General features: G+C 43.2%; 1 protein-coding gene across 1 annotated transcript; it reads right to left on the bottom strand.

The window, feature by feature from the left end:
* Positions 1-25,219: 25,219 nt before the first annotated feature.
* Positions 25,220-25,913, bottom strand: LOC103107220 (ubiquitin-conjugating enzyme E2 L3). Its single transcript, XM_007515979.2, has one exon. It carries the CDS (start codon positions 25,902-25,904, stop codon positions 25,440-25,442), a length of 465 nt encoding a protein of 154 aa, XP_007516041.1. The 5' UTR covers positions 25,905-25,913; the 3' UTR covers positions 25,220-25,439.
* Between the last annotated feature and the right edge of the window lie 27,793 nt (positions 25,914-53,706).

Here is a 53,706-nt window from a genome sequence, read left to right as displayed (position 1 = left end):
GGAATTGTGTGGAGTTGTAACCTTCTTATCCTATGGTTTTTCTCTGTTTCCTTTTTATAAATAAAAATTATAGACACAACACACACATATCTCTATCTATCTCTATCTCTATCATCTCTATCTCTATCTATCTCTATCTCTATCTATGTCTCTATCTCTATCTCTCTCTCTCTCTATCTCTATCTCTATCTATCTCTATCTCTATCTATCTATATCTATATCTATCTCTCTATCTCTATCTATCTATCTATCTATCTATCTATCTATAGAGATATAGATATCCTTATCCTACTTCCAGAAAACTTTGTGTGACCCAGGAAGGAGCTCAGAACCACAGGGTAGATGTTTTGGGGAGGACACATAATGGAGCAACAGCTTTTAGAGGCACAAACACACTTAAATTAGTTCGCACACTTAATGGAGATGCTTATTAAGACTTGTGCTTTGATCCATACTCCCAGTGGGGGAGAAGATAGGATGAAGATAAGAGGACTCTGAACTCCAGCTCCATCAGCACCCAGAAAAAGAAAGGGAGAGGGACATATGAGGTAGTTGTGATGTCATCAGTGGCTTGGAGGGGAAGAGAGGATTGAATCAGGAAAAAAAAAGGGGGCAACTGTGTATAAATGTGGGCAGATAGTTGTAGAGATGATGCTTGGCTCTTGTCTACAACCTTGGGGAAACTGGTGGATTGTAGCGGGGGAACTAAAGATTCAGAACTCTGGTGGTGGGAATGGTGTGGATTTCAAACCCTTGTTGACATGTAATTCTGCAATATAAAATAAAAATAAAGAAGTCTTCTGCTTTTTTATGATGGTCTGGGTGGGGTGGAAACATAGGGAGGTAATCCTGGAAGACAAAGCAAATAATAACACAGAGTAGTTTTGTGAATGGAGAAAGCAAAGCCCCGTAAGTCCTGGGTGGATATAAAACCAAAGCTTAAAATGAGAAAGAGTTAACTCCAGAGGGAAGAGAGCTTGCTGACATGTGAGAGAGTGGTAGACAGAATCAGAAATTAGGAATCTAGAAATGCATTATTCCATGGTTTGTTGATTTGCATAGCACCAACAGCTATTTCTCCACTTTACATTTATTCCCCTGTAAAAATTAGTTTGGGTTTTGCAAGACCTACAGGCTGAATTCCTCCTGTGTATTGTTATCTCCCTCAATGAGTATGAGGCAAACTTTCTTTTTTTGCCTCCAGCGTTATCACTGGGGCTCAGTGCCTGCTGGGCTCAGTGCCTGCACTAGGAATCCACTGCTCCTGTGACCATTTTTTTGACATTTATTTATTTATTTATTTATTTATTTATTTTGGATAGCACAGAAAGATATTGAGAGGGAAAGGGGAGATAGAAAGGGAGAAAGAAATATAGACACCTACAGACCTACTTCACTGCATGTGGGGAACCGGAGGCTAGAACCAAAATCCTTTCCCATGTCCTTGCATTTTGTGTTTACGTGCTCTTAACCCAGCATGCCACTGCCTGGCCTCCTGATGCAAACATTCTCATGGATTTTCTTTAAAAGAAAATATTTATTTGAGAGAAGGGGGTGTGGGAAGAACACTGCTCAATTCTGGCTTAAAGTGATGCCAGGAATTGAGCCTGGGACCTCTGAGGCTTTAGGTAAAGTCTGACAGACTACTGAAATGAAAAACCCATAGGCAAAAGAATGAAGACGAGAAAACCAAACCCTTAAAAATGGTGGACTTTCACTTCTGCATTTCAGTATCTGGAGTGGAAGCCTTGGCGGACTCTGATTGTAGCCAAGCTGCTCTCCCTTTTTGGTATTTTCAACAATTTAGTGGACTCTGTTTGCTACCGATTAATTGTGCCATGCCCAGCTTGGAAAAAAAAAAAAAGATAAAAGGCTTGATGCTGAGGTTGAAAGGTGTTCAGGCCTGGTTAAGAATTAATCTTTTTTTTTTGGTTATAGTGAAATTGCTGGAGCTCGGTGCCTGCACTACGAATCCACTGCTCCTGGAGGCCATTTTTCCCATTTTGTTACCTTTGTTGTTGTTGTTATTGCCATTGCTGTTGTTGTATAGGACAGAGAGAAATCGAGAGGAGGGGGGAGATAGAGAGAGTGAGAGAAAGATAGACACCTGCAGACCTGCTTAGCTGCTTATGAAGTGACCCCCCCCCCCCTGCAGGTGGGGGACTGGGAGCTTGAACTAGGATCCTTATGCTGATCCTACGGTTCACACCATGGGCACTTAACCTGCTGTGCTACCATCCGCCCCCCAAGAATTAATCTTAAACCCATTAACAAGAAATAAACATAACTCCTTGCCCTTCATGTAGCCTTGGTCTCATTCCTTGGTTACATTTGAGATGTAACACTGGAGAGCTGAAATAAAGATTTTTTTTTTCCCCATAACACTACCATTTCACATTCACTGGACCTTTCATTGATTTTCGTAAATAATACCCAGTTGATTAAAACACATCACATAATGCCACCCTAAAATATGTAGGGAAAGTGACTGTCCCTAGTTTGCAGGTGAAGCAGCTGAATTGCACAGAAGATAGAGAAAGGCCTGGGGGTGAAGGAAGAACAGACTCCAGTACCCTCAAAAAGGCAGTCAGATCTTTAGTAATGGGAGAACATGAAATGGCACAATGTGAATTCACCTCACTCAGTGTTGTTTTGCTCTGCTGTACTGAAGATGGATAGCCTAAATAGTGAGTTTTGCTGAAGTATTTCCTTTGGAAAGTGATTGACCAAAAACCATTTGCCTGATAGAGGTTGGTTATACCTTTCTTTCTTCCTTTATCTCATTCATTCATTCATTCATTCATTCTTTCTTTCTCCCTTTCCTTCAAAAACCAGGACAGGAAAGATACTCTCATGTCTGAGTCTCCGAGGTCCCAGTTTCATTCCCTGTACCATCATAAGCCCGAGCTGAGCAGTGGAAAATAAATAAATAAGAAAGAAAACCAGACAAAGTCCACCACCTTTATTCTATCCCCTCCTCTCTTGATTCTACCTCATTTTCTTTTTTTCCCAGCCTTAGTTATACTGTGCGATTTCATAACACAAATGTTTACTTTTATGTTATTCTGGTCATCAATTTTATATCCTTATATTGTACTCATTGGTGAAATTGACCATTGTTCTTTTTTCTTCTGACTTGTTTTGCTTCATACAAGCCCATCAATCCTTTCATTATGCTAAAAACTGATAACATTTACTTTTTAATATAGATGAATATGGGGGCTAGGACCTGGGTTTGAGCCCCTGCTACCTTGTTGTGTGTGGGGGGGGCACACTTCACAACCAGTGAAACAGGTCTGCAAGTGTCTATTTGTCTCCCTCTCTATCTTACTCTCCACTCTCATTTCTTTGTTTCCTATCAAATAATCAGAAAGGGGAAAAAATGGCCACCGGGAGTGGTAGACTTATAGTGCAGGCTTGAGCAGCAGTGATAACCCTGGTGGCAATTAAAAATAAAATAAAATAGCTGAAGAATGTTCCGTGGTGTGTAGACAGCATGCCTTCTTTATCCAACTACTGCTTGATGATTATCTTGATTGTTTCCTATCTTTTCTATAAAATAGTGCTTCAGTAAGCACTGGGGTAGATATAATTTTCGTCTCAGTGTTCTTGTATACTGGAAATGGATAGCCTAGAAGTGGCACTACTGGAACTTACAGAGTAGTGCTAGTTGTAGCTTCTTGAGGAAGCTCGATAGTCTTTTCCAAAATGGTTGTACCAACTCACATTTCCAGAGGTCAACCTTGATGTCAACTGAAAATTTGTTTTGATGGTATTCATTGCCTGTTGGGGAATAGTCCTTGGTCTAACAGTTCCAGCTACTCAAACCCTTCCACAAATATTTGTTCTTGTTACCAGTACTTGTCTTCAGATGAGCTCAGCACTTTCCCTTTGCTCTGAGTCCATCTGGAAGGAAGTATATCATGCCAGTGGGTCTCTGGAAGAGCAAGGTCCTCAAGTGTAGTGGGTACAGACACATCCTGACTGTCAAGAAATAGGAGCCTAGGTGTTTCCATTCAAGAGTCTGCCATGTGCTGGAAAGTATGCTGGGCACTAGGTTTCTACAGTGCAGGATAATACTAGTTAGTGATTTCTGGAAATCTACTAGGTATCAATGTAGCACTAGTCTCTTCCCACATATTGGGTTTACAGAAAAACCATGAGGCATTTCTTCACAGAAAGATAAAAGACTTTTCTGACAACCCAACATTACCTTATTTAATCCTCATGAGACTTCTGCAAGACCAGAAGTTACTGATACCACCCCTCTTTACAGATTAGGAAAGTAGTGGGACTTGGAGTTATCAAGAAACTTGCCCAGGTCTACTGGGAAAAGTAGGATAGCCAGGAGATTAACCTAGCTGGTAGAAGTTAATCTAGTGAACAACTTCATAAGGACATGGAGGACTTTGTCTTCTAGTGGGAGATAGGCCGACAGGAATTGTGACGTGATAAGGTCAGCCATAAGAGCTATAGAAAGACAGAGAAAGGATACAGAATGCTTTATATCTTAGAAGGAGTCATGGACCAGGGAGAACAGAAGCAACCAGTGGAAAAGCTATATACAAATAATGTCAAAGGACATAAATTATGGTGATGTTGTGTATGATACAGCAAATCCTAACAAAGGGATTTTTCAAAGTTAACCCAATTGCCAAATAATGTGATTATAGCAATAACTACCTATTGCCTTCTTAAACCCTAAGACAGCAGGAACCTCCCACTTCCTCTATAGAGCCTATATTTCCCCAGTCCTGGAACCTCTAGAATGGGGCTCACTTTCCTGCATGCTTCTCTCAATTTATACCAAATGATATCGCATCTGCTGATCCCAACCTAATCAATGCAATGAGTACCAACCACTTCAGCATGCTTCACTTCAGGCTGTGTCCAGAGACTTCAGGCATAGAATGTCAACCCTTCACCTTCATTACTTGGGTGAGACCTTTCCTTTCATGGTATTCTCTAATTCCATTCCAGGTGGTTCACTTCCTAACAAAGACCCAAAACAGACCAGGTCCCATGAGATAGGGCATATGTTCATATGTATCCATATGTTCACATGTATCCAAAATATATACCTGAAAGCAAAAATATACAATAGTCTTGTCAGTATCAAATTCATAATGAAATAGTGTCTACTTAGACTTAGATATCCTCCTCATCTATTTCCTATTATAATTCCTTCATTCACTCCCAAGCTATCCTTATCAAAGCAAGGACTACAAAAGCTGAATAAGGGCAAAAGACTGGCACACTTTAATGATGACTCTTTATTCACTATCATACCATTCCACCAGCTGGGGAGTCGTGAGATTCCCAAACAGACATGATGGGCCTAGAACTCAAATAAATCCCTCTCTGCATTATTACTGGTCATCTCTATCAGGAACAACAAAACAGACCCCTTTGTGGACCCCCATAGAACCTTGCCCTCAACTTGTATCAACAACAGTAGAGAATGTTCCATCATCCAAAGAGAGGCTGGACAATATACTCTGTGCTACACCTGAGGAAGATGGGTCCTAATACTGGAGCAGCTTGAAATGTTCCTACTGATGACCACAGAATATGAGTTTGGATCTATAGGGATGCAGAGGTCACATAGGCTCCTAAGCTGAATATGTTCCCCAGATCACATCAAATCAGTGGGGTTTACAGTCAACAATATTTATATACCTTTCCCATATTTGGGAGTTACTCTCTTCCCTGATCTAGCTTTCTGGTCCTTTTTCCAGCCATGATATCATCTCCCCAGACAATAACTAGGATCCACCTGCATATCAGGCTTGGGGAAAAAAAATAACTAGTATAGCCACAGGCCCTTTGGAATATAACTAAAGTATGCCTACTAGCTATCTACAAAACAGAGGACCCCCTCAACTCTTCATCTGCACTATTCCAGCCTTTAGGTTCATGATTGGTTAACAATTTGCTTGGCTTTATATGTTAACTCTCTTTTCAGCCACCAGGTTCCAGATGCTAGCATGATACAAACCAGACTTTCCTGGACAGACAACCTCACCAATGTGTCCTGGAGCTCTGAATTTCCAGAACCCCACCCCACTAGGGAAAGAGAGAGGCAATCTGGGAGTATGGATCGACCTATCAATGCCCATGTTCAATGGGGAAGCAATTACAGAAGCCAGACCTTCCACTTTCTGCATTCCATAATAACCTTGGGTCCATACTCCCAGAGGGATAAAGAATAGGAAAGCTATCAAGGGAGGGGATAGGATACAGAGTTCTGGTGGTGGGAATTGTGTGGAGTTGTACCCCTCTTATCCTATGGTTTTGTCAGTGTTTCCTTTCTAAAATAAATAAGTAAGTAAGTAAATAAATAAATAAATAAATAAATAAATGGTCATGGAAACATTCCCAGAGTTGGGGTTCTTACTCTATGTGTCCATAACAGTCTATGATGATCAAATTTATGTGTCAATTTGACTGGGCCATGAGGTGTTCAGATACTAAGCCAAATATTCTGGATATTTCTGTAGGGGTTTATTTAAATGAGACTCATATTTCCATAGCAGACCTAGTAAAGGAGATTGTTTTCCTTAATGTGGATAGGTGTCATCCAAACAGTTGAAACCCTAAACAGAATAAAAAGGCTGACTCTACCTTGTGTAAGAAAGAACCCCTCCTGCCAGATAATTTCAAAGTGGGGCATCCTTTCCTGCATCCCTTTGGATGACACTGGGAACACTGGTTCTTCCCAGGTCTCCAGCCTGCAGGCCTTTGGACCAGATCCATGCCATTGACAGTCCTGGCTCCCATCTTTAGACTTGGATAGGAACTAGACCATTGGCTCCTCTGGGGCCCCAGCATGCCAATTCACCCTGCAGATCTTGGGATTTGCCAGGTTGTATAATATCATATGCCAATTCCTTATAACAAGACTTATCTGTTTATGCATAAATAAGAAACCTAAAAATTTCTGTGTGCACATGCACCCGCAAAGAGAGATATGCACACATATATTCTGGTACCTTTTGGCTTGGTTTCTCTGGAAACCAAGTCCCACCACTAATCTCAGCATCTAGTAAATTCCTATATAACTGCGTCTTTCTACTGGAGGGGAGTGCGGGAGGCAGGGGCCAGGTCTGCTTGATTTAATGTATTCTCAACACCTGGACTAATTAATGCATACAGGGGAGCTAGGAGGATATTTGTGAATGGAGTAACTGGTGGAATGAATGAGGAGCTGGAGCCTGAGGGGTTACTGGGAAGGAACCAAGAGGTGACCTAGGAAGTGGTAGGACAGGAAGTCAGCAAAAGAATTTGGGATAGCAGTAATGGCAGCTGTCTAGTGTCTTGCTTTTAATGGACTGGGTGAGGTAAGCCTCAGGCTTCAGTGAATTAATTCTGAAGGGTTCAAGGCAAGAGACAGCAGGGAGTGAATCCTCATAGCCAAGTCATGAATGAAGGCTTTCACTTGTATTTTAACTAGTTGGAATTCATAGAAATGAGGAAGCATCAAAGTTGGGTTGGGTTGTGTTTCTTTAATGCAGTTCCTGAGAATAAACTCAGGGCCTTGTATACCTCCCCAGCCCAATTTTCTATTCTGCACTGCTTCCACAAATCTCCCCCCAGGTCTATCCATGATGCTCCCATGTGGTGCTGGGGCTCCAGTGTGTGGCCCTGTTCATGGTAAGACTTGAACTCTGCTGAGCAATCTCCTAGTCCCACCATCAGCAATTTTGAGTGTCTGGATTTATCTTGTGGTGTGACCTTGGCTAAGGAATTTAACTCCGTGGTAGCCTGAGGACTGTTGTTTGTTTTATATATGTTGTTATCATCATTATTAATGAAGGGAATATCTACATAGGTCAATTGTGCAAAGCCAATGAGAATTGTCTGTGCTGTATAAGAGGAAGACTAGAACCTTGGAGGGGGTGGTGAGCAGGGCCCATTATGCCTATGGAGTGGGTCCTATCTCATTCTGGGAGCACAGTGAAAATTCCCATGACAGCCCTCTCTGCTCCTAGGGCAGCCATCAGCAGGCAGCTGTGATGATGGGTCTCCTGTGACATCTAAGAGTTCTGATGCCTTTCCCAAGTGCCTGGCATTAATGGAATGATTTCTCTCTGGGGAGCATCTTAGATGAATCCACAATATCTAGGAAGCATCCTTGGGGAGGAATTGCAGCAACATGAGCCTGAGTCTTTGACCTTTTAACCAAGGCTCTAGCATTCCAAGTTAAAAAAAAATTGTGGATGTCTTGCAGATTTACTTCAGAGCCCTATGTTTCCATATGCCCCTCTGGTGTTTATCCATGTTCAGGCAGGCCGGCCACCGGAAAAATCTTTTCACTGGCCAGATGCATTTCTTTACAGGGAGGTATGTGAGGTGAGGAGATTAAATAGGTAGTGCAAAGATTCCTGACCTCCTTTGTGCTCCCAGGTTCACTCCTATCTTGGCACGAACTGGCTGTGATTCTTCTTTGTGCTTATCTGAGTATAATTCCCATCAGTAGGATCTCCAAGCAAAGAATGATGATCTGTTCAGTGCAGATGAACTGATGCCGACGCTCTCACAGGGAGCCCAGGGCCAGCAGAGAGCTGTGGATACTGGGCATTCAGCACATCTTTGCCGAGAGTCAGGGCTAATTGCAGGTAACAGAGTCTGCTGTAGCTATTTTAAGTAGAAACAGATTGAATACAGGGCCTTAGCAGCTGGCAAAATGAGCAGAGGGGGTAAAGGGAGGAGATTATTGACTGGGTTTTTCAGAGTGACTCCCAGGATTGCAGAAGAATCTCGGAGTTCATTAAGCTGTAGGAACAACTATTAAGTCCCAGGACCTTACCTCCAGTTCTGTTGAGGTCAGGGAACAGACAGGGAGAGCCAGGGACAGGAAGAGTACAGACAGACACTTTGCTGTGCCATGTTGTAAGATGGAATTTGGAGCACAAGAATGTATCACACCTAGGAAGTAGGAACTTGAGAAAAAAAACATACACACTGTGTGTGGGGGGGTAGTTTTGGTAAGGTAACCACAGCTGGCAATTTCAGCGGGCCAATGGGAAGCTGGCGCAGGTGTGAGGTGTATAGGGTATCGATCACACCGTGAACAGGTCTTTTTGGAATCTTTCCAGGCCCTCACTTATCCCCCAAGATATCTCTTCACTCTAACTTCACTTCTGCACTATTTCTACCTAAAAACCTAGTAAAAGAAGATTGGAATCTGTATGTCAATCACAAGTGTTGTCTTGCAAATCTTTCAAGAGGCTCTGCTATGAACTCAGGCAGCATAGAGCTGGGGAAGACCCCAGTTAAGCTCTCCTGTCCCCCAACAGTTCCAGGCTCAGAAAGTAGTCACACTGTAAATGCTGGTGGCAGGGACACTGTCCCAGCTGTGTCCGAGAGAACAAGCTGAAGATAGATTTGTGCTGTCTGCTGGCCTGCAATGCACAGAGGATCCGGGAGAGAAGAAGGCAGAATGCAGCAAAGGTTATAGAAAGCTTAATGGGGGGAAGGGGTGTGCGGGGGGGCGGGGGGTGGCTGCTAGGCTAGATAGTATAATGGTTATGCAAAGGTTATATACCTTTCAATTGAATCAGATTTTGTGGGAAGACAGGGACTGTGTCAGTAGCCACCTTGGTGACAGGGGCAGATTCCTGTCCTATTCAACTGCCTCCTAGATACAGGTGTGAAAATCTTTTCTTTTGATATTGAAAATAACTAGAAGCTGACTGCTAGGTTTTACACTTGTAAATGTCTTAAGCCTGAGGGGTTTCATGGCCTACCTCTGAAGTGTTGCGATTCTGTCAGCCTGGCATCAGCCTTCTTTAGAGTGTTATGCCATAGCACAGTGCCTCCACATTTGCTGGCCAGAGAATCATCCCAGGTCTGGGTGCTCTGCCCCTCTGCCCATGTAGCCGGGTTCATAACCCAAGACAATGTGAGTGCATTTGAGAGACAAACCCTTGTCTTGTCGGAAACCTTTGCTGCAAATTGAGCAGCTCTTTGAATCTTCTGCAATATCTGTAAGTCTTTAGAAAGTCCAGACAAAGAGCTATCCAGCTACCATATCTGCTGTGCTAAGGATCTGATTAGCCCTTTGTTTACCATATGCTGTAAACGAGTCTGCTGGAAGTTGGCGAGGGAAGTTCTCATTAGCTTCCTATTTAAAGTATCCATCATTTAACAGATCTACCTAGATAAGCCCAAAGGCTGTCTCCTGCCACCCATTTGTTCTCAAGGCACCAGTCAGAAGAAATGATTCACTGACCCTGGTGGGGGTCACCCCTCCCCAAAGGAATCTGACAGTGGTACACTTATTGGCCAGAGACTCAAAATTAGAGTCTATTTATCTCCCTCTTTTTCTTCTCAAGTCTTGTTCCTAAAGCCCTAAGCCAAGACTGTATGGCTGCCTATAGTTCTCACTAAAACTGAGGTCCCCCAAGCTCTTAAGCAGGTTTCTGGAAGCCTGCACTTAGCTGGTTTAAGAAGTGTGGCTGAATGTACCTCACTGGTTGCCCCAGGATCAAGTGGGATTGTTCTATGATACTGAAATGATGCTGGCAGATTGAAATATTATGTGCTTTGTGATTGTGATAGCCCTACCTGATAACACAGAGGGGATCCTGGCACCATGTGGCAGCCAACTGGTGCACTGGCCAGGGAGAGGGACTTTTATTAGTAATATTAGCAGACATGCAGAAAGCAAGAACCTATAGAGACTCAGGCTGAGAGATGCTGTCAAAATAAACAGGTAGGTGGTCCTGGTATCAAACCTCATAAATAGGGGAGAAAGTTGGCCATCAAACGGGACCAGATTTGAGAAACTTTCTAGATTCCACTTCTATTGGGACATGAACATAATTAGCACACGACTGATATCAGCATGACAAGCTTACTACAGACTTATGCAATCCACATGTGATTGTGGGTTCGCAGGAAGTTTTTAAGGGAGCGTCTGGTGGAATTAGCTCTCTGTCCCTGAGCTCTGTTTCTGAGCTCTCTGTTTCTGAGCTCTCTGTTTCTGAGCTCTCTGTTTCTGAGCTCTCTGTCCCTGAGCTCTCTGTTTCTGAGCTCTCTGTCCCTGAGCTCTGTTTCTGAGCTCTCTGTTTCTGAGCTCTCTGTTTCTGAGCTCTCTGTCCCTGAGCTCTGTTTCTGAGCTCTCTGTTTCTGAGCTCTCTGTTTCTGAGCTCTCTGTCCCTGAGCTCTGTTTCTGAGCTCTCTGTTTCTGAGCTCTCTGTTTCTGAGCTCTCTGTTTCTGAGCTCTCTGTCCCTGAGCTCTCTGTTTCTGAGCTCTCTGTCCCTGAGCTCTCTGTCCCTGAGCTCTGTTTCTGAGCTCTCTGTTTCTGAGCTCTCTGTCCCTGAGCTCTGTTTCTGAGCTCTCTGTTTCTGAGCTCTCTGTTTCTGAGCTCTCTGTCCCTGAGCTCTGTTTCTGAGCTCTCTGTTTCTGAGCTCTCTGTTTCTGAGCTCTCTGTTTCTGAGCTCTCTGTCCCTGAGCTCTCTGTTTCTGAGCTCTCTGTTTCTGTGCTCCACGCTCCAACTACGTTCCTGCTGCCCTTGTCTGCTCCTCTTCTTCCAGGGACCTACCATGTCACTTCTCTCAGGAGCTGAACACATGTAGCAAAGTGCTGGTAACTAGCTTAAAATATTCATGCTCAGGAGTCCGACGGTAGCACAGCAGGTTAAGTGCATGTGGCGCCAAGCGCAAGGCCTAGAGTAAGAATCCTGGTTTGAGCCCCCAGTTCCCCACCTGCAGGGGAGTGGCTTCACAGATAGTGAAGCAGGTCTGCAGGTGTCTTTCTCTCCCCCTCTCCGTCCTCCCCTCCTCTCTCCATTTCTCTCTGTCCTATCTAACAATGGCGACATCAATAACAATGACAGTAATAACAACAATAGGAAACAACAAGGGCAACAAAAGGGAAAATAAATAAATAAAATATTAAAAAAAGACTCATGGCTCTTAAAAGACTCATAACTGGCTGATCTTTGCCTATTTTGCTGTAAGTGATGTAATAAACCTCCCATTTTTTAAATCCCCACCTCAAAGTCTGAGGAAGGCTTTTATTTTTTAATTACTATACACTTCTATGGCCCTGATAATTTTGTCTGGTAAGACCACCAGGCACCCTCTTCTGTGGCAGACGGCTGTATCCACCCCCTTGCAGTTTATCTGCTTTCCTGTCTCCCAACCAAATGTGTTAAAACTATATGCAGTTGGTTGCGATTATAAAGTGACTCTGATTCATGTATATTTGCTACTTAGCATCTCTTCAAATCCACACCTCCTATTTCAGGGGCTAGGCATGTTTCTGGGGGTTGAAATGCTTCTCAAAGGCTTATTTTTTAGTTTATTATTTAACTAAAAATATCTATTTCATTTATTTATGTAATGTGAATAGAGACAGAAAGAAATTAAGAGGAGGGGGTGAGATAGAGAGGGAGACACCCTGCAGCTTTGCTTCACCACTTGTGAAGTTTCCCTCCTGCAGGTGAGGAGAAGGGTCCTTGCACATGGTAACATGTGTTTCACCAGGTGTGCCACAACCTGGCCCCTAACATCTAATGCTGAAATGTCTTTTTAAATACGTATTTATTTGATAGGTCAAAGAGAAATTGCGAGGCAGAGCTGAGAAAGAGAGAGAGGGAGAAAGAAAGGTATCTACAGCACTATTTCACCACTCTTGAAGCTTCCCCCCCACAAGTGGGGACCAGGGGCTTGAACCTGGGTCCTTGTTCATAATAATGTGTGCACTCAACCAGGTGCAATGCCACCTGCCCCCTAAAATCTTTTTTTTTTAGTATCTTCCTATTTATTAATGAGAGGGAGAATCATACTGAACTCAGGACCTCATGCTTGCATGGACTCTATCTATCCTTTGTGAAAGCTCCTAGACCATTAGAAGATTTCCTGATGATGGATTCCAGCTGCCTGACTCATGGTCATCTTGTCACCAGGCCTGCTCTCTCCTCCCAGCCACTAAGTTCATTTGTACCTTGGAACTGAGAGCTGCCCCAGGTCAGAAGAGTGTCTCACCTTCTCTCTGGTAATGAAGGTCACATACACTTGTCTTAGAACACAGGGATATACATCCCATAAGAAAAGAGGGGGAAAAAATCTATATTGCTAGAGTTAGTCTCCTAACTCTAACCTTCTTAGTCTTTTTTTTCTTTCAAAGTCACAGGAATTTCAAAGCAGTGTAAGAGAACATCTTAGTGTCAACACATCGGCAGATACCTGCACAGTCTCCCTTGCTCTCTTGGAGAGAAACCATCAGGGGAACCACCCTTACTTACTAACACAGAATCCATCACTCTAATCAGAGGGTGGGGGGAATGTCTTTTTTTATGACCATATTTACAAATGGTAACATATGCACTTAAGACACTGAGCCACTGCGTGCCCCACCCCCATATTCACAAACGGAAGTGGTAACAATCCTTTTTCTTTATTCTCCTTAGTTCATCCATCCATGGTGCTAAATAATACTTGGACCTCACTATAAGGAAAGATCAAAAAAAAAAAGTCTGCAACCTTTTCTACAGACAACAAAGAGACTACTGGGTTGAATCATCCAGGGGCTGAGGGACTTCTGGGAGTGAGGGAGGTGAAGGCAAGTATTGAATGAATTAGGGTGTTTTTTTTTTTTCGAAAATGCGTGAGGACAAAGGCTACACTAATGGAACCGCAGCTTCATGAATACCCTTGACATATGTCCCAACTCTGCTACTTAAGCCCACAAAATGTTGGCATATGGTTTTCCTTCCCTGTCCCCAGAGGAAACTAACAGGCTGGGGTGTGTCTGTGTCTGTCTAGCTAGCTGCAGGTCTAACTCTGGGAAATGAAGAGCCTGTGGCATTTCTGTCAATAAATATCCCCCAGAGGACTCTTGACTGGCCTGACCTAGTTTGACCTTGAGAGAAAAAGGCACCGAGCAGCCAGCCCTGTTAGTAGTCAGATTTGGGTCAGGTTTGAGTTGAAATGAAGCCTCCTCAGATGTCTTTCTGAGTCACACTTGAGTAGCACCAAGGGCAAACAGGTCTTAAAATGATTCTCTCAGGGTGGGGGAACCATTCATCTTCCATCCTCAAGCTGTAGATTTTTCATGGATGAAAAGGACTAAAAGAAACTGCCTTCTCAGTTCTTTCCATGAGCAGGACCCACTGTGAAAGGCACCTGGCTGAGGACGAAACCATCACCTCAGCACTTTATTCTCCTTAGTTCTCCTTTGCTCCACTCAGATTCCACCCCTATATGTTTCTTTTTGATTGCTGACATATCAGAAAATCCAGGAAGCATGGCCTAGGAAATGCTGACTCAGACAGAAAGAAAAATCCAGGGGAAAGGAGAGGGGCTGACAGTGGAATGTTGTCAGGTGAATTCTGTCTTTCCTTTCTTTCCCTTTTCTCTTTTCTTTGTGCTTCTCTCCTCCTTCTCCTTCTTTTTCTCTTTCTCTTTCTTTTTTTAATTGCCACCTAGCTTTCCTCTGGGGTTCAGTGCCTGTACAAAAAAAAATATCCACCACTTTTGGTGGCCAATTTTCCCTGAATTTTTATTTGATAGAACAGAGAGAAATTGAGAGAAAAAGAGGAAACAGAGAAGGAAAGAGAGAGACACCTGCAGACTTGTTTCACCACTTATGAAACTCCCCCCTCTCCCTGCAGGTAGGACCCAGGGCTTGAGCCCACATGGTAACTATTGTGCTCAATCCAGCACACAACTGTCTGATTCCAGCTTTATTTATTCTAAAAGAAAGTTACAGGGCCGCATGAACTTCTGATTGTTTCCAGGACTCAGCTAATGCCATCTAGACTGTGTGGCTTTGACATGAACACATGGGCACTGCAAACAAACAGTGTTGGGAATACATTGTTCATTGATGATAATAAAAAGGAATTATAGGCTATGTGTATAATTACCATGTGGCTAACATCATGACCTATAGCTTGAGAGGGATTATGGGTGTGAGGGACTACTTAAGCAACTCTCTGGTAGAGGTTTAACCATTTTCTTTTCACTCTGATTTTTTTTAACTGGGGAATTAATGTTTTACATTCAACAGTAAATACAATAGTTTGTACATGCATAACATTCCCCAGTTTCCCATATAACAATACAACCCCCACTAGGTCCTCTGAATCCTTCTTGGACCTGTATTCTCCCCACCCACCCACCCCAGAGTCTTTTACTTTGGTGCGATACGCCAATTCCATTTCAACCATTTTTGTCTTTCACCCCTTCTCCACTTTTTCCTGCTTGTCCTTTGCCTGGTCATTTCCATCTTCTTCCGGGACCCAAGCAAGTTGCAGAGCTAAATACTGGTGACCAATCCTTAAGGACTGTGTAGTCCAAGCCGTGGCTAGCTGGTCTTTCTCTCTATGCATATTGTACTGGCACAGTTTTTATGTCCCTAATAAACTGCTGCTGTTATAACCCCCCCAAACAAAAACTTCCAGAAGTTTTTTCTTTTTTCAATAAAGCAAGAGAGACTCCAATGAAGTTTGAAACTGAGCATTTATGCATCAGGCATGGTCTTTCCTCCATACTTCTTCCTGAGCTGTCTTTCTTTGCCACATCAATCTTGTGTATAGTCTTCAATTCATACTTTACAATACTATCTCTGCTTTACCATTACATCCAGGAAAGGATCTTTTCAGTGTGTGCATGTGCGTGTGTGTGTGTGTGTGTGTGTGTGTGTGTGTGTGTGTGTGTGTGTGTGTGTGATAAACTAAGGGCCAGCTGCAGACAGAAAGTAGGGAACAGACCAGAAATTTCCTTGGGGAAGTTCTCAAAGACCTTCATAGGCAACCCTTGTTTAATTTTTTTTTCCAACAAATTAACGGGCCAGATTGAACATACCAGCCACTGGTACTAGTGAGACAACCTGGTACCAACTGGTACAAACCTAGGTCCTCAACTGCTGCTACCCCCCCCTTTTTGTCCTAAGAAACCCCTAAAATCTTAGCCCAATATGGAGATACTTTTTGGACAACACAGCCTGTCATCTCTCCAAGTAGCTAGTACTTGGAATAAATCTATTTTCGTCTCCATGCACTTGTTTCTTAGATATTGATTTTCAAACAGCGAAAACTGAATCTTAGCATTTGGTGACCCTAGGACAAAGTTGTTTTTTTGTCCTGCTCATTAGCCAGTGAACTGACAGCACATTCTCCTCAGGATCAACAAGTGAAGGTGAAACTGTGTTATTACGATTTATTATAAGACATACAATATTCAGTCTCAGCTCTCACTTTTAACATAGAACTCTTAAAACTGTTGGCATTTTCTAAGTGACCAGTATGATAGCAAGGTCTTTGTTATGTGGATGAGGTACAGTTTGGGAAGAACTTAGGTAAATTATGGGCCCCCTTGCCAAGGGGCCACACCCTGTGATGAGAGGATTCAAGCTTTTCTTCCTTTTTTTAAAAAATATTTTTAAAATTTATTTTGGGTAGAGACAGAAATACGGAGGGAAGAGGGAGACAGAGAGGGAGAGAGTGAGACATACACACCTGCAGCCGTTTTATTGCTTGTGAAGCTTTCTCTCTGTAGGTGGAGACTGAAGGCTTGAACCTGGGTCCTTGTGCACTACAATGTGTGTGCTCAACCAGGTGTACCAACACAGCCCCTCAAGCTTTCATTTCTACTACCTGATTTCAAGGAAGGGAAAGAAGCCAGAGGTTAAATCCATCACCAATGGGCAATGATTTGATCAATAATTTGTATGTAATGAAGTTCTGTTGAGGGACAGGAGATGCTTGGAGGGTACTGCCCAGAAAGTGGGAGTGGTGACAGGTATGGCTTGGAAAGGTGGAAGTGGGGCTTGGGTGTTAAAAGGGAGACCAGTGGGCATGGCTGGCTCTCTCTCTTTGCCCAGCTAGGTCATCATGTGAATATTAACACTGCTTCTCTCTCTCTCTTTCTCTGTCTCATGTCCTAACATGTGAATGTTCTCAATTTGCCTGGATAAAATTTTCCTGAATATCATGCTCTTTCCTCAATTCTTTGTTGAGATAATGTGTGATGAACTTCTTAAATGTGAGGGGGAGCATCACCCCCGTCCCCTCAAAAGAGAAAAGAGTCTCATAAAACTCCAAAAGGACAGAGCTTAGAGTACTTCTAGATTGGTGAGCATTTACAGACTGGAGGAGAATAACCGTCTAGAGAGAGCATTGCTTGAGGAAGACGAGGGCCAGGTGACCCTGAACCCCAGTTCCATCAGGACTCAGAACTTTTGTGGCCAGGACCCTTGTTTTGGGCTCCATCACTGAGAGGGAGTAGAATTTGGTAAACACCTGAAGAGGAAGTGAGGCCCTTTGTTTCTTTTACCCAGAGCAAAGAAACAGGAAAGAGTATTGGGAGTAGGAACAGATGTAGGTATGGATTAGAAGGGGAAAAGAAAGCAGGGCCACTTTATAAAGTGCATCAAAGAGCTAAGCTCAAACCAACATGCACAGTTTTGTGCGAATGATTCTCGTGTGTCTCTATAAGCATGTTTACATGTTCCTGAATAAAGTTTGTAATGCCTGGTTATGGTCTCTGTAATTATTTGTAGAACAAAGCCATGGGAATCGGACATGGGGGAGAGACTCCTGGCTCTTCATACCCCTGCAACAGCATAAAATCTTCTAGTCTTTTCCTTGTGCCTTGACTATTCCTGAAGGTTATCTGATATCTGATTACTGTAAAAAAAAAAAAAATGGCGACTAATCCCTAGCACTGCAAAAACAGTATCATCTGTTTTCCATCTACACCATGCCTCGGCCTCGCGTGAGCTTAATGTGCAGCTTGGCGGTACGAGAATCCGGCATGAAGCCCAGCCAGTCTAGCTTGGCGTTACTCTCGATCACACCCTGTCATTTCACAAACATCTCATAAAAACTGCAGCAAAGGTGGGCGCGAGGAATAACATCATTGCAAGACTGGCCAGCTCCTCATGAGGCGCGAGCGCTTCCACACTGCGATCATCCTCTCTGGCATTATGCTATTCCACTGCAGAATACTGTGCCCCAGTATGGTTCCATAGCCCCCATGTCCACTTGGTCGATTCCAAATTATATTCCTCCATGAGGATAATTTCTGGAACCATCCGTTCCACCCCGGTTCCATGGCTGCCAGTTCTTAGCAACATCGCCCCGCCAGATATTCGTGGGGATGCGGCATCATCTAAGTTCATTTCCCACGTCTACGCTCGACCGGACCTGCCAATCTACGCGGATATCTTCGCCCACCCTGTCCAACGCTTGACGTCTCGTCACCCAATCTGGTCCCCTACGCCTACACTGAACTTCTCTGTTCCAGTCTCTTGGAAACAGAGTTGGCAGTCAGCTGAGGTCAAGAACAAACACCTCATCACAGACCCCTGCAAGCGTCAACCCGGCTTTGACCTAGCACGTTATGATTGGGCCCTCCTCAGTCGCTATCGAACAGGCCATGGCCGGTGCGCGCTATGTTCCATCGCTGGGGAGCCAGAGACGACCCGAACTGCCCCTGCGGCTCCAGACAGACTATGACCCACATAGTCAGCGACTGCCACCTCTCCAGATTCAAAGGAGGTCTCGAAACTTTACATCAGGCTCAACCTGATGCTGTCGACTGGCTACGGAAGAAGGGCAAATGCTAGAAGAAGAAGAATCCTTTTATAATTAATAAGCTGGGACTCTAGTAATCAAAATATTTCTCTTGAGTACTGTAAGCTACAACAGCAATAGAACACATTGACTAAGGAGTTGAAACTTGGCTAAGTTGCAAGAAAATATTTGCTTGAGACTTAGGACTGAAGCCCAGGGAACACAGATCCAAGAAACCTTAAAGCTGGGTGTCTCAGTTGCTAAGGCTGGGAAGGCTAGTATGTACAACAACAACAACAACATGCATGAATTCACACTAAGGTATACTTTATGTAAATGAGGCTCTCTCAATCAGGGTCGTATTGATTGATGTAAAGTTGTCATGTGATGTTGGGTCAGATTTCAGTCCAGGGTCATTTATGCTGGACAGGCTTTGGTTCAACACTCAAAACTACCTGGTTGGGCTGGAGAGGCAACATAATGGTTATGCAAATGGTTTTTCATTCCTGAGGCTCTGAGGTCATAGGTTCAATAACCTAGCATCTTCATTTGATACTTATCTTTGTGTCTCTTCCTCATTAGAATAAAGTAATTTTTTTTAAGTGTCAGGGATTCCCAGATGTGCCTGACTCTGGACCCTCAGGGGCCTTCTGACTCCATTTGAGTTCCCCAGACTTAAATGACTGTTGTCAAATCAAACCCTGGGCATGTAATTGGCTTCTGAAACTGAAGGCAGACTTGTAGGCAGAAGCTTTAACCCACAGGATTTGATGCTCTCTCTAGGTTTACAGAGACACCTGTTTCAGGGGGAAAGAGACCCGCCCCCCCCCCAAGTGACTAGCTCATCTCGGTGTGTGTCCACAAAGAATTAAGGAGTCTGTGATCAGGCATCTTATACTTTATTTAGAAAAATGAAAACACATTTATAACACTTATAGACAGGTATGGGCCTATCCTGAGGGAATGGTGGCTAGTTATTGTAATTTAAATTTAGCTTGTTATATCCCCAACCTGTCTAACTGAAATGAACTCTCCTTCCTTCCTTCCTTCCTTCCTTCCTTCCTTCCTTCCCCCCTTTTCCTTTTTTCTTTCTTTCTTCCTTTTTTATATTATATTATTATATTATATTTGTTATATAATATTTTTTTTATTTGATAGAAAGAGAAATCGAATGGGGAAGGTATAGAGATTGAGAGAGACAGACCTGAAACACTGCTTCACTTTTCAAGAAGCTTTCCCCCTGCAGGTGGGAATCAGGTATTTGAACCTCAGTCCTTGCACATTGTGATGTCTGCCCTACCACATGTGCCACTAGCTGGCCCCTGGAATGAACTTTTCATTGCTCTGTTTCAATGACCTGACTTTTATTGGTGGTGTGCTCAAGGTGCCCCCACCTTCTTCTTTTCTAAGCCATGCCTATATTTATCCCATAATAGTTACTTCTCCCTTGGGTAGTCTTCCTTTCCCTTCCCCCTCTGTGCAGACACCAAAAAGAAAAGACCTGAGCCTGAGGTAATTCTGTAATGTCCACGTCTTACTCTAATTTTGCCTCTAGCACACAGTTGAGTTGGACTGTAAGACACCCAGCTGTTGTAGAATTGCCAGTTGGTGGTAGGGCACCCCCCCCCTACAGACATACACACACATATACACACAGACACAGACACACACACACACACACACACACACACACACACACACACACACATACCTCCCCACCCCCACATCTCATAATTGGGTGCCGAATCATTAGGTGACTAACAAAGGATAATTGCAGTGTTTCCCAGGCTGGCTTTGCACCCTAGTGAGCATAGAAACAGATATCAGTGGGACCAGGCAGTGGCACACCCAGTTAAACACACACAAAACCATGCAGAAATGCCTGGGTTTGAACCCCCAGTTCCCATCGGCAGGGGGGACACTTCATAAGCCATGAAGCAGGTCTGTGGGTATTTATCTTTCTCGCTCCCTTTTTTAAAAAAAAAATTGTAATTTTTATTTATTTATTTATGAAAGGAGACATTAACAAAATCATAGGATGGGGGTACAACTCCACACAATTCCCACCACCTAATCTCCATATCCCATCCCCTCCCCAATAGCTTTCCCATTCTCTGTCCCTCTGGGAGCATGGACCCAGGGTCATTGTGGGTTGCAGAAGGTGGAAGGTCTGGCTTCTGTAATTGCTTCCCCGCTGAACATGGGCATTGACTGGTCGATCCACACTCCCAGTCTGCCTCTCTCTTTCCCAGTAGGGTGAGTCTCTGGGGAAGCTGAGCTCCAGGACGCATTGGTGGGGTCTTCAGTCCAGGGAAGCCTGGCTGGCATCCTGATGGCATCTGGAACCTGGTGGCTGAAAAGAGAGTTAACATACAAAGCCAAACAAATTGTTGAAGAATCATGGACCCAAAGGTTGGAATAGTGGAGCTGAAGTGTTGGGGGGTACTCACTGCAAACTCTAGTGTACTTCTGCTTTCAGGTATATATTTGCCCTAGTTTATGGATACCTGTGAACATATGTTCTGTCTCCTGGAACCTGGTGTATATCTAGGTTTTGGGACTTTGTTAGGAAGTGAACCACCTGGGATGGAATTAGAGAATACTATGAAAGGAAAGGTCTAACCCGAGTGATGAAGCTGAAGGGTTGTCATTCCACACCTGAAGTCTCTGGACACAGTCTGAAGTGAAGCACGCTGGGGTGGCACTCGTTGCGTTGATTAGGTTGCGATCAGCGGATGCAATATTATTTGATAAGAATTGGGAAAAGCATATGGGAAAGTGGGCCCTACCCTAGGGTCCCAGGACTGGGGGAAGTTTAGGCTCTATAGTGGAAATGTGAGGCTCCTGCTGTCTTAGGGTTCAAGAAGATAATGGATAGTTACTGTTATCATCACATTATATGGTAATTGGGTTAACTTTGAAAAGTCCCTTTGTTAGACATGCAATCAATTTTCCCCCTCTCATATTAATTAAATAGTGATTTATATGACTACAATTTAATAGGTGTGTACATAAACACCATTCCCATCACCAAAAGATTGTGTCCCACCCACCCACCCACCCCCACCCCCACCCCACCCCCGCCTGCCCAGGAAGCCACATGTCCACCCTCCTGCTCACCACAGGGTTTTTACTTTGGTGCCCTACTTTCAATTTAGTCAGATCCTGCCTTTAGTTTCCCTTTCTGATCTTCTTTCTCAACTTCTGTGGAAGAATGAACTCAACTTCTCTGACCCATCTTGGTCAGAGCTAGAAGGAATTATGTTAAGTGAGCTAAGATAAAGATGAGTATGGGATGATCCCACTCTCTCCCTTTCTATTTCCCCCCCTCTCTCAATTTCCCTCTGTCCTATCAAGTAAAAAGAAAAAAGAAAAAGAAAAGGGGGCCGGGCGGTGGCACAGCCTTTTAAGCGCACATAGTAGGAAGCACAAGGACCTGTGCAAGGATCCAGGTTTGAGTCCCCATTTCCCACCTGCAGGGGGGTTGCTTCACAAGTAGTGATGCAGGTCTGCAGGTGTCTTATCTTTCTCTCCCTCTTTACTTCCCTCTCCTCTCTCAATTTCTTTCTGTTCCATTCAGTAAAATAGAAAAGATGGCTACCAGGAGCAGTGGATTCCTAGTGCTGGTAACATGCATCAGCACTAACCCTGGTGGCAATTGAAAGAGAGAGACAGAGAGAGACAGAGATTTTCTAGCATGCTGGGGGTGAACAGACAAGGCTCCAAACTGAGGGGGATGTTGCAAAAGACCCCATAACCCCTCAGGACAACACCACACTAGGGAAAGCTCTGAATTCTATGAGCCCAAGCATGCTGTTATCTTAGAGGAAATGGTACAGAGGGCAGTCTTCCCTACAGAGCGTCTTGGAGTTCTTCTAGACACTGACATTCACATGATTGATTTTTCTTTACTTCCTTTGGCCTTTAGTTGATTAACTGATTTTGTTGTTGCTTTCTGCTTTTAATCAAAATCTATCTTCATTTCTCTTACCCGGAGTTCTAGGAAGACCCTTTGTGCATCCCAGAGAAGTATAAAGTTTATTTATTGAAACCTACTTCTTTTATTTTTCAGTAACTTCTGATAAACTTTCATTTGAATTAGCACATTGGTTTGATTGTATCATTAGTGACTGAACACTGTTTTACAAAATGATCAGATTTCAGGAGTATCTCCATGTGCACATATGATGTGTGTTAGGTCGCCACACTCCCACCAAAGTGCTGTACTACCCAAGGTTGCCTCCCCTCATAACCATCTTAGTTTTCACAGAGTCCAAGAGACAGTCTGGCCACCCGTTTTAATTTTCTGCATATTCATTTGCTGTAGTTTTCTGTATTCCACATACAAATTGTTCTTCAACTGTTTACTTATTTCACAAAACATGATCACCTCCAGTTCCATCCATTGTGTTCCAAATGATACAACCCCATCTTGTTTTGATCACTAGAGTAGTGTCTCACTGGAGATATGGAATAATGGATCTATATTTTTTTATTTATTCTGTTGTCCTTGAACATCTATGTTGCTTTCATTCCTTAACTACTATAAACAGTGCAGCTATAAACTTTAAGCTATTTCTAAATCACATTCTCTCAAACATCTGGCATATGTTGGGGTCACCTGGGGTTTCTTTATCAAAACAGTCTCAGCCCTGCCATCCCCCCCTCCCACTTCCAGAGTCCTGGTAGAAATCAGGAATTTGCATTTTATCAACCCTATGTAGGTTCCACAGGCTACCCTTTGAGAAAACAGTTCCCTCTCCCTTCTGTTATTAACTGGACTTCAGGAAGCTTTGAGACACATGGCATTTCCTTCATATTTCTTTTTAATTTCCCATTTTATTGGTGAAATTATGATTTATGGGACAGTTGTTGACACGTGGGAATATCCTGTTACTTCTCTGTGACAAGTATCTGTATACCACTCCCAGCACCCCACCCACCCTTGCACTGTATATCTAATGCCTTTCCCCTCTTTTCCCTCTGGTCCAGTCTTTTTGCTTTGCTACAATACACCCCTCCCAGTTTCATCTTGTGTGTGTTTTTTTTTTTCCTTCCTTTGCTTCTTAAGTATCACCTATAAGTGAGATCACCCAATGTCTTTCTTTCTCCTTCTGGCTTATCTCACTTAGCATGATATGTTAAGTGATGGATATGGATATATATTCCAGCAGTTCTTACAGATAATTAGTATTCCGCTATGTATATATGTATATACACCACAACTCTCTCAACCTGCTGTTAGACATCTTGCTTGTACCCACATTCGGGTTATTATAAGCTGTGCTGTTATGAACATAGATATCCATACACATTGCATTTCTTTTTCTTTTTTTAGTATTTACCCACCTCTCTTGAGATTTATGTACTCGCTTTTCAATGCCAAATATTTCTAACTTTTCTGTTTCCCAACTTCAAAGCCACTCCTCACAGTCAAGATGTCAAAAGGTGGTCTCAACACCTGCCCTGAACCTGGTCAGACTAGAAATAAGCAGGGGGTCTTGTGTGCTTGGAGACTCCAGATTCCAGTATCATGCATGCAGTCTGTTGCAAACTATAATGGATAAAAGGCTCTTTGCCCTTGGCCCTGACAAAAACTGGATGATGAACTTGTCTGCCCTATGAGCATACCTGGTGGGGCTGCAGCCTTAAGCCTGAGTCAGGTAACTAACATGTATGTTCACCTGGTGCAGCACCACCCCATTCCCTGAGGAGGAAGCTATTTTATGACATGTAGGATTAAGGCAAATTAAAATGTCAGTGTCCACGTACAGTCTTGTTGGAATGCAGCCTATTTAGTTTCTTGTTGCCTATGAGGTACTCTTGGCTATGAAGGCAGAGAAGCTGTGAAAACCCATAAGAGATCCTCAATGCCTTTCTCTCCTGAGCAGTTCACTGTCAATTACAGGAATGCCATCATTACCCAACGGTTTGGGGACTATACCTCTGTTGCCCTGCTAGTCCATCTGATTTCATTTTTTTAAAAACAAAAGAGACGCATTTAGCTTGTCAACGAATGAACGAATTAGTATGATATTACAATCACTTGTGCGTGAGCAAATGTAGGCACAAAGTATCTGAGCTGAGCTCCAAGCTCACATGACCTGTCTGCAAGTGGCCTTGCTTTCATCTCTAGAGCTGCTCAGTGAGACCCCATGCAGTATTGCCCCTTTACACATAAAGACACTCTTGCTTTTCCTATGAAGTTGTATTTCTATTTTTGGTTCTTTAAAAAAATTATTAGTGATTTAATATTGATTTACAAAGTTACAAGATAACAGATACAATTTTGCACCATTCCCACCACCAGAGTTCTTTGTCCTCATTTCCTCCATTGGAAGCTACAGCAGTTCTCCCAAGAATGCAGATATATGGGTTAACTATTATTTCTACAACTATCTACTATATTTGTATATATTTACCCATATTTTCCCATGGTCCCATCTTCTCTTCCTTTCCAAGTCATACAGAACCCTGTTACTACTCCTTTTTTTCTCTCCTCTCTCCAGGTCCAGATGAAGTTTGACCTCATTTTTTACTATGAACTGCCCTAAAGATGTCCCACTATAAATGACAAATGAGGAGAAGCAAGTGAATCTGAATGAGACTCTGGTTTCTGGTCTAGTAGTTCCTGGGAATAATCTTATTAACAGTCATAGACCAATGTTCTGATACTTGGATTTTTTTGAATTCTTTTTTTTTTTTAGAACATCTTAAATTTTTAATCCTTTCTTTACAGATTACCTAGACCACTTTTGATTAAGAAAACTGTAGAAAGTTAGTAACTGCCACAAGTGAACGCCAGGTGGTGGCACATGTCAATTTTCCACAGAGTCCTGCTTTGCGGGCGTCTGAATGCACTGCTTGGGATCTCTGCTCACACTTGCTGGAATCAATCATGGCAGATTTTAGTCCACAGGCCGCTTTTCCCCATATTTCTTTGTAAACTCTTCAGCATTCTTACAGAATTTTTTACGGTCCTTAGAGTATTCTTCAGCTAGGTCAGCCCGAAGGGGGTGCTTGGGCTGGGGGTCATTCACCAGTGCTATGAGGGACTGGATTACCTGGTCGGTTTTGGTTGCCGGCTTCCAGTTTTCAGCACTGATTACTGGCAGGCAGACCTGCCCCTTTTCATCAATGTTCGGATGGTAGATCTTTGTTTTGAACGTGATCTTCGGTGGTTTGAATGGGTATTCTGCTGGAAAGTTGATTTCGATCCTGAAGGCCCCCTTATCATATGGAGGGTTGTCAGGAACAATAAGCCCTTGCCAAGTCAATAAATTAGCTTCATCAGCCTGGATGTTACGGAAGTTTTTCATCCCACATTTGCGGATTTCTTCAAGCTCCTTCATCAGCCTCCTGCTGGCCGCCATCTTGGACCTGGTGCTCGATTTTTTTGAATTCTTAAACCCGTACTTAAGCTACTATGGAGTGGCAGTGGTAGTAATGACTGAGTTGGGCAGCAAGGTCTTTACATCAACCCTCTGCACTCCCCTGGCAGTTATTCCAAATATCTATTTGGTATTCAAGAATACTTGTTTTTCAGGAACTCACTTTTGTTATTGGACTTTTCACTGATATAGAACTACTACATATACCTTGAAACCTAACTCCGAGTGTGAAATGTAGAAAACGCTTTAAAAAATGCTTGAAGAATGAAGAATCACACACTAAAGCTGCCATCATTGAAATTTGTTTGATTCTCCAAGATGGAGAATTCCCCTTGGTTTGAGATAGGCCTCCTTGGAAATCACTTCCATTATCTTTATAGTTTCTTGGGAAGAGAAAGGGCTGCCTAGCTGGTACAACTGGAATAAATCCAAAAATCTTAGTCAATTAAGACTTAGGATTCCACTGGTATTTGTGTTTGCAACCGAACAAACATTGGAAGGAAGATAGTCTGGCCTAGTTATGGTGTTTCCTGTTGGTTGAACATCTTCAAAAACTCAGAAAAGGTGGTAGTCTTAGAAGGGATAAATAATAAGTGTAGTACTTGCTACCACTAGAAAGAAAGTATGCTAAATACTGTACTAGAGTTTTGTACATTTCATACTTAATTCCTGCAACCGTGCAAGGTAAATCATGCCCTTGGACTTACCTGAGAATCCTATGACTAGTGACCCTGAAAAGTAAAGCATTTTCCTCAAGGTCATCTAACATAAAGACCTGAACCTAAGTGTATCTTATTCAAAGTTCATTTTACTTTTGGCAATACTACACTGATTCATTTCTTAACTTTTCTGCTGGTCTTCATTTCCTGCCTCTGTAATTAGCTGAGTCTAAGAAACTGATGTGAGAAAAGACATACTATTGGCCAGCAGTACACAACAGATGGACCTAGGTTCTGTTTTTTTTTTTCATAAATGAGATTTCAGTTTTGAAATAAGACCCTACAGAATGCTGACTACAGGGGTACACCCATGTCCAGGGTAGAAGCAAATACAGAAATCAGAACTCCCACTTTCTGCAGCCCAAAAAGAGTTTTGGTCCATACTCCCAGAGGGATAAACAATAGGTAAGTTTCCAATAGAAGGCACGAGGCGCAGAACTCTGGTGGTGGCAATTATACTCCTATTATCTTAAAATATTGTAAATCAATATTCAATCACTAATAATAATAATAATGCTGACTGTAAATGTCCCCCATACAAGTTACCTACATCTTCACTGATATTACTTACTGTATTTTCTTGATTTTAAGATACATATTTTATCACATGTTCCCAGCTGCTAACATTTGAATGTCTCTAACAATTCATTCAATCTGGATTTAAATCAAATTTCTTAAGAGTGAATCTACAGAGAGTTCTATTTAAAGTTGTTTCAGCTTGCTCAGTTTCCAGGGACACTTTTCCCCCTACCTTCAACCAATGCCAGTTGAGACTTGCAAGTCTTCTGCTGTTCCTTTCTGTGGAAGGATTTGCTTTTCTTTGCCCTTAGACTGTTTCACAGCCTTTGGTAGTTCAGTTTTATTTAGAGTGTCTCCCAATACTGGCCAAATTTGCTATCTTTTAAAATATGTTTTTTAAATGTTTATTTTTTATTTATTATCTTTATTTATTGGATAGAGACAGCCAGAAGTCAAGAGGGAGGGAGTGATAGAGAGGGAGAGAGACAGAGAGACACCCGCAGCCCTGCTTCACCACTCATAAAGCTTTCCCCCTACAGGTGGGGACCGGGGTCTCAAACCTGGGTCCTTGCGCCCTGTAATACATGTGCTCAATCAGGTGCGCCACCACCCAGCCCCACAAAATTTGCTATCTTATGATGACATAAAATAAAGCCAAGAGAGTCTGAGATCCTATGTATTTCAGTATTTGTTTAGGTGTGGTAGCCAGTGGCTGTTATGAACTGTCTACTATTCTTTATATATGTATATTGCCTCCACGGTTGTTGCTGGGACTCGGTGCCTGCACCATAAATCCACTGCTCCTGGAGGCTCTTTTTCCCTTTTGTTGCCTCTGTTGTTCATGTTTTTTTATTATTGTTATTGCTGTCATTGTTGTTGGATAGGACAGAGAGAAATGGAGAGAGGAGGGGAAGATGGAGAGGAGGAGAGAAAGATAGACACCTGCAGACCTGCTCCACTACCTGTGAAGTGACCCCCTGACGGGGCTCGAACCAGGATCCTTATGCTGGTCCTTGTGCATCACGCCATGTGCGCTTACCCGCCTCACTACCATCCAGCCCCCTATGGACATTCTTATCTTCTGCTAGTCATATCTTCATGTCAACCCCCTCCCCCCTTACACACACAATGAATGAGGCTCACCTGTAGAATGAATAGGACATTGTGGAAGTGTCAAAGTTGGGTCATATAATTCCCATGTTGGGTCATAAAATACCTGTATTTTTCTAGGCTCTAGTGTTATATTCCTCTATGTCACCAAGTTTTGGTGTAGTTTACTATGAAGCAGTGACAATTAATACAAAAATTAGGAAAAATTATTTTGAAATGTTAGGTTTCATTTGTCTTTTCAAAAAGTTCTCAGTACCTTGTTTTCTAATAACCCCTTTTCTACATTCATGAAAGAGCAATTCTATTATTCTGAGAAACAACTGAGGTCCAAAGATGAGTTCAGTTTCGTGTAAACTAAGTCTTACAAATGACTTCACTCTTTATGTTCCAAATTTCATTGTTTCCTTGAGATCTTTCTGATAATGATATAAGTAGGTGTGTTGGGAAAAAATTGCTTCTCTACTTTCATTTTTCCCCATACCCTGTCTTTCTTGTGCGTTTCCTTTACTAGTCATGCAGAATTCTAGTCACTTAATATGTGTGTGTGTATGTGTGTGTAGGGGGGATGTATGTTCCCCATACCAAGTACAATTCTCTCTGACACCAACTAAGTGTCCTACAGTTTAACTCAAGTCTAACACTACCAGAAGATAACATCAAATCTCAAAGGTTAGAGGGCTCAGTCCTACAAAGCTGTCCCTACCCAACTTCAGATGACAAATTTAAATAATAGAACTTACTTTCCCATTGTTTCTGTCCAGATTGGCTACAAATCAGAGTTATCCATGACCGCTTTCTCATATTTCATGAATTTACTAGAGCAGCTCACATAACTCGGAGAAAGACTCACATCTTTCTATTCATCAGTATATTAGAGGACATGATAAATGAAAGAGAATGCCCAGATGAAGAAATACATAGAATGAGGTCTGGGAGAGTCCTGAGAGCAGGAACTCCTGTCCCTGTGGAGTTTGTGTACGTCAACCTCCCAGTACATGAATGCTATTGCCAATCTTCAATTTCCAGGAAGCCCACAGTTTTATGTCAGCATCGCCAGCAACATGTGAAACATCAGATTCACTTTATTTCCAGACTTTCTCTCTTCTCAAGACAGTGGGAATGGAATTGACAATTCAAACTTCTACTCATGCCTTGGCCCTTCTAATGACCAGCTTTCATCCAAATGTGACTGAGGAGCATATCTTCTTCAGCACAAAACATGCTCCTGATGCCCTTACCATAGGGGCTTTTACAAGATTTCAGGAACTCTCCACTAGGAGCTAAGGACAGAAACCAATATATATCTTATATTATTACAACTCCACGTATATGAGTTACTTTTAACCAGAAGGAATATTTGCAAAGTTTTCTACATTCTGTTTAGAGGAAAAAATGGGGGGGGGGGAGATGAAGGCAGAGGAACAGCAATAGGGGCATTAAGATGGGGATGTGAGTGGTAATGTAGACAAGAAAGGAGACCCAAGAGGAACTCAATTTCAGACTCCCAGGAGACCTGGGGCACTGGGCTTCATAAAGATGTGGGCTCAAGCTACTTTTCTTGGATATAAAAAAGAAAAGTATGATTCTCTCCCTCATCCCTCCCAGAAGAAAGACTTGGAAACTGACACCCCACCAGCATCACAAGTCTTTAAGGGAGCAGAAAAGTTTCTCTCATGCCACACACATTTCTACCTCATGGCAACTTCACATCCTGATGGACATTCTCTCCCCTAGAGGCTGAGACCACTCTTTTTTCTCACATAAATCCAGTTGTTCTTTAGACACAAAGAAGAAAACCGCAAGTACTCCATCATACAAAAGACAAGTTTACAATAGCTGAGATCCTAGGTTTTATTTAACATCCCCCCTCCAGCAAAGGGACTTGGTTGTCAAGGGGAAAATGAGGGACCACCCTAGCTTTTCCCAGGCTTTGTTTTCTTTAATTCTTAGGAAGAGAAAGAGAGGCCCAGAGCCTGGTTTTGTCCAGGACTGAATCAAATGGTCTGGCTGGGTGTCAGCTGGCTTGCCAAACTGGACAGCTGGCAAGGAAGGAGTAGAGAACGTCCAAGGAACTGTCTTAATTTGCATGTATAACGTGCTCATGTATGCTGCCAGCGTATCGATTATGTAACATCCATGACATATGCAGAAGGACTTTGGGTTCCTGGGAGAGAAAGAAGCTTGGAGACAGATAATCCTAGGGGAGCACAAGTCAGCAGAGACAATCTGGTGTTACACAAGGAGTGACCTCTGCCACGGAAGACATGAACAACCTGAGAAGCACACATGAGGACAGAGGAAGCCCCTGACCTGATGCTCACAGGAAGGAGGAGGGTTGCCTGGCAACAACTGTCTTCCTGTCTTTTACTTGCTCCTCCCATGAGCCGAATAAGATGGCTTCTCCTTTTGTGATGTATTTATTTATTTATTTATTATTTTACTTGTTCTCTGGACTTTCACTTCTCATATGATTTCATCATGTTGTGGTTGTGTTGTGTTGTGTTGTGTTGTGTTGTGTTGTGTTGTGTTGTGTAGAGTCAGAAACCTTCTGGGGATAGTTGAAAAGATCATTTCAACTTTGGACTTTGGAAAACCGAGTTCAAAATAGCTAACTCCCTTTCACTAATGTGTTTTGCTACACCTTGTGGATTTTCTGACTCCTGCTGTGGCCAAGCTGTGCTGAGAAACTCACAGATGAAGGAAGGGAGGTGATGTGGTCCCAGATGCCTCCAGAAACAGCAGGTAAGTAACTTTTTTTTTTGTCACTAGATTTATCACTGGAACATGGTACCTGCAGGCCTCCACTATTCCTGGCTGCCATTTTTTTTTCTTGTTTTGTCTTGTCTTTAAATGGAAGGCAAGAAAGAGGGAACTGAGCAGTAGCATACGTGGTTGAGTGCACATGTTACCATGCAGAAGGACCTGCTTTTTTTTTAAATTTTATTTATTTATTCCCTTTTGTTGCCCTTGTTGTTTTTTTATTGTTGTAATTATTATTGTTGTTGTCGTTGTTGGATAGGACAGAGAGAAATGGAGAGAGGAGGGGAAGACAGAGAGGAGGAGAGAAAGATAGACACCTGCAGACCTGCTTCACCGCCTGTGAAGCGACTCCCCTGCAGGTGGGGAGCCGGGGTTTGAACCAGGATCCTTATGCCGGTCCTTGTGCTTTGCGCCACCTGCGCTTAACCCGCTGTGCTACAGCCCTACTCCCAAGGGCCTGCTTTTAAGTCCCCAGGACCTGCTGGTAGGAGTGATGCTTCACAGTGAAGTGGTGCTGCGGGTATCTCTCTTTCTCCCTATGTCCCCTTCCTCTCTTAGTTTCTTTCTATTCTGTCAAATTAAACAAACAAATACATAGACCTTTTTTAAAAAGCGGTCAGGATCTGTGTGGTGGGACATCAGTTGAGCCCAGTCATTATCATGAGCAAGGTCCAAGGTTTGAGCTTCTGCTCCCCATCTGCAGTGGGGGGGAAGCTTTACAAGTGGTGAAGCAGGTCTACAGGTGTATTATCTCTTTCTCTCTCCATCATCAACTTCCCCAGCCCTCTCAATTTCATTCTGTCCTAGCAAATGAAATAGAAAGAAGAAAAAGAAAAAAGTGGTCATTGAGAGCAAGCCCCAGTGATATCCCTGATAGCAATGAAAAAAAAAGGGCAAGTGGGGACTGGGGGCTCACATCCAGGTCCCATCACAGTAGCTTGTGTGGTGTATCAGTGTGCCACCAGCTGGCCCCTCTGAGTGCTATTTGCTTTTCTAGAATGTCTCGACTTGGTCTACATAATGCTCTAAAGGAAACAGCTGCCAAATAAGAAACCCGCAGTGCCCTGGACTCACACTTCCATGCACTGTCTGATCTAGTCAGAGTTGAAATCCTGAAGAGGAGAAGGTGTCCTCCTCTCTGTCACCATAGCAGGGTGGACAGTCAAGCCCCATAGTGCCACTGAACCCCCTGAGGTCACAGAGATGGTAGAATAAGACTCTGGGTGGCCACAGTCCGGAGCCTCTGCAGTGCACATATAGTGACACTTTCCCTTTCTGCCTCAGCTTCACTGACAGAGGCTGGCAGAGAAAAGATGTCCAGCTCCTATGAAGGAAAGTCAGGTGAGCCAGGCTAATCAGACCTAATCATCCCCAAATGATCAGTGATCCCAACTACTGGCCTAATTCTAACTTGGACAGAACTCTGTGATGAAACTGGAGTGCTCCTTTGTGTCATAAGAAAAGGAGGCAATGGCAACACAGAGCGCAAGTTCAAAGCCACTGAGCTGGGACGGCTGGGAAGAGACTCAGCAGATAGAACTCCTTCTTTTCCTGTGTAAGGTCAAAGTTCAGTTCGCAGTGCACACAGCACAGGAAGCTTGATCTCTCTCTCTCTCTCTCCCTCTCCCTCTCCCTCTCCCTCTCCCTCTCCCTCTATCTCTCCCTCTCCCTCTTTGTCTCCCTCTCTCTCCCTTTCTCTCTCTCTCCCTCTCCCTCTATCTCTCCCTCTATCTCTCCCTCTCCCTCTTTGTCTCCCTCTCTCTCTCCCTTTCTCTCTCTCTCTCCCTCTCCGTCTCCCTCTCCCTCTTTCCCTCTCCCTCTTTCTCTCCCTTTCTCTCCCTCTTTCTGTCCCTTTCTCTCTTCCTCTCTCTCTCCCTCTCTCTCTTTCTCTCCCTCTCTCCCTTTTTATCTCTCTCTCTCACTCTCCCTCTCTCTCTCCCTTTCTCTCTCCCTCTCTCTCTCTCCCTCTCCCCCTCCCTCTCCCTCTCTCTCTCTCTCTCCAAAAACAAACATACTTATCCTCTGTCAAAAGCTACAGAATTGGAAGGCTAAAGGCAGAGCGCCTGAGTGTATGATATAAAGAGCCCTTGAATCACTGATTCAGCTCCATCGGACAGTGCGCTGTTGAGTCATGCACACAAGGCAGGTTGGAGCCCAGCCCCCACTGCATCGAAGGTGGTTTTGGTGCTGCGGTCTCCTTCACTCTCGGCCTCTATCTAATTCATAAGATTACTAATAATAGTGGTCATAATACTGGAAGTGCATCGTGAGCCAATGCAACTGCTGTCAATAATGCTTAGGTGTATGTATGCATGTGCACAGACTTATTTACATACAAATAGGAAACTCAAAGTAAAGCAGCAGTTCACTGGTTCCTGGTTGAAACTGCTTTTCTTTTAGCAGGAGGTTCACAGAGGAAATAACAGAGAAAGAGAAAGTGAGAGGTAGGCAGAGAGAAGGAGAGAGTGTGTTCAAAGCACTGCTCCACCGTCCATGCAGTTCCTCTCGTTGTGCCTTTGTTGCTCTGACGTGGTGGCAGGGATCAAACCCAGAGCCTCAGGCATACAGGGCTTATGCTCTGCCACTGAACCTCATCTGCAGGCCCTTTGACTCTTCTGGTTTTTAAGACCCAGCCAGTCTCTCACCTTTTTCCTGTGCATCACATCTTCAGTTTCCGGGCACCGTGTTTGTGGGCCGATGGGCTCCTGGGGCTGTGTGAGAACCTTTCTGTGGAGCCAGCATGGATGTCTCTGTGAGTTGTGGGCCACCCAGATCCTCAAGTCAGGCCACGCAGTTGGCAGCCTCCATGTGTACGTTCTGACCCATCTGAACTGATCTGAAATGAAAGCTAACTTCCTGTCGACAGTTACTAAGCTGCTTGTTCCTTGTTTGGATGAACACAGTTTGCATTCTTCTCCAGACTACTATCACACAATGACAAGAGGGAGGACACACGGCATGCTTTCTGTTTCTTGGAGCAGAGCCCTGGGCCCAGCAGCACACAGGGGGCAGGGTCACAGTGGCAGAACAGGCCCTCAGCTGTCACCTCCATGCTTGGAGAAAGGCTCTGCTCACACCAAGCAATGCCTATGTGGCCATCTTTCTAAAGCCCTTGCTGTCATAGCCCAACACAATTCACACGTTTTGATTGTGTGAAAGGAGGCAAATGTATGTCTTTTCCTCAGACATCCTAGAAAGAGTCATTGTCCTGCATTCCCCTGCCATGTTAAGATCAGACACATTGTGATATGACTGTGCTTTGCTTTGTGCTGTCAATTTGATTTTTCAGGGTGATGCTATGGAATGAACCCAAGGTCTTTTGCAGGCACAATACCAGGCTGACATTTCTCATTCTTTATTTCAGAGAGGAGAAAAGGAGAGGGCCACGGCACTGCTCCATCATCTGCACAACTTCCCCCGGTGACTTTCATAGTGCTCACATACGGTGGGAGGATTCAAACCCAGCGGCTTACACACAGTAAGAAGGATGTTCTACTGGGCAAACTATCTCCTGGCCCCTAAGTCCACACTGTGATTTTTTTTTTTTTTGGTTTCTAGGGTTATTGCTGGGGCTTGGTGCCTGCACCACAAATCCACTGCTCCTGGAGGCTATTTTTCCCCTTTTGTTGACCTTGTTGTTTATTGTTGTTGTTATTATCATTGCTATTGTTGTTGTTGCATAGGACAGAGAGAAATGGAGAAAGGAGGGGAAGACAGAGAGGGGAGATAAAGATAGACACCTGCAGACCTGCTTCACCGCTTGTGAAGCAACCCCCCTACAGGTGGAGAGCTAGGGGCTCAAACCGGGATCCTTACTCCCATCCTTGCACTTTGTGCCATATGTGCTTAGCCCATTGCATCACTGCCTATCTCTGATCTTTATTTTAGATATAGACAGGTAAAAAGAAAGAGAGAGAGAGACCTCCGCACAATGGAATACTACTCAGTTGTTAAAAACAATGAAGTCACATCATTTTCTTCATCTTATATAGAACTTGAAGGAATCATGTCAAGTGATTTAAACAAAAACAAAAAAAACAGAAAGACAAATAGATGAATAACTATTGATCTCACTTATAGATCTTTAGATCTTAAAAATCAAGAGCAAATAGGGAAAATGATACTTGGACTGAATGTGGTGCATTGCAGCAAAGTAAAGGGTAATAGGGAAGGAGAGAAAGGAAGGAATGGAGAGGGTGCTGGGGTCCTCTTGCAAGATTATGGAAATGGGTGAGAATGTTTTACAGACACATGGTCATTGGGAGATGATAAATTTCCATGTGTCAACAACTGTACAAAAGAAAAGAAAAGGAGCTGAGAGGAAAGGGGAGAGGAGGAGAGGAGAGGCCTGGAGAGAGACCACAGCACCAAAAGAGATAGATAGATAGACTTACAGCATCAGGAAGAAAAAGGGGGCAATTATGTATAAATGTAGACAGAGACTTGTAGAGATGATGGTTGGCCCATGTCTACAACCTTAGGGGAACTGTGGTGGCTTGTAGTGGGAAGACTGAAGACTTGGAACCTTGGTGATGAGAATGAAGTGGATTTATACCCCTGTTGACATGTAACTTTCTAAATCAGTATTAAGTCACTAATAAAATGTAAATAAAATAAAAAGAAAAGAAGGAAGCTTGCTAAGCCCGTGTTCTCTGTGGCACAGTGGGTTAAGTGCAGGTGGTGTAAAGCGCAAGGATCAGCATAAGAATCCCGATTTGAGCCCCTGGCTCCCCACCTGCAGGGGAGTCGCTTCATAAGTGGTGAAGCAAGTCTGCAGGTGTCTATCTTTCTCTTTCTCTGTCTTTCCCTCCTCTCTCCATTTCTCTCTGTCCTAGCCAACAACAATGACATCAATAACAACAGCAATAATAACTACAACAATACAATAACAAGGGCAACAAAAGGAAATAAATAAATAAATAAATGTTGAAACAAGATATATATCACCATCCCAAATCTAGTTAAACAAAACAAAACCATCAGAAGGATGTCAAGAGTGAGGTCACAGATATGTCTGGGCATAACTAGAGATCTCCTTCACTGGAATGAAACCACATAGGCAAGCTAAAAACTGCCCAGGAGTGAAAAGTGACCATTCCTCCCTGACAAACCTTTTACTAGTCAGCAACTATGCTAACTGAAAGCTTTATTTACATATAGTGGACCTGATTGAGGACTACCCCACTTTTCACTTCTGTGACCCTGGCTACTCTCCCACACGGTTACTTGGACACATGGCTTACTTCTTGGAAATGTACTCCCCAGGCTTCAGTCCTGAAGCCCAGAAAAGAAGATGTTTGAGGTAACACTTGAGCTGCAACAATAAGAGTATCAGGCTGCTATACTGTCCTTTCTAGGTTAACAGTGGTCCTGAAGAACATAGTAATGGAGTCTAAAACACAGAGAGTAGACACCTAGGCAAGAGGTTTGGCAATTTAAAGGAGAGGATGTGGAGTGTGATGAAAGACCTGCAGCGCCCTCCACAAGGACTTGAGAATGATCCAAAGTTAATTACAGGACAGAGTAGAAGCTGAATGATGGGTAAGTCACTTCTGGAGAGAGTTTCCAGCAAACTGCTCAGGAGCAAAAGAAATGGATTCTACAGTAAGTAGCTGTTCATCTTCTGTGAGTGTCAGCATATTCTAGAATTTATTTAGCTAACACAGACCTATGGAATAAAATGGACCTGCAAGTTCCAGTCACAAAATGTCAGTTATTCCTAGTACAAAATGCCAGGGTAATTCTTGCCTAATGACGCTATCTTGTAAGTGTTGGCTGAAATTGTTGAATACAATTTGGATTTTCAGTGAGTTTATTAAATAATAACAATGAAAAGTCAAGTCTAGGAGGGACAGTGGTCTGAAGATTGGGTCCTGGTATAGAGATTTTATACACAGTCTGTCCATGGTGGATGGTTACAACTAAGTTTATTTAAAGAGCACTTGATTGGGGGCCAGGTGGTGGCACATCTGGTTGAGCACACATGTTAGTGTGCAAACCTGGATTCAGGGCCCCCCGTCTTCACCTGCAGGGTGGAAGCTTTATGAGTGGTGAAGCAGTGTTCTAGGTGTCTCTCATTTTCTGTCCATCTCTGTCTCTACCACCCTCCCCTTTTTTGCTTCTAGGGTTACCACTGGGGCTCTGTGATGACATTATGAATCCACTGTTCCTGATGGACTTTCTTTTCCCATGTTATTGGACAGGACAGAGTAAAACTGAGAGAGGATGAAGAAATAGAGAGGAAGAGAAAGATGGATACCTGCAGACATGCTTCACCACTAGTGAGGCATCTCCCAAGCAGATAGAGTGGGGGCTCAAACCTAGATTCTTGTGCAGGATCTTGTGCTTATATTGTGTATGCTTAACTGGGTATACCACCACCTGCCCCCTCTTTCTCCTTCCTCAATTTATCTGTGTCCTATCAAATAAAAGAAAAAACGAAAGAGAAAAACCAAGCCCCAAATATAATCCTGGAGGAAAAAATACATACATACTTATAAAAGAGGAAAAGAAAAAAAAAAAAAGGATGAGAACACTGCTTAGCTCTGGTATTAGATGGTGCCAAAGATTGAACCCAGAGCCTTGAGCATGTGAGTTGGTGCTCAAGTAGGATGAGCTCTTTTCCTGGCCCTAGCATTAACATAAAAGGAACTCTGAAATGTAGTAACAGACAACACTTTTCGTGACTACATGTGATCTCTGCATTGAGGCAGACAGACAAGGTCATGATATCTTATTTGTGTCATGATATCTTCAGTTGTTCTTCTGGGAACTTGGAGTCATATTTCATGAGCCTGCTCTTTTCTGTCCATCCTGGATAGTAGGAGAATCTCTTGCCTCAGATCACTGAGTTCCTTCTCCTTCACAGAATTAGAAAGTTTATGGTGTGACCATTTCACCAGACCAGGTGAGTTATGACTTTTGACTCATATATAATGTTCAAGAAAGATGATAGTTTGATAATGATTTCTTTAATAATCTATGGTTTCTTTATGTAAGAAGCCAAGGTTATTGGCCAGGGAAGTGACTCAGTACTTCTATGAATGCAACTGTGGATAAAACCCCTGACATTGCACAGAAACAAACAAACAAACAAACAAAAAAGACACATCAGAAAAACCATATGTGTTAGACTAATGCTTTGTTTTCTAACCATTAAAAAGAAATTAGGGGCCGGGTGGTGGCACACCTGGTTGAACGCACATGTTACAATGCGCAAGGACCCAGGTTTCGAGTCTCCATTCCCCACCTGCAGGGGAAAAACTTTGCAAGTGGTGAAGCAGTGCTGCAGGTATCTCTCTGTTTCTATTCCTCTCTGCCACCCTTTTCCTTCTCGATTTCTGGCTGTTCTCTATCCAATAAATAAATAAAAGTAATAAAAAATTTAAAAAGAAAGAAAGTCACTGAGCTTCTTGAATGTGGCCCAGTATCTTCAAGGTTACTGAATTATGAGAATCAAAACTACTACTGGACCTTCTACCTTTGCTATTTTTTTTTAAGACTGATTAATTAATGAAAGAGAGTGAAAGAACCAGAGCATCATTCTGGCACATGCAATGTTGGGATTGAACTCCAGACCTCATGCTTGAGAGCCCAATACTACCCACTATGCCATCTCCCAGGCCACAGGACCAATGGGGTGTCTTATCTCAATGCATTCTGTAAAGGGCAAGACTCACCTACTTGGGGTAGCTACATGGTTAGAAGCACCCTTTTTTGGCATCAGACATGAGAAATAAAAGATGAAATGAACTATTTAGGCTGCTGTTGGGTTTCCTTTCTTTGCTCCTGTGACACCCATCTCCACACGTGCCAACACCAATACACCTTTCTGAAGAGGTAAGTGAAGTTGGTCCAAAGCCTTAGGCTCATGGTACTAGTGGCTTTGTGCAACTGTCTGGTTTTCTGGAAACTTGCCTTCCTGTGATAAGGTCAGGGGCAGAGAACAGACCCCACGTGCACTTTTTCACCCCCTGTGGGAAACCAGAACTCATCCAGATGGACTGTGTCTTTGCCACATAACCCACATTTCACTTCCCAAGGCACTGAATCTCTGACACAGGTTGAGGAAGGGACTCTCGGCTATTCCCAGATGAGGCTGAGTTGACAGCTGTCACCAAGCGTCTTAGCGTTGGCTTTTCAGAATCATATTAAGATGTGTTCATGTCAAAGCAGGCTCGACAGTCATATAAATTAGTGTCTTGCTTTGGAAGAACAGAGGTGTCTGGGAGTCAGGTGCTTGTAGAAAGAAATCATGCAAAAGTAGTTTCATGCTTCTGGACAGCTAGACAGGGAGGAATGACAAGGCTTGAGGCTAGCGGTCCTTTCTGGAATGTATCTGCACAGTGGCTGTGGCTTTAAATGTTGCCCTTCTCTCTAGATCCTTTACAAGATGTTTAAGGAGCTGGCCTTGTAATGTGTGCTTCCGATTCAGTCTTAAATCAGTTCCCTTCAGCCCAACAATCCACTTTGTCCTTTCCCTTTGTAGCTGTAACAATCAAAATCTTGTGGGGGGGGGGGAGGGGGGGTGTCTGTGCACAGACTGTAGAGGAATTGGCTGAAATAAACAAGTGGTTTCAAAGGGTCCAAGGGAGAAAGATCAAAACCAGGCAGTTCCAATACATTTGTTACAAGTAAGTGTGAGTTTCCCTTGGAGGTGGGCAAAGCCAGCAGGAAGCAAGCAGCTGGGAAGTGTCACATACCACAATTATTAGGTGATAGTCCAGTCTGAGTTGACCTGGTGGGGCTGTGCTAAATTTAGCACATTGTTTCACTGGTGTCGAAGAGAATATCCCAGGAATGCAAGATGCAAAGCACAGTTTCAGGCAGCCTGGCTTTGATGTCAGAGAAGAAAAGCAATGGTAGCCTGGAAGGGTGTTGCAGTAAGTAAGCTGAGGAGGGGGCCTTTACAAAGTAGGATGTCTGAGCTGGGATTGAGGGTGTCAAATCAGCTAATGCACTTGGAGGGGAGTGTTGGACAACAGGGATAGTTGATAGACAATAGTCTTTCCATTCATTGTGCCACCCTGTGTGGCACATTTCAACAACATGACACCTTGGGAACCTGGCTATTTTGGAAAGAGGCCCTTTGCAATGAATTTCAGCTCAAACCATTACAAATAGAGTTTTCTTTCTAAAACTAGATATACCAACTGGATAAATCAATGCCACAAACCTTCAGGATTAGCACCTTATAAAAAAAGGTCAGAGAACTGTAGTTGTGTCGGGGGGGGGAGTAGTTGTCTGTCTCTGTAAATACATTTTCCTTTTATTTTCTTTGAGAGAAATTGAAATACTTCACCACTCCTGAAACTTCCCCCTCTGCAGGTGGGGAGCAGGGTCTTGAACCCTGGCCCTTGTGCACTGTAATCTATGTGCTCTACCAAGTGTGTCACTGCCCGGCCCTATAAATAAAGTTTTCCTGCAACACAGCCATAGGTACAAATTTACAATTTGTCTTCAGCTGTGCTGGCACTCCCACAGGGTGACTCTCAGCAAGGAAGGTAAGCTAACCGGTTCTCTCTCCCTAGTTCAAGTGACTCAGAGAAATAGGCAAGAGACACGGGGGAGAATTGGAACACTGTCGTTTATTTGGGAGTGGGCATGGATATATATAAAGTTAAACAAAGAATATTTTTCAAATACATCAGAAATTACAGGTTTCTTAAAGGTCAGCTTGCCCCTATGGTAGGGGGCTGCTATGAGAAGAATTGATGCAGATACATAAAGGTCAAGATAATTGGTCTCCTGAGGCAGGTATTTAATTACCCAAAGGTATTTGAGAGGAGAATAGGGGTTGAACCAGTTAAGGTGAGATAGAGAGAAGATAAGCAAGGTCTGATGCAAATTAAGGACATCAAAGGGCACTGTTAGGAGTGTGTGTTCTCCTTTGTGATCAGATGGTGAGATGAACTTTGAGTAAATGAACCTTAAAGCAGGCAGCCATGTGGCCTGCAGTTAGTGGGGAGAAACTGTGAGATCTCTGTGGGCTTGAGAGTCTGATAAGGGAAAACTGAGTCTGAGAGACTGTTTTTCCCCTTTGCTCATCTATTGTGAGAGAGGCTAACAAGGGGGTGTCTTTCCCAGACCTCCATCCAGGGGTGGGGGGGAGTTTTCCCTAAGCTCTACCAAGCTCACACATAGCCCCTCACAGCTGATTTTCAATTGTGAAGAAAAATCACAGGAAAGACAGAATGCCTTGTAAAGCCCAGACCATTAACTCTTGGACACTTTATGGAAGTTGTCTAATCCCTGCCCTAGAGAATGGGCCTAGAGCTCCCTGATTTAACATTCCTTAATACACTCTGCAGCTTGTGCATTTACAGTCACAGAAACTGAGCACAACAGAGATGTCTTTGGTGGTCCAGAGTCAAATCCAGCATGTGGAGATGAGTTCTCAGGGCAATGTTTAGTTTTTAACCCCACTAAATGCTTAGCTTTGGCTTATGGTTGTGCCCAAAATTGAGCCTGGGACCTTGGAGCTTCAGGCATGAATATCTTTTGCATAACCATTGTGCTACCTCCCTGCCCTGGGCAACCTTGTGTTTTCACAAAAATCAGCAATATTTAAAACCAGCAGAGTTTACATCAACAAGATGTCTGTTTTGGAAGTACTCTAGAAAAATTGGCCAATCTAGTCACCAGCTGCCTTCAATTCTGACATGGCAGCCATGGATTGATTGGTTGAAACTCAGCAGATGGAGCATTTCTGTTCTACTTTGCCCCAGATCACCCTGCTTCCTATCCTCCTGGACCCTACATCAGAGTCAGCTGCCATTGATCCTGATTCTCCTCCTACTGGGATCATAGCCATGGAGGCTTCACTGCATACGACCTGCCAGCAAACACAGCCCCAGTATTAAGCTCAAATATCTTTGTACTGGCCTTGAATTCTCTCAAGTTTCTTTGAAGTACTGTGCTTGTCATGCTGATCTGAAGGTCTATTTGGCAACTGCGAACATTAGTAGCACCTGCAAGGGGGAAGTTTCACAATCAGTGAAGTAGGTCTGCAGGTGTCTATCTTTCTCTCTCCTCTATCTCTCTTCCCCTCTCAATTTATCTCTATATCTGTCAAATAAAAATAAAGTAGAAATAAATGGAGGAGCTATGGATTTGTAGTGCCTGCAATGAGCCCCAATGATAACCCTGGAGGAAAAAAGAAATAAAGAAAGGAAGAGAGAAACAAAGAAAGGAAGAAAGAAAGAATGAAAGAAAGAAAGAAAGGAAAACACAGTATGGTTTAATTCCATATCTGGAAGATAAAGCAGCCTAACTAAGGAACTAATGAGACAGAAGCAAACTCCTATACTTTGTGAACAAAATAGTGGCTACCAGAGGGGAGTGAGGAGAGCCTAATTAAATGGGCTCAAGGCATCACTTGGATGGGGAAAGAAGGTGATAGACTTGTGGTGGTGAATACATGGTAATACATACAGATTCTTCTTTATATTACTGCATATCCCAAACCCATGCCATGTTATAAAGCTATGCTACTTTAATCAGATTAATACTATGTGGTGCCTGGACTTCACACTTATGAGATAACACTACTGAGAAGCCTCTTTGAGCCAAGTTTGTTGTTGTTGTTGTTCTATTTATTTTAGAGAGAGGAGGAAAAAGAGTAATAAAGAAAAAAGACACCCTAGCACTATTCCACCACCCAAGTAACTCTCCCAGTACCATTTGTGGTGCTCCCATATGACACTGAAATTGAAGTATAGGAAGCATGCACTCCACTAGGTGAACTGTCTCAAATGTCTTGTTTAAACTCCCTTAAAAGTAGAAAAAAAGAAAGAAAGAAAGAAAAGAAGATGTATTATTTCTTGTCATTAGAATCACATTTCACTGCTAACTCAGAATCAATAGTAAATCATCAACTCCAGGAGCAAAAGACCACTTTCGATGTTTTTTGTTTGTTTGTTTGTTTCCACAATGAGCAAGTACTTCCCACTTGCCAACACTTTCTCCCAGGAGTGAGTTTTCCCAGAAGTTGAATTCTGTGTTGCCTGCCTGCAAGGAATCACCCAGTGCACTTGCTAAAACTCCCTCTTCCTGAGTCTACCCCAGATCCACACAGTTAGCATCTGTTGAGCCCAGGGAATCTCCATCACTATAAAGTAGGTCACTGTCTTCAATCCTACCGATGCTGAGCTCCAAGGATGAAGTGAAGCCAAAGGTAGATAAGCTATCTGCTGCCAAAGGAAGACAAACCCTGCCGGCTTGGCATGAAGGGGAACCCTCCTTTATTGCTATTCAACACACAATGGAGGCAGGAAGTCTGTTCAAATCAAGCTCCCAGCTTCCTAATCTCAGGACCGTTTACACAGCTAGAAGGTGGGTGAACTGGATAACCAGGTGATGGATGGGTGATAAGCGAAGCAATATGGCATCCTGAGACATCAAGTCTTTCCATGTAGAATTAAACTTTTTTTTAATCGTTGTTTATTTGATAGAGACAGACAGAAATTGAGAGAAAGGGAGAGACAGAAGTGGTGAAGTGGAATGCATTCCTGCTTCACCACTTGTGAAGCTTTCCCCCTGCATGTAGGGACCAGGGGCTCGAACCCGGCTCCTTGTGCACTGTAACACGTGTGCTTAACCAGGTGCGCCACCATCCGGCCTCTCCATTTACATTTTCTCTCTTTTTGGGGGGGTCAATTTTCAAATCAGTGATTTAATAGTAATTTGTAAAATGATAAAATAATAGGGCTTTAATTACATACCACTCCCTCCACCAGAGTTCTGTGCCCCTAACCTCCTCCAGTGGTAACTTCCATAGTTCTCCCAAGGTCCCTCCCCTCTCCCCCCATTTTTATTCACTTCTATAGCCCTGCCTTCCCTTCCTTTCTAAGCCACGCCTGCACCAATTATAACTTCCAGGTTTCCTTCCAAGAGTCCACACATCACACTCAGAGATTCCCAGAACAGGTCATGGATGAGTCTTAGATGCAAAGTGGCTCAGCATGCAGGATCCAGCTTTCAAGCCTTTTAGCCAGGCCCTTGCTACTGAAAGACACAAGTAAACTGTGTCTCCCCTTTGGGAGTATGGACCAAAATTCTTTTTGGTATTCAGAAGGTTGAAGATCTGGCTTCTATAATTGCTTCTCCAGTGGACATGAATGTTGACTTGTTGCCCCATACCCTCAGCCTATCTCTAGCTTTCCCCATTAGGATAGAAGAGGTGAGGTTCTGGGTCATATCAGTGAGGTCATCGACCCAGGGGGTCAAGATGGGGTAACAGTTGCATCTGGAACGTGGTGGCTGAAAGGCAGTAATATATACAAGTTTAGTAAACAGAAACCAAAGAGTAGGAACAAAACCAATGGCAAAAGGACCCTAGGATGCAAAGAAACTAGGATGTCTATTTTAAGTATGCCCAGGATTTTACTCATCTTTGTAAATTTCTACTTTAAAGGATCTTAATTTGCCTCTTAAAGGACCAAGGCAAGGAGGAACTGGGGTGGAAGCTGAGAGTCTCTGACTGTCTTTTAGTCTTCGAAATTCAGTTAAGATAGATTAGCATTTCGGGGGGAGGGTGTTCATCAATCCCTTTATGAAAAGCATCAGAGCTTTTGCTTGTTTTCTTTTTGTTTTGTATTGGTTTGTCTGGCAGGTGAGTTTCTGCAGCCAAACCAAGCAGTCCAGTCCCTTTGGGACCACAGTTTCTAAAGTGGCTATGACTTTAAAAAGAAAAAAAAAACTAATAAAAGCCTTTACTATTCATCACTGGAATTTACTTGCTTTGTATTCTGAGAGGGAGTAAGGAATGTTGAATTTTTAAATAGTTCTAGAAATCACCGTGCCATCTCTCTTCCATCTGCTTGTTTACACTGTATAACACTGAAGGAGTTTTAGTCCTTATTCCAAACCTGTTGGAATTTTAAGGTAAACCATGTGATTTGCTGGAGAGAAAAATATTTAAGGTTCTATAGCTGTTTTCATGAAAAGGCACTTGCTTAGAGTTTTATGTTCTTTGTCATAGCAACCAGCACTGAGGAAATGGACTCACCTTTTATTTTTAACAAAATTATTTATTTTATTTTAATGAGAGAAAGAGAGAGAGAGAGAGAGAGAAGACCAGAGCACTGTGCAGCTGTAGTTTATGGTGATAGCGAGGAATGAACCTGAGACCTCAGAGCCTCAAGCAGAAAAATGTTCTTTCCATAAACATTGAGCTATCCTCCCAGCCCTAAAGACTCTTTCAGGAGGAAGATTTGGCCCTAATGAGGCAGGGATTGGTGGGGAAGAGAAGGCCAGCTCTGGTTTCCATAACCACTCACCTATCAGACCGCAACATGAGCCATTTCTGTGAATGCAAAGTGATAGGAACACTGGAGAATGGGCTTGACTGTGACTGTATGGCCTTCATGAGTGACGTTTTGTTTCTTTTTAGGAAACTGCAGATCACTTGGGACTCACCCTGAAGACAGCATCTAAGTTTCCATTTAGAGCACGGAACTTCTGTGGGAGTCGGTTCTCTACCGCTGGCTCAGAGCCTAGACTCTGAGCAGACGTCAACTGCTCTGTGGCTTGCACATTTGACCCCAAGGTCACAGAAATGATGGGGGAAGAGTTTGGGTACACCCCCTTCCAGATGCCCACTGAGAGGGAGACAGGCAGGCATGGGCTGATGGGCTTTTCTGAGCTCTCTTATTTTGTTATACAGAGATGGTTAGATGAACAGTCTTCTTCTAAAAGTTCTCCTCAACTCATTTGTTGATTTTAAAACTTCCTTCTTTTTATGTTTATTCTTTTATCTTTAAATTAAATTAAATATTATTACTTTTATTATTTACTGCCATGAGGATTATAGCAGAAGCTCCGTGCTCGTACTGCAAATCCACCGCTCCGATGAACATTCTTTCTTTCTATTTTATTGAATAGAACAGAGAGGAGTTGAGAGAAGAGGGAGAATTAGAGAGGGAGAGAGAAAGATAGACACCTGAAGACCTGCTTCACAACTCATGAGGTGTCCTCCCTGCAGGTGAGGAGTGGGGGCTGGAACCCAGGTCCTTATGCATGGTACTATGAGCACTTAACTGGGTGCACCACCACCTGGCTTCCAGATTTATCCCTCTCATGAAACAGAGAAAGAAGAGATACCAGAACATCACTCTGGCGTATGTATGTTGCTGGGGAACAAACGCAGGACCTCATGCTTCACCACTACCACTGTGGCGCCCTCCCGCCTTCCAAGAGACAGAACTTTCCTTCTTTTTTCCTTTTCTCTTTCTTCTTTTCCCTTTCTTTCTTTCTTTCTTTCTTTCTTTCTTAAGACACAGAGAACTAGAAAGTTGAGAGAGTGAGAGAGATCTGACAGCACTGAACTTCCTTCAATGTCATGGGGATCAGGCTTGAACCTGGTTCATACACATGGCAAAGCAGCACACTAGCCACGTGAGCTAAATTGTTGGCCCCAGATCTGTCTCGTGTTGAATGAAGATCCTGAAAGGACTGGGGATAGATCACCCACTCAGCCATAGGTTCTCCCAAGCATGAGACCCTAAATTCAAACTCCAACATCACATTATCAGTGCCATGGATGATGAAATGGTATTGAGGTCTGTCTACCATGCTCTCTCCGAACAGTGAAAAAGTCGTATGGAAGAGGCCATTCAATGATACTGCATTTGTGGTGGCTCTGAGTTAATTTTCCCATGCCACAAATATATACTGATATATGAGTAACTCATCTAAGTGACTTTAAATTTGGAATTAAAGCCCATGTTAGGGGTGTGAAGTGGGCATGGAGATAGGCCTTTTCAAGGAGAGTAATTGATTTTTTTTTATGAAACTGTATTCAAAGAAAAAATGGTGAATGAAAAAATGGTAAATGATTATGGGAATGGTGATTAATAATTTCTTCTTCCTCTCTTCTATTTATTTATTTATTTATTTTTCTTTATTGGGAATTAATGGCTTACAGTAAATAGTAAACTACATTAGTTTGTACATGTGTAATAGCTCTAGTTTTCTCCATAACAGTTCAACTTCCTCTCAGTTCTCCTGTGCCACCATGCTCCAGGACCAGACCCTCCCTCCCACCCCAGAGTCTTTTACTTTGGTTCAATACACCAAACCCAGTACAAGTTCTGCTTTGTGTTTTCTTATTATTTGAATTTTTTTATTAGTGACTTAATAATGATCAACAAGATTGTGGGATAAGAGGTTTACAATTACATATAATCTCTGGGAGGTGGGACTCCAGGACACATTGGTGAGGTTATCTAAAAAGACTGCTGTTGGTGGTGGTGGTTTTTTTTAGTTTTATTAGTGATTTAATAGTGATTCACAAATTACAAGGTAACAGGGATATGACTGCACCATTCCCACCACCAGAGTTCTGTATCCCCATTCACTCCATTGTAAGATATACCAATTCCCAAGGTTCCAGATACAGATCAACTATTATTTATACAACTAACTGTCTATATTTATATACATCTTCCCTTTTTTTCTATGACTCCATCTTCTCTTCCTTTTCAAGTCATACATACACCTATTACTACATCCAAATGTCCTTTCCTTCTTTTCCCCTCTCTCTCTTTCTCTCTCTCTCTCTCTCTCTCTCTCTCTCTCTCCCTCTATCCTGATGGAGTTGGAGTTCGAAGCCTTCTGGTCATTTTCCCCCTGTAAATCTCCTCCTGAAACATCAATTTTGGGGGTCTAATCCCTGAACCAATTCCTGAAGTCAAGAATTCCTGTGCTTGGGATGAAAACACCTCCTCTTACCTGGGGGATTGGTAGATGTTGATTTTCAAATATCATGATGACAGGAGAGGGTTTTCAGACATCAAGTGCAATTCACATTGCATGGAGTGAACATCTTTGATAGCCTTCACTACTGGTAAATTTATGCCTAGATGTACCTGGGTCACCCTTATAGAATGGACTCTTCCTAGGGTATGTGTGCAGTTGAACTCTCTTGTTTCATATGATGTGTCTTGATGATTCCTAGGACTGTGGATTCAATGCCAGATGCAGTGGGTGTTGGAGAGAATGAGTGGAGGATGGAGTAGATGGAGAATTAAGGATGGAGTTTATGGAGTGGATAAAGAGTGGAGCATGTGGAGAATGTAGCATGGAGTGGATGAAGAGTGGAGAGGATGAAGGATGAAAGGGGTGGAGAAGGGAGGATGGAGTGTAGGAATGATGGGGGGTGGAGGGAGCATATGGAAGATGGAGTAGGCAGAGTGGATGGATAGAAGAGGAGTAAATAGAAGATGGAGGATGGAAGATTTAGTAGACAGAGAGTGGAGTGGATAAAAGATGGAGATGATGAAGATGGAGTGAGTGGAGGGGAAAGTATATAGAAGATGGAGGATGGAGAGGATGAAGGATTAAGTGAATGGAGAGTGGAGTAGATGAAGGATGAAGATGAAGACTGTGGGAATGAATGAGTGGAATGTGGAGAGGATAGAGGAGGATGGGGTGGAGACCCATAGCATTGAGATGGCGGATTCGGGGAGCATCCAGGCCCTGGGTCTTTGGAGAGGTCTCCTCCTGGTCTAATCAAGAGCTTGGGGACTCCATTCACTCAGCTATCAAGAACACACCCATCTCCAGAGCAAATATTGGTTCTGAGTCTCATTTTTCCTATGACATTTAGCCAGAAAGAACTTCTGTGGGTATAAAAATAAGCCCCCAGTAAGCAGCCTAACTTCCTTCTCCCAGTAATAAAGCTGCCTGGACTGAGTTTGTAACAGAAAGAGACAGTGAAAGACAGGAGTGGAAATTAACTCCCCCTCCCCCACCACATCCTCAAGGCGCAATCTGGCATTTAGCTAGAGGCAGCTACTGTAAAAGATTTGTAGCAGAGACTGAGAGAGAGTGAAATGTCAGGCTTTCTTTCCCCCCCTGTCAGGGCTGTGTTGGGTCAGCACAGATGGTACCCACCCCACCTACCTCCCCCAACACACACACACACACACATACAACCACGTGCTGGGAAATTATTTTAAAGGGGATTTTGTTGATTTAGCAAGCCATGGTAAATAATGGAACTGGCGACTGCTAATAAGATGCTGTGTGAATTTGTTGATTAATATAGAAACTATGTTTAAAATAATGTAAGTTGAGGTGACTTGGAGGGGGAGGGGAAACTCAGAGAAGTATGATTACATTGGTTATAGGGCCATAAAATACATTTTGAGGGCTGGGGGAAGCAGCATCATGGCTTTGCAAAAGACTTTTATGCCTGAAGTTCTGCGATCTCAAGTTCAATCACCATAATCCAGAGCTGAACAGTGCTCTGGCATCTCTCTCCCTATCTCTCTCTCTCTCTCTCAAAATATATTTTATGTATTATTGGATAGATAGAGACAGAAATTGAGAGATGGGAGCTAGAAAGGGAGAGAGACAGAGACACCTGCAGCCCTGCTTCACACTCCTCAAGTTCTCCTCCTGCTTGTGGGGGCTAGGGCCCTGAAGCTGGGTCCCTGTGCACTGCAGTGTGAGCACTTAATCAGGTGTGCCACTGACTGGCCCCATCTCCGTCACCACTGGAGCTTAGTACTTGTAAAATTCTACCTTTCTGAGGCATCATTCCCCCCTCCACTTTCTTTCCTTTTTTAGATAGAATGTAAGAGACACACAGAGAAAAAGAGACAGAGATGAGAGGCACCTCAAGCATTTGTTTTACCACTCCAGAACCTTCACCCTGCAGGTGAGGACCGGGGACTTGAACTTGGTGCTCGTGCATGGTAAACATGTGTACTTTACCAAGTGAGCCACCGCTCAAGCGCTCTCTCTCTTGAGCCACCACTCAAGCTCTCTCTCTCTCTCTCTCTCTCTGTCTGTCTCTCTGTCTCTCTCTCTCTCTCAAATTTCAAATGGTTTCCATTTGAATCTTCCCTGTGGAGAGCCCTTCCTTAGACTTTCATGCCTCAAACTGTGGGATCTTAACTGTTGGTTAACTAATCATGTTTTCTAGGTTATTTGTGAGTACAGGCTTCTGTGATATGCTTTCTTTCCCTCTCTTTGCCTCTGTGTCTCTTTAATTGAAAAAGTCATCCCAATGCAAGGAAGCCCTGGTGATGACAGAAATATATATATATGTAATGTGGAATGTAAAAATGTACAAATAAGGGCTCTGTTCTGAGTGAGACCTTGAGAGGATTCTTCTCTGGGAAAATAAATAGATAAACTTTAGACCTTAACTCATGGGAAGAGGGGGGTCATCATTTGACTAATTTAATTTTACTTACTAATGGTAAAATGTCTTCCCTGTTGGAGACTCCCCCCGGGCTCTCATATATACCGGAGGTCATGAATACTGGGTGACCAGTGATGGACACTCGAGAGATATGTTAACAGGTGTTTGAGCTGTTGAAACAGTAGTCACCACACTTGGCTGAGGTCGACCACAGAGAGAGCACACTGCAGATTGGAAAGTTTCTCAAGACACATTTTATTTATCACTTGTATTTTTTTTTTCAAAAGAATTGCATGATTGAGTGAATTGTGGTATCTTTGACAAAGGCGAGGAAGTTGACTGCAGAGCTGGTTTGGCATGAACACAGATGATTCTATTTTGGATATGTTACATTCGAGATGATGACAAGACACAGCCTTGGAACTATTTGGCAGACGGTTAGAAATCCAGAAACAGAACTTGGGGAAGAGACAGGGACAGGAGGGGAAAGCTTCAGAATCATCCATGAGTAAAGAGTTAATATAAAAAAATAAAGGGCTGATCTAAGTGAATCCAGGAAATACACAGACAGAAGATATAGACAGAGAAAACCAGAGGACCAATTCTTGGGCAAGTCAAGAATTAAAAGGAAGGTGAAAGGTGCAGAAAGTGTGTGTGTGGTGGTGGTGGGGAGTGGTATTTCAAGTATTTCAGGCATTTCTCTGTCTCTCCCACTCTCTTTCTACACCTGCATTAATCTCTGTCTTATCAAATAAAAAAAATACAATTTTTAGAAAGGAAAAATGGTCACCAGGAGGTGTGCACTTATCTTGCGTGCAGGAGAGTGACTGCTGGAGTGCGTTCATCTTGCATTCTTCCCCCTCTTCCCCCTGTTCCCCACCACCAGAGTTCCATATCCCGTCCTCTCCACGGGAAGCTTTCCTATCCTCTATCTCTCTGGTAGCACACGCCCAGGATCATTATGGCTTGCAGAAGGTAGGAGGTCTGGCTTCTGTAATTGCTTCTCCGCTGGTTATGGGTGTTGGCATACCCCCAGACTGTTTCTATCTTTCCCTAGTGGGGCAGGGCTCTGGAGAGATGGGGTTCCAGGATATGTTAGTAGGGTTGTCTGCTCAGGGGAGTCAGGTTAGTGTCATGGTAGCATCTGTAACTTGGTGTCTGAAAAAGCATTAAGATATAAAGAAGAATAAATTGTTTAATAATGAGGAACCTAAAGGCAAGACTACAGCAGATGAGATTTGGGGTCTCCCATTTTGTAAATAGTAGGTATATTCCAAGGGGACCATGACCTTACTAATTTTTGGCTGAGCCTGACAGCTAATATGCAGGTGGACCCAAGGCATTATCTAGAGAGATGGTTTCAGGATTGCAAATAGAGGACTAGAACGCTGGATCAGGGAAGAGAGTAGCTCCCAAATATGGGAAAAGTATTTAAATACCATTAACTGTAAACCCCACTGATTTGATCGGGGGTCCATATTCAGTGCAGGAGCCTATGTAACCTCTGCATCCCTGCAGGTCTGAGTTTGCTCTGTGGTCCTAGCTAAGAACATTCCAGGCTGCACCCGTTGCCAGACCCATCTTCCTTGGGTGGTAGAGGATTTTCATCCGATCTACCTTCTGAGAATAGGGTAGTCCCTACCACTGTTGATCCACATTGAGGGCAAGGTCGTATAGGAGTCTACAAAGGTTCCATTATGTTGCTCCTGATGGAGATGGCCAATGACAGTGGAGACAGGGATCTATCAGAGACCTAGGCATGAGAGGTAAAGTCTTTGATTACCAGTGGCTGAGCTTGGTCACCAACCCTTCTCCCCACCCGGAGGTCAGTTCCAACCCTCTCATCTAGCCTTGGTCTTTTTGTTGTGTTGTTGTCTTGGCAACCTAATCTTGTCCCTTTTAAATTTATGTAGCATACTCCCCCTTCTTAAATTCATAGGCACACACAAGACTGTCATCCAGATAAGTCCAGGGCTTTAGATTCAGAGACAGAGCCCTGGGAAAAGTCCTGTTTTATCTTTTGTTGATATAAGGCATAGAAAGGGTAGAAAGAGGGCAAGAGTGAGATGAATGAGTGAAAACATCTGAAAGGTGTGATGAGAAGCAGGAAGGGGTAAGAAGTGGATGTCTGTGTGTGAGCCCCTAAGTCTGTGCCTTTTATTTTATTTTGTTTTGTTTGGATGGAAAAGAGGGGGAGAGATGGAGAGAAAGAGAGGAGACCACACTCTCATTCCACCATGGACAACTTCTGTAGTAGCTTCATTTCATGACATCTACCCCTTCTCAGGCTCCTACAGCATGAATAGTCTATAGAGGGCAAATAATGGTTTGAGTGGACAATGCAGCCTTTCTTTCATTGTGTGTGTATTCCTGTCTCTTATAAGATGGCAAGTTCTTTGAAGACAGAGGCGGCTTTCTGTACTTTCTTTTTTGTGTCACCAAGATTAGCTGGGGCTCAGTGCTGACACTATGAATTCACTGCTCCTGGTGGTCAAATTTTCCTTTTTTTTTCCCCCTTTCTATCTTATTTGATAGAATAGAGAGAAATTGAGAGGGGGGAAGATATAGAGGGAGAGAGAAAGAAAGAGACACATGCAACCCTGTTTCACTGCTCATGAGCAAAGCTTCCTGGCTTTAAAGAGGTTTTAAAAACACGGATGAAGGGGGGCCAGGCTGTAGCACACCAGATTTGAGCCTCTGGTTCCCCACCTGCAGGGGTGGGGGAGTCACTTCTCAGGTCTGCAGGTGTCCTTTCCCCCCCCCCCCCTGTCTTCCCCTCCTCTCTCAATTTCTCTCTATCTTATCCAACAGCAGCAGCAACAACAATGTAAAAAACATGGCTACCAGGAGCAGAGGATTCATAGTGCAGCCACCAAGCCCCAGCGATAACCCTAGAGGCAAAAAGAAAAAATAATAATAAGAAGAGGGCTATCGTAAGAGAATTCAGTAAACTCTTACAATGTTCAGAGTAATTAATCACCAGAGGTTTATATACCCTTCTGCCCTTTTATATGACTGACCAAAGCCATTCCCTAACTGCTGAGAACTACTGCTGTCAGTCTGGTAAGTGCCCTTCCTCTCCCACCCCTACACAACACACACATCTAAGCTTTGCTCAATGGACTCATGGCAGCTGGTGGAGACTTTTTTTTTTTAACCAGGTCAGAATCCTGGTACAATGAGCACGAGACCTCTGGACCCTTGGTTTTCTTTTATATTTGCTTCCATATAGATCCCTCATAAGTATTCAATTCAATTTGTTCTTTATTTTTCTTGCCAATCTGTCAGATGTTAATTTCATTGCTTGAGAATGAACTTAATAGGGAGGGTAGAAGGAAATCTTTTCCCTATCCTTGTAGAAAAATTAGTTAAGGAGTTCAAGCTTGGTAAAATGAAAATGTTTAGTATGGAAAATGTCTGCTGAGTGGGAATTTCTATGTAGGGCTCTTTGGACTGTGAGAAACCTAATTTCAGTTCTTGCAAACACTGATTCTTTTCTTTATTTTCTTTTTTTTTTTTTGTT

The sequence above is a fragment of the Erinaceus europaeus genome, chromosome 13, assembly GCF_950295315.1.
Source record: "Erinaceus europaeus chromosome 13, mEriEur2.1, whole genome shotgun sequence".
Lineage (NCBI taxonomy): Eukaryota > Metazoa > Chordata > Mammalia > Eulipotyphla > Erinaceidae > Erinaceus > Erinaceus europaeus.
The sequence above is the reverse complement of the archived record's forward strand: the minus strand, read 5'-3'. Positions and strand labels throughout refer to the sequence as shown.

What these genes read in the sequence shown, in the direction of transcription:
- LOC103107220 (XM_007515979.2), bottom strand. Translation starts at nt 25,904, where the DNA reads ATGGCGGCCAGCAGGAGGCTGATGAAGGAGCTTGAAGAAATCCGCAAA.